The following is a 72,089-nucleotide window of genomic DNA, read 5'->3' on the forward strand; positions in this document are numbered from 1 at the left end:
TTCTTTCCACATTCTAAATCAGATTGTAAGTTAGTGGTTTAAATTATTGGGAATTTTAATTCTTTAGATTGCTCTATTTCGCACTGCCTACATTGTTCAAGTTTTGAAATATATGTTTCTGAGAATTAAAGTCATTCCTAAAGCCAATATACAAGAAGATCTGGTGCCAGTCATCCCATTTAATTGCAGAAGGATACTTTCTTTACAAGGCATGAGAAAAAAAATAGGAAATGTTCCTTTGCACTATAATTTTCTCAGCAATCTATGAGTACCACTCCAGAATAATTATGTGAACTGGCTCCAGACAGTTTGCAAAGGAGTCATTGCCTCAATCCCACTCTGACTCAATTTTTTCAGACAACCAAATCCATTGCTTTGAAGCTTACGTTATTGCCTTTTTTTCTTTTTATTATATTAATTTAAATGGTTTTGTGAAGTACTCGTCAATCCCATCTCTTTTACATCATTTGAATGAAAGTTAAACCCTTGTGAACATTTTATTTTTTAACTCAAGCAGCAACCTTATTGAGAATTCTGATTTTTACCTTTAATCCTAGTAAATTGCTGTTCTCTCTGGAAGACAAACAGATCTGATAATGACCCTACCAAGACTCGTTAGACCACTTCACTGTTTCCAGAAGATTTGATGTTCACTGTTGCTTTAACTAATGAGCATTCTTAAAGTACAAAAATGGATACTCCAAGGTTGAGTTATGAGGAAAACAATAAAGTAAAAAGAAATCTTTTGTTCATTCAAGAAACCTCTAGACAGCCTGGAGCCATGCTTTAAAAATATGTTGAATTATCCACAACTGAGGAGGACTAATAGAGCATCAGATCTTTGCAGGAAGAATAGAGAATGTTTCACAGCATTTTTGAAATAATTGTATCTTGGATATTTTTCAAAAATTAAATTACTCAGCCTTCCAGAGATTTTGTCAGCCTACAATATGACCATAGCCTCAAATACAGGCAATACTTCATATGATTTTTATTTTCATTACCCTACTTGTGTCTTTTAGGCTTATTAACAAAGTAGAAATCTAATCATTTCTATTCCTGGATCCAGGTTAAATGTTATCTGAACATTTGTACTGCATTTGCAAATACAATGGAAAAAAATTATTTACATAGGGAAAGTGCCAGTAAAGTAAAACCATAGCCATGCCAATACACTAAATACAGTTTCTAAGAATAATGTATTATTATTCTAGTAACAATACTAGTTCTTAACTTTGCTTATAAATTCTCTAAGTTAACTTACTTTTAATGGGCAGTATATTTTGCCAACAGTACGTTATCTAAAAGTTACCATCATGTTGTGGCCTGGCATTTAATCATTCTAACTCTATGCCTGCTACATGATTACAATTTTCTATTGATAACTTATATTATTCAGAGATGTATAAAACTATCTTTCTCTAAAGCTCAAAGTCTTTCTGAATTATGTAGTCTTGCCTTGAGGCATGCACATACCTCCTAACAATGGCATTTTATGCATTTGTTGACAAAGAATATAATTGGATGTCACTAAATATTTTCATGTTATAAAAAAAACCTAATTTATCAAAGTGCTTATTTTTAACTTTATTTACAAAGCATCTCTGGACTCATAGTAGTTCAACATTAAGATTCATTATTCTGCTGCAGAGGAAAAAAATACCTGCTATGTGCTAAACTATCAACAGAAATAATCAGTCAGCTTGATTACTGTCATCTCCATCACAATCATACTTCAGCCATATTCATGTGTTCATAAAACTGGGACAGATTGACAATTTGGGTAAATCAAAGCCTTTTTTCAGCAAAATACATTTCTCATGATAATATAATAGAAGAAGAATTGAATCCAAAATATAGTAGTATTTCATGTAGTTTCCAATCCTTCCCAAACTTCTTCTAAGAGTAAAACATGGCTTTCGTATTTAGGGACATTCGTCATACTGAAGTAAGGGCACATATATCTGCTGATTTTAATGTATTGAAATTATTGGAATTAGATCAGTTAAAAAAAGGAGAGAAAGAGAAAGTGTTCAATAAAAGCATCAGCATATCTTGGAAAAACATAAATGAGTCTTGGAGCAGAACATCCATTGTATAATGAACACACTAGTGTTGCATTTATGTGCCAATTAGCCCAGAAAGTTTATTTCATTAATGAATGCATGGATATGAGAAAATATTTGGAATCACAATCGTAATTCATTTTATATTTAAGTAAGAGATTCAGCAGGTGCTGTGTACTTGTTTTGCTTGATAGAAATACATGGTGATGGAACCAGATGATTCAGGGAGAAACAACATGGGAAAAAAAGAGGAATATATTTTATTGACCATGTCCTGTACCTGATCTGTGTATTCTGCTGTCGTTTCTTATTAAAGTTCATAGAGACTCTCTATTTTTGTGGTGAGGTGCATGCATTTTTTGGGGAAAAAGGGAGTATTATGTGTGTCTGAATGACAGCAATGGAAGTGGGATCACAAGTAACAGTGTCTCTCTCAGTGTCTGGAGGCCAACAACTGGAGAGATGGTGGTGTGTGTATGGTGTGAGAGCATATGTTGGTATGCGAGCACTAGCAGACACAAGATGAGTATCCAGTGATCAGAATAAGGGGTTTCAGAGGCAGGTGATTCAAATTCTGAGCTGGATATTGGAGAGATCAGAAGTTCTGTGAGTTGGCTACAGAAGAACCAGAAGGCATAAACCATTAAGCAGGGAGGCTGTGGGGCCTGAGGTTCAAATGGGGTACCTATCTGCATGAAGCAACAGGAAGCAAGATGATTTAAGGGCTGCTAACTCAGTAGGTGAGGTGTCCTATAGCAGTCATTATGGGATCCATATTTTCCCTGTGCATAGCACTGGATAAAGAGGATTATACCAGCAAATGGAGGAGAATCACAGAATCATAGAATGGCCAAGGTTGGAAGGGATCTCAAGGATCATGAGATCCTTGAGATCTCATGAGAAACCCCCTGCCACAGGCAGGACCAGCAACCTCCCCATTAATACTAGACCAGGCTGCCCAGGGCCCCATTCAATCTGGCCTTGAACACCTCTAGGTACAGGGCATCCACAACCTCTCTGGGCAGCCTGTTCCAACACCTCACCATTCTCACAGTAAAGAATTTCCCACTGACATCCAACCTAAATCTCCCCTCCCTCAACTTAAAACTATTTCCCCTTGTCCTGCTATTATCTACCCTTTGATTAAAAAAAAAAAAAAGTTGATTCCCCTCCTGTTTGTAGGTTCCCTTTAGGTACTGGAAGGCTGCAATGCAGTTACCCGGCAGCCTTCTTTTCTCCAGGCTGAACAAGCCCAGCTCCTTTGGCCTGTCCTCATAAGGGAGGTGCTCCAGCCCTCTGATCATCTTTGTGGCTCTCCTCTGGACCATCTCCAACAGCTCCCTGTATTTTTTGTACTGGGGGCTCCAGGCCTGGATGCAGTATTCCAGATGGGGCCTCACAAGAGCAGAGTAGAGGGGGACAATCACCTCCCTGTCCCTGCTGGCCACCCCTCTTTTGATGGAGCCCAGGATATCATTTGATTTCTGAGAACTGTAGTTCTTAGGCATTAATGATACACAACAGTCAGCAGCTGGGAATTCCTGGTAGCCAGGGACCAGTTACTGGCAGACTGAAAGGATCCACTGTCAATATATATGGATGTGTATTTCCAACTAGCATACTTTCACTCTGTTCAGCCAGAAAAGAGAACAGGATGAGGCAATTGATAGTGTTTGCATCTCTGACTGCTGTGTGTGCCATCTGCATTGATCTCTGTGCCCAGATGTGCCTAAGTACCTATGACTGTTGATCAGGAACACAACCTCAGCAGTGCTACAGGCTGGACCTGAAGACATAAAACTGCATCAGCTCTGTCAGCCTGCTGTATTCAGCTGCTCTTGACACATTTATAAATGATGTCACACTATTTCTTTAACAGCAGCTATAGCTCCAATCCTGAGGAAGTAACTTGTATTCATTTAGCTTTGCAAGAATGGCTGCAGCTTTTCCATATGAATATTGGGCAATTGTCTTTTACCATAGGTTATTTCTTCTTGAAAAACATCTATAAAATATATCAATAAAATTGCTTTTCATTATATTATGTTTCCTTTAAGTTGATCTCATAATTCTGAACCTTCTGTAGTTATTTACATAATCCTGAAAGTAATGTTAGGTCAGAATACCAGTTTACACTTACTCTGAATAGCAGACTCAGACACACACACACACACACACACAAAAAAAAAAAAAAAAAAAAAAGAAAAAAAAAGAAAAAAGGAAAATAGTATATACATGCTTGTATTTATTCAGTGATTATAAATCCAATTTACCATTTAGTATAGCAGACAGTTCAGTTAGCTATTATAGGCTAGTAGTTATTACAAAAGAGACTTCTTGTAGCATCTGTACATTTTTACACATTTAGCATGCACTTGGGTTTGAGGTAAAAAGGTGTATTTCAGGTCGGCCATAAATATTAGCTTCTGAGGTAATATGTTATTTCACTTGTATTTATAATATACTGCAATGAAAGCAGCCATTCTAAATCACAAGACCAAATAGATGTTGGGTGAATACTGTGCTCTTTGAATTGCTCTGCACTCTTCTCTGGGAAGAAAACAAAAACAAACAAACAAACAAAACAAAACAAAACAAACGGAAATCTAATGTCAGTGAATATCAGTGATATTTAAAGTGTCAATTTCTTTGCAGTATTACTGCAAACTTGTAGCTATAGCACAGTTAATGGAGTTCCAATAAGGTAATACTTAAAGATAAAAGTGTGTTATCATAATTACTTAAAATATGTTTTCCTTCCAACACAGCCTTTCTTTTTCATCTGTAAACTACCAGATTTTACACATAGCAGGTAGTAAAATATGAGAAATTATCTTAATTTCTCATGATTTTCCAGCAAATATGAAAGAGGACAGAGCCTGTCTTCAGCAGTGAAGGTATGCTAAGCCAGTAGGCTGCACTAAGAAACCTGGATGATGTAATCTTTTGTCATGGCCAAGTAGCATGTGGCTGGTGAGGGTTTGCCTGGAGTATTGCATCCAAATGTGGAGTCCTCATTACAGGAGAGATATGGGCGTGTAGAAAAACATTCAGTGGAAGGCCATGAAAATGATCCAAGGGATGGAACACCTCTCCTATATGGACAGGATGAGAGAGCTGGGGCAGTTCAGCCTGGATAAGAGAAGGCTCCAAGAAAATCTTACAGTTGCACTTCAGTATCTACAGAGGGGCTATAAGAAAGAGGGGGACATATTCTTTAGTGGGGTCTGTTGTAACAGTACAAAGGGAAATGATTTCAAACTAAAAGAGAGGAGATTTAGAGTGGATATAATACAAAATTATTTCACAATAAGGGTAGTGAAGAACTGGTACAGACTACCCAGAGAGATGGTATATATCCCATCCCTGGAGACATTCAGGGTCAGGCTATATCAGGCTCTGAGCAGCTGGATCTGTCTGTGGCTGTTCCTGTTCTTTGCAGAGAGTTGGACGAGATGACCTTAAAGTGTCCCTTCCAACTCAAATAATTCTGTGATTCTAGATACATACCTGTTGTCAGTTTGTTTAGGTAGCCTTCACAGATTATGATTCTGAGCAAATAGACCATAGTGTATACATGACCTTGTCAAAATATGTGTTTTAAGTTTCCAGAGCAAAATGATTTCCATTGTCTCTTTTCTGAAATCCCAAGCAGCAAGTATGAATGCCCAGGAAATGAGAAACACGCTCTTAGACTCTGATTCTGCTAACAGTTCTGCATTAACCTAAATGCTAAAAACATTCATAGTCCCATATATTGATGAATGAAGTTTGTTACGAACTTACACTTTGTTTTTGACTGCTTACATCAGCATTTGCACCTAGTGCTTTCTCTCCAATTCTTAATCTACTTTTAACTTATTTTTATCATGTACTGCTTTTCTGAACAAAGAATTAGCCTTGTTGCCTTTTTATATTACAGCCATTTACAGTATTAGGAATATTGCCAGCAGCTAAAGTGATTTTCAAAGATAAGAGTTGTGGAAAAGTAGCTCTTTAATGTTATTCTTTATTCTCAGTACTGAAACCCAACTGTCCTCCCACTTATCTATTCTTTACAATACCCCAGTGAGAGAATTACTATTAATTATGGGGTGCAGTAATAGAAGCAATGTAAAATGTAAATGTGTAATACAAATCATTATTATCCATAGATCAAACTGTTAGCTGGGATTTATGTTAATCAATAGATGTGCGTTATATAGTACTTCTAAAGTAAGAATGAGCATATTGCAATACATTACATTCTTTGTTAATTGCAAGATTTTACAATTTTCTTCTGAGGCATTCAGCTCCACAGAACAGTATAATCTCTGTAACCATCAGTGCTGCCATTCTGCCCTTATTATGATACTGTCATAAGCCAACATTTTTTGTTGGAGGGCTTATGACTCAGCTAAACAAATTCAGATCAAGATAAAACCTAGTACCAGAGACATCAGCCTGCTAGGGTAGCTAATTTCCTCTGTTGATTTTCACTCAAATTGGCTTAAGCCAAGGTTTATACTGCACTGAGAGATGATGTCTAGAATACAGGGTTACATCCTAAATGGAAAATAGTTAAGGAATATATATTTTTTCTTCATATTAGTTAGAGTAATACGTGGGTATGAGTTCTCTAAGCCATTAGAGATAATAACTACTTTAATTTTACTATACTTTAGTTCTAATGAGGAGTTCCAACTTCCTTAAAATAGTATAGGAATATTTACATATGTTTTTTAAGAATTTTAAAATGCTTATGGGTGCACATCTTTACTTGTTTAAAACTAAGTCACATTACTTAGTTTTCAACCAAGAAAACAAGTCAATAAATTGCTTCAGTGGAGCATATGGCTTCAAGTGTATACATACATATGTACATATCATCATACAAAAATGGATTTTGTGTTTTAATAGCTCAGCTAGTTCATCCCATTAGCATGAAGACATCACATATGTCTATATTATTCTTATTTTCATTTTTTTTTAGAGACATGATAGAGATCATACATCCTCTTAGCAAATGTATTTCAGTGCTGAACTATTCTTACCGTTACAAACAAATAAATGAATAAAATCAGAAATTATTCAAGTCTGTTACTTCTTAACTTATCCATAGGTGTCATGGAGAGTAGTTTATTATCCTTTTGGCAAGTATTTTCTATATATTTGGGTTCTATTATGATAATCTTTCTGTTTTCTTTCTGTCTAGATAAAATAACCCAATTTCCTCAATAACTTAGTCTATTACACCCTGTCTTCAATTTCTGCAGCAATTATTTCCACCTTGTGAATGTCCTTCCACAATTGAATCTTTTTTCCAGATTGTTTCTTTCTTTTCTCAAAAATATTCTGATTTCAACTTCAATGTGCCTACAAACTCCAGAAGTTTGATGTCATCTGTAAATTTAATCAGTGTATTTGCCATTTCATCAGCCAGATTGTTAATAAAACTGAACATTATTGCATCTATCACGCACTCCTTTGCAATTCGACTCAGTCCTCTCTTCAAGTTTCACAATATATTTTTTCATAACTGTTCTATTTGTACAGCTTTATAATCAACATTTTCTCAAGTGATAGGAATCCTATGAAGAAATTACTTTAGGTAGTATCAGAAAAATTGGAAAAGAAAAGCCATATGCTTTCTTATGTATGCTGTATGCATCTTCTTTCCTGCAATTCCTTCTCCATTTTTTGAATGCAAATGTCCAGATTGTGATTATATTTTTGAAAATAAAAGTTAGTGGCTGTCAATTTATTTGGTCTGCTTTGTACAAAGAATAAACGTTAAACAGAATGTTATATCAGCTGAATATCTGTAAGCATGTTGGTGTGCTCTAAAAGACATTGAGGAAATAAGGAAAGGCTAAGGCCTTTAAGGATTGGAATAGTGCCATATGAGCTATTATTTCTGTTTTCAGACTCTGGAAACACTTAACCTTAAATTTTCCAACAGAAAAGAGAAAAAAACTGGAATTAGGAAGCTGCAGTGGAAGGTATATTTCTCAAAAAAAGAAAGAGAACACATGGGATAGAAAGAGATATAGAAGACAAGTGGAGAAAAAAAAAAAGATAAAATCTCTTGGGAATATGGCATTTATTTACATATTAATTTCTTCTCTGTTACAGAATAATTATAACAAAGGAACTAGTGAAGATTTCAGATATAAAAGTCCTTAATTTTTTTTTTTAACATAATGCAAATAGTACAGTTGAATGATAGCATTACCCACAGGCAGAGCAGCCCAGGACCCAGGAATATTATTTAAAAATAAAAAATTTAAAAATATATATTTTCCTATCTAGTATCGGACTCTTTGTTTCTATATGAACTATAGTGATTCACTGTTACCTCTGCCCAATTTCGTGGTTTATTTTGTCTGCTAAAAGAAGACTGGTTCCAACTTCCTTATCCTAAACAACGATAAATCTGTCTTTCCAAAGATGACAAATGGCCACTAGACCTTGCTATGAATATAAACACTAAAGATACTAGCAGGTGTGCTGTTGTGGAGTAATTCAAATCTGCTACAGCCATTCTCTAACAAGGTGGCATGCAGTATCTAAATCTTATTTACTGTTACTGTCAATCCCAATTCTTTTAAGTGGTTGATGAGCAGACTTAATCTTAAAGCAAACCAATATTATTACGTAGTTTCACCTCTGTTCCTATTCCATTATTACTTCTTTTGCTACAAAGAACTTTGGTATAAGGATGATCTTCAATGTGTGTATTTTGCAACATTTTGTGGTCCAAGACAGGCTTGCCAAGGCATGATCTTCATAATCATAGTGCAGAACAGTGCAAGAAACTGTATGGCTGATGACATGTTTCAGTTTCAGATATATCAGAAAGAACTGAAGATCTTGGGCTACCTTGAGGAATTTGAGAAAATGGTGAAATTACTGTTGACTGGGAAATCCCATTTTCTTTCTCATTCTTGGAGAACACAGATGGCATAACAGAGATGAAGCAGGATTGGAAAGAAGAAATGAGAGCATTGCAAGCAGAGCACAGAGGAACAGTAATCTGAGTGCACATATATATGATATATGTGATATATGTGATACATGTGATATGTGTGATACAGATATAGGTGCGTACACTACAAAGTACTGCTTTGCGCTTTTCCCTTAGATTACCTTGGCCAGTAAAGAACTGCGAGGATCCTTCATTATCAAAGAATAACAGATAGAATAATGATGTTTACACTAAAGAAGATGTGTTCATTATAAGGAAGGTATCTATACCCAAAAACATAAAGTTTCTCTTTTATTAAACTCAAACTAATATTACATATTAGTTATATTAGTTACATATTACATCACCTATGCAGACTTTTACTTTCGTCATGGTCAAGGTTACAGAGCCACCTTGCACATTTATTTTATAAAATTAAAATGGTTCTAAATACAGTTATGTCTAAATAAGTAAAATACTGGGTAATCAGTATTAAAATGGTTCAGTGTAGTCTTCCCACTCAATACTACTTCTGATACATCCACCAATGTTTAGTACATGAATTCCAAATGAATGATGACTGACAGGTTTAGCTGTATTTGCCAGAAGATTACTCTATAGTCAGATTAAAACCACCATACTGACTTTTCTGGCTGTGTAAATTTTACTGAATTTCTGTAACACAAAATATACTTTGTGTCTATAAGGTAGTATAGCTAGGCTCAGTTTTAAATGTGAGCTATCTTTGAGTGTAAGCCATTAATGTCATTCAGGAAATATCACCATTTAGCGCTTCACTCAACGTTTGTAAAATGCTATCACCTAATGAATAGAAAGCCAATATTGATTCACAGCTCATTGAACTCATTGGTGTTTGTCTATGGGTCATTGACAGTAAAACAATTTACATCTAGTATGATGTGTGAGTTTGGATGGCTATTTATATCTAATAGTATATTGGTGAAATTAAACAGAAATTTTAAAAATATGATGCCTTTAAAGCAGGCTGTTAAGGAAATTTATTTTAAAGTGATATACTCATCAGAATCTTACAGCAGGAAGCTGTTATTATCCAGTACTGAGTTCCTTAATACAATATGAAATTCATATTTTAATCAATAATTTGTTTACTGGCTAAGTAAAGCTTAAAATGAAATGGACTACTTTGTAATCCCTGGATCATGGAGCATATCTTAAAGGACCATCCTGATACATATGTTAAAGTAACCCTACAGTAGTCTAAAGTCTGCTCATTCTTATTGGCTTCTAAAAGCCCTTCTATTAGACCGACTTAATGCACTAGAATAGTAGGATTTGTATATGTATCAGTACTCTATGAGTTGTGAAAGATTTCAGTGTAAGAAAGATTTTAAATATTCAGTCATAAGTTGGTAGGTTTTAATATGACCACTTGAATAAGAATTGAAAGTCTTACCCTAAACTTCAGTGACGTACAGAAACAGTCAAGGACTACATTCAGAGAATAATCTAGAGAAAGTATAATGGCTTTAGGAAGCGAAAATGACAGATATGTAGAAAGAACCAATTAGTTTTGACATCTAGGTAATGAAAGGCTACTGATGTCAGTTACCCAGACTTGAGCAAGGCCTTTGACGTGGTCCCCCAACACATCCTTATTTCCAAATTGGAGGAATGTGGATTTGATGGGTGGACCACTCGATGGATAAGAAACTGGTTGAAAGGCCTCACACAGATGGTGTTCATCAACGGCACTATGTCCAGTTGGAGGCTGGTAACAAACAATGTCTTGGGACCGGTGCTCTTTAACATCTTTATCAATGACATCAATGATGGAATTGAGTGCACCCTCAGCAAGTTTGCTGATGGCACCAAGCTGAGTGGTGTGGATGACATGGCAGAAGAGAGCCATGTCATTGATGCCATTCAGAGAGACCTCAACAGGTTTGAAAGGTGGGCCTGGGTGAACCGGATGAGGTTCAACACAGCAAAGTGCAAGGTTTTGCACTTGGGCCAGAGGAATCCCAGACATCCATACAGACTGGAATGAGCAGTCCTTGAGAGCAGCCTTGTGGAGAAGGACCTGGGGATCTTGATAGATGAAAAACTTAATTTGAGCCAGCAGTGTGCTCTTGCGGCTCGGAAGGCAAATGGTATCCTGGGCTCCATCAGAAGAGGGGTGGCCAGCACGGACAGGGAGGTGATTGTCCCCCTCTACTCTGCTCTTGTGAGGCCCCATCTGGAGTACTGCATCCAAGTGTGGAGCTCCCAGTACAAGAAAGACAGGGAGCTGTTGGAGATGGTCCAGAGGAGAGCCACAAAGATGATCAGAGGGCTGGAGCACCTCCCCTATGAGGACAGGCTGAGGGAGTTGGGCTTGTTCAGCCTGAAGAAAAGAAGGCTGCAGGGTAACTGCATTGCAGCCTTCCAGTACCTACAAACAGGAGGGGAATCAACTCTTTGAAAGGGTAGATAACAGCAGGACAAGGGGAAATGGTTTTAAGTTGAGGGAGGGGAGATTTAGGTTGGACATCAGGGGGAAATTCTTTACCCAGAGAGTGGTGAGGTACTGGAACAGGCTGCCCAGAGAGGCTGTGGATGCCCCATCCCTGGAGGTACTCAATGCCAGATTGATGGGGTCCTGGGCAGCCTGGTCTACTATTAATGAGGAGGTTGTTGGCCCTGCCTGTGGCAGGAGGGTTGGAGATTCATGATCTTTGAACGGGTAAGAAGGGTCCCTTCCAACCCTGGCCCTTCTGTGATTCTGTGATTCTGTAACTGATAACACACTTCTTTAATGATGGAGATAAGTTCAGTATATCAACTTATACTACTAATACTTAAGCATATCAAATCACAGCTTGAGAAATACTTTAATCTGAAAACTATATTTTCAAAGTTTACAGGGGCGACAAAAGGTAAATCTCTTGCACTGTCAAACCTCACTTTATTACAATAAAGTGAGTCAGTAGAAATAGATTTATTCAAATGACTGATGCAGTACGAATGAAACTGGAAAGACAAATTTGGCAACCTTACTAAGTTCCTCAAAAATGACTGTTATCTTCAAAACAGTTTCATAGTTCCTACCAGAGAATTAATACATAAAATTATACTGGTTTAATTAAAGTCAACTTAGTTTGTTCTTTCACTACACTAATAATATTCTAGAAAACAAACAAACAAATATCCTTATAATTATCAAATGTAAGATTTTAACTCAAATCCTCCAAATTTAGTTTCATCATTTGTATACTTCTGTGAAATCACAGGTAATATGAGGATTGAATCCTTTGTCACGTCTGGAAATTGAATGCAGACAAGGATTTCATTTTTCTGCCTATCCAACTTAAATGTGTAAAATAGCAGCAATTTAAATATAGATTAAATGGGTATGTACTACTATGCACATTTTTATTACTGGTTTGAACACATTTGAAGATATAAATTGCATGATACTATCCTGTTCCTGGATAAGGTGTCCAAATCCAGCACTAGATTACAGTGTCCTAACTAACAAAAGGCAGAGTTATGCAGGGAACACTATGTCTCGAGTAAGTGTAATTTGAAACATGAGATCAGGCTATTCTCCAAATTATTGCCATAGTCACCTTTATTATGCAATAGCTCCTCACTTCCTAAATTGTTTATTGTTTTAACTTGCCTATTACATGTCATTTCGCAATAAATTTTGCATGAAGAATAACTAACCAGCTCCATATTATTAGACTTAGAATGATTAAAGTTGTCTATAGTTTTCTTTTAATGTTTCCTTTTTCTTTTGTTCATGTTAAAAAACAGAAGGATTTTGTCATGCTATCTAAACATTCTAGTATACTTTAAGAACTAATAAAGGGTAAAATTGAATTTTATTTTTTTTTTTTAATTTCTTGGCCTCCTCAACAGTAGCTTTTCCATACGTACAGAAATTGTGATACAATGTGAAGTGACTCATGAAGAAAATCCATTCCAAAAATACTGATATTTTACATTCCCTCCTCCTAACTATGTATCACAAAGGGACATTTTAGCACTTGTGCTGAATGATGCCAAAATCACACAATCATAGATCACGGAATCACTGTGGTTGGAAGTAACCTCAAGAGATCATTGAGTTCAACCGCTCTGCTAAAGAAGGTAGCCTACAATTGTTCACACAGGTAGGCATCCAGACAGGTCTTGAATAGCTCCATAGAAGACTTCACAAGCTTTGGTCGGGAAGATTGTTTGAAGATTTTTTAAATACTTAAGATAAACATAGTTAAATAAGGATAACCGGCTAGAATTTAAATCAAAAGTCATACCACTGAAATAAACAGAAAAGATTTACAGTCATGATTTGCTGGTGAAACATCACAGGAAAGATCAATGACATTCTAAAACTGATAAGCTTCACTGCAGCCTCAATTTTGAAATGTACTAAAATATGGAATTGTGTGGAATGACTGAGATCAAGACTTCCAGAATTTTCATTTGGACACATTTTTGCACTGGTAGAAGTAGCAATGCCAAAGTAACCTAACAGCTGAAATTTTGCTTCCATGTATCATTTTTATTGTACACTCCCTATGGAAGGTTTTCATCTTGTATATATCAATCAGTATTGGCACAGGATAAGTACAGTTTTTTGACCTCAATTATCTTCTCTATCTTTCAAGTTACTAGTTTCTTTCTTATCTTTCTTATTTTCTTATCTTAGATGTGTGCTAGAAGTGTTTTGGTCAAGTTAGCTTTTAAAAACTCAAATACAGGACATGGACCACTAGCCCAGACAGGCTATTTTGCAGTCTGAAAAGGTACTTCATCTTCCAAAATATTTCCTTATGGTCAGTCTACTCTTTCTTTTGTTCAATATTATCCAGCTTAACATTAAAATCCATTTTCTTTCCTGATTTAGTGTTATGTCCCTCACTTTCATTCCAGCCTTTCTTCTTTGATTGCACTAAAATTTCAAAGCGTGTATTGTGATATAATAAAATTCCAACTATTTTAAAACCTTTTCTGTGAAAAATAAGTTACTCCTGGGAACAATAAATATATGACTTGATTATTTCACAAAAAAAAAAAATAAAATAATAAAAAAAAAAAAATAAAAATAAAAATTAGATGTTAGTCAATAAATGCTATCATCCTTATTTTATCAAGTGAGAAGTCAAGTCACAAAGGTCAGGTATTATTTTTTGTTGAGTTCATAAATTTGGATATTGTAATCAAGACTAGTTTCTGACCCCAAGATCTTCAGTTACTGGCTCAAAGCAGTGACATAGACAAGCTGGGAATATTTATTTTGCAAATAACTTTAAATCCATTTTATAATTCTTCCTTCAAAATGACTCACCAAGAAAGGAAGAAATTTTAAAACAGTAGGAAAAAAATAAAAATAAAATAAAACATAAAAAGAGGTATCAACAGCCAGTTTTGCTTCATCTAATCAAAACCTGACTCCGTATGAACATATATGATCCCATTCCAAAAGACTCTAATGTTGGATTGTCTGCTTTTTTTTTTTCTTTTTTTTTTTTTTTCCCCTCCCTGGGGCCTAGGGGGGGTTGGTTTCCATTATTTATGCATAGAAATATAGCAAATATAATTGATATCATCTTTCTTTAGTCTGAAATATTTTTGATCAATGAAGGTAGCTGGCAGAAGGTGGCTCACTGACGAGAGTAAAGCAAGTGCCAAACCTATTTCAAGAATTTAACTAGATGCCTCGAAATTCTGGGAAGGTGAATCCTGGAAACCATTAAAAGGAGTAGTCAGTGTGGATTCACCAGCAGGAAGTAATGCTTGACCAATCAGATAAACTTTTACAATGCAATGGTGAATCTTTTACATAATGGGAGAGCCGTGGATAGAGGCCACCTGAACTTCAGTAAGAACTTTAACATGGTCTCCTGGAAGATTCTCATAGATAAACTACTGAGCTGGATGAGCAGGGAGTGGTATGGACTGGAAACAGAATGAATGGATGAATCCTGAGAGTGGTGATAGGGGTGTTGTCTTGCTCCAATTTATAGGATAGAGGAGGTTCTTTTATTATCTATATACCCGGCGTGAGATTAAGAAGCAACGGTTCAAATGTTGGTCCGACCAGTTTATTACAAATCTTAATCAGGGAAATGGGGAAGGGCAGGACGGACACTATTATGAATTAGGGTAATGGGGAAGGGAAGGAGGGCGATAGAAAAGACAGAAGAGAAGAAGCAAGGAGTCTTTATAGGCAGCAAGAGGGACATAGTCACCACCATGGATCCAGCGAGGTTCATAGTTCTGTCTTTGATCCTCAGTAGTGGTGTGTCGTCAGGCAGAGTTGTTCTATTGACGACGATGACAATGATAACGGCCCCTTTTCAATAGTTTTGAAGTGGTTGAGTCAGCTGTCTTTGGAGTGACAGCTCAAATCCAAAGTGGTTGAGTCAGCTCTCCTTGGAGTGGCAGCTTCTGGCTCTGGGATCTCAGCAGGAAACTCCTTTGTTCTTATCTTCCTGGCCTTGCCAGCAGATAGGAGGGAGCAGGGAGGTGCCAACTTGTATCTTGCCTTCACAGGATTCAGTGGCATCATCCCCCAGCCTTCCATAGCAAACAAGAGTTATTTGGTCACAGGCTAGATCTTCTGCCAGTAAACAGTCCTGAGCTATCTTCCAAAGGCAAACAGCTCCTAAGATGTAAAATTGTCCACACAGTGATGTTGATTGCCACACAACACCCATCACTTGCCTCCTCAACAAATCGTTCAGTTTTATCACATGAAAAACCTCAGGAAGCAAGCTTTGAGCCAAAAAAAAAAAAAAAGCGAAGAAGGATTCTCACAGGTGTAAAGTTTAGTTGGAGGCCAGTAACTATCATTATACACAGGGGGCCAATACTAGCTCCAATCCTCTTTAATCTTTGTTAATGATCTGGATGTTAAGACAGAGTGTACCCTCAGCAAGTCTGCAAATGACCCAAACCTAGGGAGAGCGATTGTGCTGCCTTCCAGAGGAACTTTGACAGGTCAGAGTTTCCAGTTCTGGGCTCCTCAGTATCAGACCTACAAGATCATCTAGTCCAACCATCCACATATCAACAATAGTTCTCACTAAAACATGTCCCTCAACACAAAATCCAAATGTTCCTTGAACACCACCAGGGTCAGTGACTTCACCACCTCCCTGGGCAGCCCATTCCAGTGCCTGATCACCCTTTCAGAAAAGTATTATTTCCTAATGTCCAGCCTGAACCTCTCCTGGCGCAGCTTGAAGACATTTTCTCTAGTCCTGTCACTGGTTGTACGAGAGAAGAGGCCGACCCCCAGCTCACTATATCCTCCCTTCAGGTAGTTATAGAGAGCAATAAGGTCTCCCCTGAGCCTCCTCTTCTCCGGACTGAACATTCCCAGCTCCTTCAGCCACTCCTCATAAGGCCTGTGCTCCAGACCCCTCACCAGCTTCGTTGCCCTCCTTTGAACACGTTCCAGGGCCTCAGTGTCTTTCTTGCAGTGAAGGGCCCAAAACTAGACACAGTACTCAAGGTGCTGCCTCACTAGTGCTGGGTACAGGGGGACAATCACTTCCCTGCTCCTGCTGGCAACACTGTTCCTCATGCAAGCCAGGATGCCATTGGCCTTCTTGGCCACCTGGGCACACTGTCGGCTCATGTTCAGCTGAGCATCAATCAATACCCCTAGTTCATGAACATAGTACAGAGAATTCAATGAAAAGACACTAAGATAATTGAAGGGCCGGAGTATTTCTCCTATGAGGAAAGAGTGAAAGAGCTGGAACTGTTTAGCCTCAAAAAGAGAGTTCTCAGAATCAAGTACATGTAAATATTCGAAGGGAAAGAATAAAGAGGATAGAGCTATGATCTCATTGTTGCTCACCAACAGGACAAGAAGCAATGGGCACAAACAGAAACACATGAGACTGACATAAGCTGAACATCACAAGACTGACAAGACCAAGCAGGGCACTTGTTGCTGAGAGAAATTGTGGACTTTCCCTCTTCAGAGCTATCAGCCTGGACATAGTCCTGGGCAGATGATTCGACGTTTCTGTAGATGAGCAGGGAGTTTGGACCAATTGACATCCAGAGGTCCCCTTCCAATCTCAACCATTCTGTAATTCCATGATTCTTTGATTTTTGAGGTGAACCTTCTCCACTCAGGAATAGTCAGATATCTAGTTGTGGACATTCAATATATACAATAGGAGGAGGTGGCATAACTGGAATGGCCTGCCTAGGGAGGTGGTGGAGTTGCCATCCCTGGCAGTATTCAAGATGCATCTGGATGAGGAGCTGTGAGATATGGTTTAGAAGCTTGTAGTAGCAATGGTAATGAGAAGACGGTAGGACTAGATGATCTTATAGGTTGTTTCCAACCTTGTTATTCTATGATTATATGCCAAACATTATTTGCATCTATTCAGTAACTCATGACCCCAGAGGCCAGCCAGACAAAAAAGGTGACCCTTACTCTCTATGCAGCATCAGTGAGACACAGTCACAGTGGGACTTGGGTCTCGGCATCTCAGTTCAAAAGAGACATGTAATACTGGAGTTGATCCAGCAGAAGGTGATGAGGGAACTGGAGTATTGTAATTTGGGCACAGGCTGAGTAAATTTCAACTGCGAAATCTGGAGAATAGAAGACTGAGAAGGAAGCTTACCAGTGTGTACAAATGTATCTATGTGAGGAAGTGAAAAATTGGAGCCGAACTCTTCTCAGCGGTGTCCACTTTGTTTTGAGCCTGTCTCCTCTTGGCTTCACTGAATGTCTCTTCACTCTTATATTGAAAAAAGAAACAGAAAATGAATTCCTGCCCTCCTCCCCTCCAGCCACTCTTGATCCTGTAGGTCCCCATCACCTGTAAATCTCCTGCACTCATATTTTGTATGAAGAGTATACATTTTTTTAGTCCCAGCTTATTCATACCTCACTCAGAACAAATTTCATATATTTGGTTATATTTATATCCTTCTTCTGATGTTTTCTACTCTAACACATCCTTTTGAGGTATAGCAGACCAAAGCATGCATTCATACATTTACATAAATCTTTTCAAATTATTTTAGCATCAAAACTTTTTGTTTTCTATTGCTACTAAATACTGAGCTGATTTTAACATGGAATAATTCATCTTAAGCTCCAAATTTCATATTGATTCACAGTGGTCAGCTCAGAGCCCACCATTTGTATGCAAAGTGTTATGTTTGTGTTACTTATATTTATTATTTTAAATCTGTTTATAATAAGTTTCAGACATTAGTGAATTTATGGCTTCTACAGTATTTTAATGACATTTTGTGATTCTTCACAGTTGGCCTTGTATAAGAATAGGGTAGGGTAGGGTAGGGTTGGGTAGGGTAGGGTAGGGTAGGGTAGGGTAGGGTAGGGTAGGGCAGGGTAGGGTACGGTTGGATGGGATAGGATAGGATAGGATAGGATAGGATAGGATAGGATAGGATAGGATAGGATAGGATAGGATAGGATAGGATAGGATAGGATAGGATAGGATAGGATAGGATAGGATAGAACAGGATAGAACAGGATAGAACAGGATAGAACAGTTCAGCTGGAAGTTGTCTACAAAATCATTAAGTTCAACTGCCTGACTACCACTGGGTTAACAAGAAGTATATTGTTTAGAGCATTATCCAAATCACTCTTGAACAGTGACAGCCACGGAGCATCAACCAGTTCTCTAGAAAGTCTGTTCCAGTGTTTGACCATTTGTGACAAATAAGTGTTCCCAACATCTAGTTTGAAATAGTAACTGTCATCCCCTTCTCCATTTTCTTTCAGGAAGTTGCAGAGAGCAACAAGATTGCTTCTTAGTCTTCTTTTCTCCAAACTAGAGAAACAATGAATAACACAGTAATATCAAGAAGTTATTCATTTCATGACTGCTGAATGTTACAACAGCGTATCTTGTACAGGTCACTGTGAACTGTCCCTGTGAAATCTCTCCACTATGAAAATAGCTCATTTATTCATGTCTTCCATTTTCTATCTTGTAACCATGAGACCTTCATTCTCATCTAACACCTGCTAAATATTTTCTAAGATTCTTTCCTTGTCAAAAAGCTTTTGCTGGTTCATATTTTGTAAAAATATATTTTATAGGGTCCTACTGTGTTTCTCATCTGCTTGACAAGATAAGTGAGGAAAGCACTTTCCAGAAGTTCTGCTCATTTCTTTCAGTATTCCATATTTATCTACATTAAAAATTACTTTTGTTCTTTATCTACTAAAGATATCTACTACAGGCCTATAGGCCATTGTAAATCTCATCAAACTGTTTCACAGAAGAGCTGTATTTCATCACATAGTACATTACCTACATAAGAGGAAGAAATATACTAAATTCTATAACTGGAAAAATCTAGCTAAGAAGTAACTGCAATTAAACAGTGAAATGCGTAACATGAGGTTACCAGGTGAAGTGGAACCTGAGTGGGTGTTTCAGGAATATAATTTAAATGTCTGAGTAGATAGGATCAAAGTAACACAATATTTCATTACACTTTCTACCTGATAATTAAAATACATGTATATATTTCACAAATATTTTGTTTCAGATTTTGAGTGGCATTTAGTATGCAAGATACTATTAATCCAAAAGAAAACAAATGATCACTAGTTTCTTTGCAAATAATAATTACTAGTGTTTTTACAAACACATTTTTCTTTTTACATTTGTCAGATGTAAAGGATGAACACTTCATTGCTGTAGATCAGTTTTGCTCTAGTCTTGTAAATGCACAATGCCAAGTTAATCTGTAATCTATATAGAGTAAGGACAGAAAAGAAACCAGACTTGACAGACAGTGTAGCATATGCTAACAGCACTGATTCATTAGGCAAAACCATAGTATCTCCAGGACCATGTTAACCTCTACAACTAATTAAATCTGTTTTAAAAAATACAGTAACAACAAGAATTCAGCTGCCTGGTATCTTGTAGTATTTCTTTCTGCTTCAAACTTTCATTACAAACATACATATTGTGATGAAAGTTTGATAATTCAAAATCTAACCCCTGTTGACATTCAGGTTTGTATTTGGTTAATTACTCTTTCTATGATTGTGTGCCAAAGTCTTCTTCAAGAGGCAGATTCTCCTTCGTACTGTGTTGTCATAAAATAGGATGCATTTTATCTCAAAGAGATGGTAGTATAAAAAGGAAAGACTGCATAAGGATGGGACAAGAAATTGAAGCTTGAGTTAATAAAAAGAGGAATTAATTTCCTGTATCTTGATCTAGATGAAAGCTAGATGAATGCAGGATTCATCCTGAACTCATTTTCCAAGGCTGCTGTCAGCTGGAGCAGCTGGGAGCTCATTACCTTTTGTCTCTATGTGCTACTTGCCTGATCACTTAGTTGAGATGATAAACTGAATGTACCATAACTACCTTTCAGTCAGAGTTTTTTTCTGGCATAAAAACATAGGTTTTCCCATATAGAAGACAAAGGTAAAATTGTGTTGATGCATGAGCAAACCTATTCTTAATGTAGGATCAGGACAATGTTGCAGAACATTCTCAGATTTAGTTCAGTAATTTTTCACATTTCAGCATTTTAAATACAACTACTGCAAATTTCAGGTTCAAACTCCTATAATTTAGTGATTTGTCTTCCAAAATCAATCTTACTTCTTAAATATCTTATTTAAGAAACACAAGCACAAATTGTCTGATTATCTATTATTTGCTTGTACATATGTGTATGTATATGTGAGAGTAAGAAAAATTTCCTGTTAGTTTTCTCATTAATAGTTGCTGTGTCAAGTGACAAAGGGTGTAAAAGGAGACATACTCAGCTCTCAAAAAAATACACCAAAGTAGCACAAACAGTAAAAGATTATTTCAGTTTAATGTGAGCACTTTTAATCATTAGGTGTATTTAGTTTGAGAAGTATTTTAAATCTCTTTCATATATTTGCCCATTTTAAAAAGAAAAAGATTCAAATCTACATTTTCAATTACATACATTTTAAAATATCTATTCTTTTTGAATGAAACTCTATTTTGTCTTTAGAAGTATCAGATAACTTTTACAAAGTAATCCTATTCTTAGAAACTGTTTTGAACATTACAATAGAAGTACTGACTAGAATGATCATATTTGAAGAAAATAGAATATAATTATTTATGTGTAAGTGCACATGCACATCTGAGTTCACTGTCAAGCCAGAGTAACTCAGATGACAATATCTGGCATTTGGTTTGGTTTCTACAACCTCAATGACATTTTTTATTTTTAATTACAATTCTGATGAAAAATTTCATTCAGGAAAGTAATTATTTTGCTTGTTCTCTTGCCATCTTAATCTGTCATCTGACAATGGCTCAAATTATTCATTGCAAGGGGTCAGGCATGGGTAATGAAGCAGTTACAAGCTTGCTGGCTGCTACTGTGCCAGCTTTGTTACTGGAATGCAGTCCAATCCTCTGATAACAGTTGTCTGTATAAGGGCACTGAATTTGTTCAGAGCTTCTGTCTTACATGCATCGTCATTCTCAATAGCACTGCAAGTGTTTTTCCTCAAATCAGACTATGAAACCTTACTTTGTCTACATATTAAGAGGAAGCTTTTGTCTCAAAGAGCATACAGATAAAGGATAGGAAGAAAACTGATTGCTATACTGTTATGGTTTTATGAATTTTGGTTATTGGTATTCCGCATCATAACATCATGTAGTGCACTGGGAGTTAAAGAATTAATGCTCCAGTTCTGGGTACCTGTCTGGAAGAGAAGAACTACACACCCCAAAACACTTTGTGTTCAGAGAGGAGATATAACCCCAGACAAGGTCACAAGACCTGCCCTTTTTAACTTCGGCTCTCCTACCTGCTACTCGTCCTGATCGCACGTATTGCCTCAGCACTAGTGTAAAGGACTACAGCTTTCAGATACTCTCTCTCATTATATTTGATTTATTAACTTCAATTCTAATTTTATTATATTATAGTGTGTTATCTTGTATTCTGATACCACATTTAGTAAATCAGCTTGTTTCTCCTCAGAAAAAAAAAAAAAAAGAAAATGTGCGCAGTCGGGATAAGCAGCAGGGAGGAGAGCCAAAAGAAAAAAGGGGAGGTTTTGTGACATTGTCATATTTATATAATGCTCAGTTATATGGAGCATTAACTCTTTAACTCCCAGTGCACTACATGATGTTATGATGTGGAATACCAGTAACAAAAAAGCCATCTTTGTAAGGTATGGATTCAGCAATGATCTCCAAGCTGAGGACAGCACATTAAAGTAATTTTTTACTCCCTAATCCTACTATCCTTCTGTTTTTGCTGAAACAGTTTTGAAGGGCAATTTACTTTTAGAGACATCGTAGTCTAATGACCTTATACATACAGCTGTGTAACAGTGTTTACCAAAATTGAAATTTTCTTTTGAACTTCTAACCTTCAAGAATCAGGTCATTTCAGAATGAAGTTCTTAGATCCTTCTTTATTATTAACTGTTCTTTGAGCAGATAGACAAAGACAGATCTTCTTTAATGCTTTATCTGAGACTGCAGCCATGTTATCACTTTTACTTAATCTTTTGAAAATTATTCACTGTCATACACTACCATGACACAATTGTACATTATTATTGATTCTAACAATAATAGTTTTCTTTTTATTTAATTATTTGTTTTATCAGAAGATAAATGTATTTGTTTCATATTTATATGCAATGTAATGTGTCCTATTTTGGTTAAAAATGAAAGTTGTATCTATGCAGATGATCAAGATATACAGAACATAAGGCATATTTTTAGTAGTTCCATTTTCTCTTCCTGTTTGCAAAATGTAAACAAAATAAAACTCAGAGCAACTAAAGAAAGAATTTAATATAGTTCTGTTTTGAGTTCAGTGAAAAACATACATTTCAGTGGAGGCAGAAAAGATACAGAAAACTGTCATCTTAAAAATTTTATGTATCTTCTGCTTCAACATCTTATGTGTTCACTATCCTCCTAGAAAGCAGTGCTAGGATTTACAGTTAACAAGCATGGCAGTGTGGTATCTTCCTGTTCTTGATGAGTACTGGCCATTATTCTTTATTTTTCATGACATTTCAACTACACTGTTTGCTTCCTCAGTGGACTGAAATAACTAGTCTCCTACAATGAAGGATTTCTAAAGGAGACAGAATGTGAGTTTCTCTTGTTCTGGGAAGCTGATCATATAATGGTGAGCATGTCAGACATAATTAAGATGAATGACTGTGTACTCAACTAAATGAATTTTGTCTTTGTAAATTTGACATTTTTCCTATACTGTTCATGAGTCTAATAGGAACAAATCAGATGTACATCTTAGCGATGGAATAGAGTACACAGCATTGTAAAAAACTGCTGAAATCACAGAAGCCTGCACACTTGCATGAGACATAATCCTCTCCACTCAATCTTTTTAATATAAAGTTTCAAGGAAAAAATTTATGTGTTATTGCTTATATGTGATTTATATAAGATATTATATCAAATTTCTGCATTCAGCAAAGATACTAAAAAATGTGTGTATTCTCAGTCACAATAACAACTCATTAAAAAGTCCAACAGAGCATAATCTGATATTTTGCTCATTTTAGAGATCTGTGAAATTAGAAGGAAAAAAGAATCCTATTGTTCATTTTCTCTTCTTAGCACTTTATCCCAGAAACCTTGAAAGATATTTTTTTTTTTTGCTTTTGTTTAAATAGTTTTGTTAACAACAAGCAGCTGATCCATCCAATTACAACAGTTTTCTCAGCAAGTGAGATTTCAAATTAATTTTATTTTCAGATTTCCTATTCTTTAATGGGAAAATGAAAAGGGGAAGGGGAAAGGGGAAGGGGAAAGGAGAAAGGGAAGGGGAAGGGGAAAGGAAGGGGAAGGGGAAAGGAAGGGGAAGGAGAAGGGAAAGGGAAAGGGAAAGGGAAAGGGAAAGGGAAAGGGAAAGGGAAAGGGAAAGGGAAAGGGAAAGGGAAAGGGAAAGGGAAAGGGAAAGGGAAAGCTCATCAGTCAGCTATCTATCAATTACTTACTATCATTATGTGATTTAAGTAATATATCTGTGTATGCAATACTCAGAAAAGACCTCCAGCTACCAGTAGTCATTACCAAATTTACTGGAGAAATGTTGATTCATATTAGTTATGGCCCTCTCTAGTTGATTTTATGAAGATAGTAGTGACTATCAATCTACAACAAGCAACCGAACAAGACAACATAGTTCTATTTCAGTTTCAGCTGTTAAAGTGCTGATATGCTGATATGACAGTTGTTAGGGAATAAGGTTGACCCTCCTGTGAGTATGAAAGGGCATCACAGTTTGCCCATTCTGGAACCACTACTAACTTTAAAGTAAGATATGAAGGAAAAAATTAAAATGGCCTTATTATACTGGAAAGGTACTAATTTCTTTAGAAAATGTGAAATTCCAGGCCAAATTTTCTGCTTTTAAAAGTGATCACAATGTCATCAACAGATTTGAGAGGAGAAGTAAGTACATATAGGCAGTATATTTGAATTTTATATTTTAATTTTTAATGTAGAAAATTGAATTGTGCCTAATGAAGTCAACTATAATCTCTTCAAAAACAAAAAGTACAGCATGAGTATGTCTCAGTTGCCCTTGGTACCTGCACAGATATTCAGCCTCATCCTCTGGTCTCAGGGAGGTAATAGGATAAAGTTGTTGGGATTTTGTGGTTCTGATGATTTACAGTGTATATTATTTTATGATACCATCTCATGTACCCAGACCATACTGACCTTTTTCTTTTTTTTTTTTCTGATCTATTATTAAGTCCAAGTAGTTCCATCAATACCATTTTCTTTTGTTGAGAGACCAGAAAGAAAAGACACACAGAGATTTCTCAATTTAATAATGCTTTCAAGTGGATATATTCAAGAACTGGATTCAGACATTAACAGTTTTTTCTGGCAGATCCAGAGGCTCTATTTTCACTTCCTGCACATGCTCCAGCTGGGATCAGCATTGCATTCATAAGAGTAACTCAGTTAACATACTGCTCAACACTAAAAACTTCTGCAACTAAAATAATCCACTGGTAGATGACAGTATAAAATATTTATAATCAGATGTCATCTTGATTTCAGTAGGACAACTCACATCAAATAGACCTCATAAGTATTTAGCATCAGCCCCAGGCTCTGTCTCTAAACTTTTGTTAGGCATAATCAGTGTCTCACACTCAGAAACACTAAGAGATTTCTCAATTGCTGAAATGTGTGAAGTAGCATACATTATTTTTTAATCTTGTTTCTAAGAATAATAGATTAAAATTAAGGCAAGGTCATGGAGCTAAAATTTAAATAAGCGCTGAACAGATTGCTCAAGGAGGGTGTCAGACCTCCACAACTGAAGGCTATTAAGAATAGATAAGACAAACAAGGTGATTTTACTCTGAGATGAGCAGACACATAACATCTACATTGCTGAGGTCCTTTCAAGAGCTAATTTTTATGATTCTGACATGCCCATGTCAGAGAAGAAAAGAAATACAAAGCACTTTTTTTTTGACTGATAGGGCTGCACACCTACAGATTTCAGAGCATTGAAGAGAACAATGTCTCTGGGTCAGTGAGATATGAAGACCCAAGTGACTATCACAGCTATAATTCTGGTCTAAGATACTTCCCCACTAGAACAGGAAAGAAACAATTATTTTTGCAAATTTGAGTAAAAAATAATTTTTTAGACCCTGGCTTGAACTATAGACATCCTTACTGCTGTAGCAAAATTTTAAAGTTGCAAACTATCCCCTAGAAAGAGTATAAGATGACTGAGTGAAAATTACATCAAATAATAGTTATATACGGCCTTATAAAACATGAGAATACATATTTGACTATATCTGAAACCAGATTTATGGAGATGGATGATTAGGAATTAATTTACGTACAGAGTGTGTCAGGTATGATTATTATAAGGTGAAATGGCTGTTAAAATTGATAGAGTCATGACCAAACAATGTGCGTCCAAAAGGGTTATGAAAGTAAGGAGAGAAACTGAAGAAGCTCTGGCAGACATTTTTATATGCTTATCCTCTTCAAAATAGATCAAGTGAGATCTGAGAGGATTGGAGTGTGGCCAGCATAATGCCATTATTTTAAAATGACCCAAGAAGAGACAAGAAAGGTAAAGACACACTAACTGATTGGAATTCTCTGAGGATATGGCTGTCAACCCAGACAAAATATACATCTTACAGTTTCAGAAAATATTCAGCAAAATTCAACATTGTAGCTACTGCCTAGCTTGCAATGTTCAATAAATGAACTAAAAGCAGACATATTAAACCAAATAGAGTTAAATGGTTATAATAGGTGCATACTGAAAATAAGAAATAGAGATAATGAGAATGTTTTTGACCAATAAATCTGCTCAAAGGAAAAGTATAAATGAGAGGTGATAAAGACTGCTAAACATGTTTCTCCCTTTCAAGAAGTTTTCCAGAGGAGGTTACTTGTTTGAGATTGCCTTGTTAATGTAGATCCTTTCAAGTCTGACATATCCATAATGCTATTATTCTATTTGCTACTGTCAGAGCTCCCCCTTATATCACCTCACACTGTTAAAATAAGTGAATTTTCATGCTCATGAAAGCATAGAGTAAGATTCCCACCAGATTTTGAGACTGGGGGAAAAAAAAGGAAAAAAAAAAAGCCCAAACCAACAATTCTATATCCATATCCATTTAGTCCATTCAAACTTTATTGAAACTTCCAGCAGTGGAACAGTATTATAGATAAGAGCTGTGCCATTGGTTAAAGTCACTAATAAGCAGAATAAGTAAGCTTATATATTAAATAATATATTTAAATATTATCTGGCAGCAACCTCTGGTAAAGTGTCAAGCGTTAGTAAGAAAGCAAGAAAAGGGCAAAAAATTGATTAATTAATTGTAATTCCCTACAATTATTTCATTTTCTAGTATGATTTTAAAGGTGGAATAGATGAGTAAAAAACTCTGGAGGAGTTTACCAACAGTTTGAATACCTAGAGCAGGAATCCACAGCCTTGCTTAACAGATATTCTAGCAAGAAAGAAATTCATTATTTACTTAAATCTTCCAATACATTAAGAATGGATTTGGTTAAATATTGATAATTGGCTTTGAGATTAATATGGAAGTTGGGAATATTTTCTGATTACAATCAGAAAATGCTAATAAAAATGTTTTAAATAATTTATTCTTAAAATATTGTTTGACTTAGAAAGTAGATGACATTTTTAGTAGTATTCTCTTTCCCAGATGATATTTGATATTTTATTAGTTATTTACACTTAAATACTTTAGCTGGCTTTGTTTGTTTTAGTACTAGGATGACTTCATACTGGTGACATCCTTCTTGATAATGGATGGAAAGTGGTTAGAAAAATCATGTTTTATTTACCTAGCAAGCAGAAGGTTAAATTGTACCTTTGCGTTGCTGAGGCACCATTTTTGCAAATTTAATTGTTGATTTATATAAGAAATTATAAAAAAATCAAACTATAATATTGCATAGGTCAACTGCTATTCTAATGATAATTCCTATATGTCCTTCTATTCCATTTAAGAATGTAAAATGAATGTGAATGTAAAGGATAGTGAATATAAAGAATGTAAAGAATAATGAGAATGTAAAGAGTTAGTGTAAAGAATAGAAGTAAAATGAGTAAAAATCAAAGGTGTTTCAGATTTACTTGGTAGATGGAGTGCCTATAAACACATTGAATTAATTCACATGAGTCCCAAGTTTTGGACTGAGAATGTTTGATTTTGTTTCTGTCATTTTTTATTTTTTTAAAGGAATAAATAAATCATCAGACAATGCAGGTACACCCAGAGAACATGATTCATACAAGAGTGTGGGGAACTGACCAACAAACGAAAGGTAAAAGACTGCTCAACACCAAGCTGTTACATTCAAGAAAAATAAAATAAAATAAAAATAAGAGCAGCTTGTGTTATTTAAAATAGAGAGGTATCAAATACCAGAGTTAACGTATAACACAAAATTCAGCTAAAAATGCAAAATGCCAGATTGCTTTTATTTCAATCTCTCTTTCAGTTAACAACCCTTCTCAAGGGTATTTTAGGAGTTTCAGAGCTTCATTCATGTTGCTTATGTTTTGACCATCAATATTCCAACATTTGACTTTAAATAAGACAAATCATAAAAGTTATTACATTTTTGCTTAGCTGTCTGTTTTTCTTCACTGGTTTAAAATAAATGTTTTAAGGATAGATCTTCAGTGTTTTTCTGACACTTCCTTCAAATTAACAGAGATGGCCTTTTGTTTTTCTATCCAGTTTTTAAGATACATCATTTCCTGAATACCAGTTCCCCAACCATGAATCTTATTCATAAGAAAACCTAATTTACTGGTGTTATAACGCCTAAAGGAAACCTGTGCAAGTGAAGACTACTTTTAGTAGATACTCACATTTCCAACAGTGTACCTCACCAGTGTTACCTGTGATTTCCAAGATGTTTATTTTTAAAATGGTTGTATTTTTTGTCTGTTTATCCCCTAAGACGACAGAAAAACAGAAAAATCACCATCTTTGTTTTTTGCTATGTTCTAATAACAAAAACTGTTAATTGCTCATTCATAAGGAACTGTGTGCACAAAATACAAAATAATAGTGACAACGAAAACCTCCGTACCTTTATCATAGAATCATATAATGGCTTGAGTTGGAAGGGACCTCAAGGATCATCAAGCTCCACCCCCCCTGCTGCATGTAGAGCCGCCAATCCCCATATCTAATACTAGACCAGGCTTCCCAGGGCCCAATGCTGTATACTGTTAATTCCTAGGGCTGTGTACTTAAAAATGTATATGCAGTTCAACCGTACACTCTAAAGAATTATTGCTGCAATTTATTCCTAATAACATATTGAATATGATAATTAAAATAATGGCATAAAGATATCGTCTTGATTGAAATGGAAGCTCTGGACTGTAAAAAAAGAAATTAGGAGAAAGTAATTATGATGGGGATTTATGTCAGGTATTCTTTTTGTTCTATTTTCAGTAGCAAAAGCAAAACACATAAATATTTGTATTATTAAATTGCTTAGAATAAACAAGAAAAGGGACTATGACTTAATTTAACATATATAAAATAAAAATTAAAAATATTTAATAATCTATAAATTACATTTAGTCATATAATAAATGGAAGCACATTAAAATGAAGTATATTTTAATAGCATTTTTCATTGTGAGGCTTTTCTCTCTCTCTCTCTCTGTCTTTTTTTTTTTAAATTGTGACAATCCCTAATATAGTATAGTAGTCTTATAATCAAAAGAAGCAGTAGATACCTAGATACCAGGTCCTTATGATTATTTTCCTTATCTATCTAGTTAAAGTTGAACTTGAAAACTAGTCCTCAATATCATTTCTGCTTTAGCCTTTTCATGTTCCTAAATATTAAAATAGGTAGATTTTTATCATTCCCATTTATTTTCTTTGAAAAGCATTGATGATTACTGGCACAGAATTGTCAAATGATCACAAAGAATCTCAAATAAATGCAATCTTATACTAGTGACAGTTATCCAGACCTTCCTCAGTCCCAAAGAACAGACTTTATATCTCCTGACTATGCTCATTAATGGTTTGAGATAAAGCTCTGACTTCTCAGTTATTTGAAATGATAGGTATAGGGCATTCTCCAACAAACTGGAAGCCTGTCTGAGTTATATAAAAATCTCCTTTCAGTTTTAGAAGACACTAGACAACAAATCATAGTGCAATTAGGATATCGAGGTGAGTTAGCATCCATCTGAACATTGTGTAATTTTGGAAATTTCTCGTTCTCTCTTTTTTTTTTTTCTTTTTTTTTTAGCAGAAATAATAGTAAAACAACACTGACTTAATACTGCCTTCAGGAAGCAACTAAAGCTCTATGAAACTCACTCTGAAGAAAAATCTCAAGTAAATTCATACAGATAGCAGAATGGAAGAGCAGTCCTGCTCTTGTTAAACTCTACGTAATTTCACTACTTTATACACTGTATACTTAAATTTAAAAAAAAAAAAAAAAAAAAAAAAGACTGAAAGAACATAAATCTCCCCCACACTCCCTAGAAAAGAAAAAACACTCACTCTAAACGAAGCTACACTAAACTTTTTAATTAACTAATTAATTAATTAATTAATTAAGTTAATCTATTTAATGGCGTGAAGTTCAACAAGTGCTGGGTCTTGCACATTGACCAAAACAATTCCATGCAGCACTACAGGCTTAGGGCAGAGCTAATAAAAGACTGTGTAAAAGAAACAGACCTGGGGGTATTGGTTGATGCTCAGCTGAACATGAGACAGTAATGTGCACAGGTAGACAAGAAGGTTAATGGCATCTGGGCTAGTATCAGAACCAGTGTTGCCAAAAGGAGCAGGGAAGTGATTCTCCCTCTGTACTCAGCACTCTTGAGGCCTCACTTTGAGTACTGCATTCAGTTTTGGGCTTCTCACTACAAAAAAAGACATCAAGGCCCTGGAGAAAGTCCAGAGAAAGGCAATGAAGCTGTGCAGGGTCTAGAGCACAAGTCTTATGAGGAGTGGCTGAAGGAACTGGATCTGTTTAGTCTGGAGAAAAGGAGGCTCAGGGGTCACCTTGTCAGTCTCCACAAATACCTGAAAGGGGGTTGTGGTCAGGTTGGCCTCTTCTCCTTGGTAATTAGTGATAGGCCCAGAGGGAATGGCCTCAACTTGCACAGAGGAGATTGAGGTTGGACACTAGGAAATAATTCTGCAAAAGAGTGGTTAAGTGTTGGAATTGGCTGCCCAGGGATGTGGTAGAGTCCTTGCCTTTGGAGGCTTTCCAGATATGTTTAGATGTGGTGCTAAGAGACATGGTTTATTGGGAAATATCGGTGATAGGTGGATGGTTGGACTGGATGATCTTAGGGGTCTTTTTCAACGTTGGTGATTCTATAATTCCATGATTCTGTACTGTAATTAAATTAATAAATTAGCATGTCTCTGTGAATTTCTGCTGAATATTTTGTTAAATCATTTTTCCATAATATCTTATGAGATGAGTAATGTCCTGTATAAAGATTACAGTGATACTCTTACAAAGTAAGTTCTTCATACATAAAGTAACATAAACAAAACAAGTCAGGTTCTAGTATTTCTAATATATATACAGATAGATGCAAGTTTATCCCACAGCTTACTAACTCTCAAAGAGCTGAGTTTTAGACAACTGAAGCTGTACAGTCATTTAAGGTATGATTTTTTCCAAAAGTGATACAATTTTCTTACTGTTCCTATTGGTGTTGCATTTGTCTGAACTTACCGTAAGATTTGTAAAAAAGTGAGTCATTTATAGATCACTGTAAATGGCCAAATCAGTATTTTCTTCTATGGCAGGTTGCTCTACAGTGTCAAGTCACCCTATTCTGTGATTTTCACGAATCTATTCCTCAGAAGACTTTCAAAATCATCTTGGACATCAGCACACATGTACAAAACCAGGTCTGAAAGTGAAGCTGAACATTCCCTCTCAAAATCTTACAAATCTTACAAATGAATGACAGAGAAAATGGAAGTTTTTGTTGCCTGTTTCAAGCCTTATAATTCCTGTTATAACAGTATGGTTTTTGAAGTTTGGCTCTTCATCTGCTGCTTAGATCCTCTGAAGAAAGTCCACCTCATTATAGTTTTCATATGCTTTGGCAGATGATTGATCTTTTATTTAAGCAAACAACAATTAGAAGTACTCACATGCTGCTAATCAATTGGAAACAAAATGAGTTCAGTCATCCAGAGGATTGAATCCAAAGTTTTATCAGTCATGGCTTTTGTTATGCATAATTAAAGTCATACGTATCCTGCGAGATAATTTGCCATCATCTTTTTCATCTGTCCTCAAATACCTTGCTGCAGTTACATGTGAGGAAAATTTCATACCCTTTTCAGTATTTGTTACATTTTAAATTCCAGTTCCAAGCAGCTTTCTGGTTAGATAATTGAGACATAAGGAGTAAGTCATATTTTATGTTAATGTCTTACTAGCATGTATATCTTCTGCTGCAAAAAACTACTACAAGACATGTTTTATTTTTTCTGTAAATTTGTAAACAAATGTTAAAAACAGTTTTTCCGTCTTTCAAGTTTCTATTGCACAAGTGTCATATTAGTATATCATATCAGGGCCTAGACTAAAAACATTTCACATGACTACTTCAGTATGAACACTATTCATATTCATGGGATTGCTCTTTTTTTTTCGTGGGCACAGCTAGCCTAGACTGTAGACAAATGAGCTTTACCAGGTAAGAAAATAAATGATCACTTAAGATCTATAATGCATGGGACTATTGATCCACAGAATTAGATATGAAAAAATAGATTCAAAGAAAATAATCTTGAATGTCTTTCAGCTTTACAAATTAAAAAAAAAAAAAAAAAAATACGCAGGAAGGGTTTTTTACTAAAATCCCTAATCTACCTTTGGTGCAGAGTCCTACCCACATGAATAGTTGAGGGCTGCTCAGAAAGTAATGCCTTCTATTTTATTATGTTAGCTCATGACATCAGAGCAGTCAGAGGTTGGTAGAATGGAAACAGTTTGGATTTTCCTGCCAATATTCTATTCTATTTTGTTGCTTTATGACAGAAAGAAGAAGAGGGGCAGTCTGACAGAATGGTGTCTGACATGGAAGTGTGTACAAAGCAAAGATTGTCACTGAATTCCTCCATGCAGAAATAATTGCATTCATTGACTTTCATTGATGCTTGCTGAATGTTTATGGAGATGAAACAGCAACAGTGAGCACAGTGAGGTGGTGGGTGGTGCATTTCAGCAGTGGCAACAGTGACACAAAAGACAAACCTCTTTTCAAATGACCATTAACAGTTATCACACCGTGAAACAGGCATCTCAATCAGCATCCATATGAATCAGATAATGGTGGTGACTATGATGAAAAATAGTATTTTGTGGCTGAGAATTTGCCCCGTCAATTAGTGTTACTGTGCTCTTTTTATACGTCATAGTTTCCATGGAAATATATAGAAAATGCATTACTTTCAGAGAAACCAGATTCTAGCACTAGAGACTACATGAAAATAACAGTTTTGGGGTAAGAAGGAATCTTTTTTTGAGGGGACTAAATCTGTGGTAAGCAATTTAATTGACTCTAGTTTATCGCTAGTTTAGTCCCAAAAACACAGCCTTAAAGTTAAGCATTTGATGCATCATTTGAATTACAAGAGTCTAATCAATGGACAGGACTATACACATTATTTTAGGAATCAAGGGAGGCATGACTTTTGACAGGTAATTAACAGTACAACAAATAGATGTAATTCACTAGAAAAGAAAGAATGAATTGGAAGAAAAATTTGTGTTGATAGTGATAGAAAAAAACTAAATAATGAGAAGTGACAGATACAGAAGCTGCAGGATGACCATGAAGAGAATTCCTGATATAAATGGTTATTAGTGAAGGGTAATGTTTAAAGAAGAAATAGGAAATAAAATTCAATGTAATGCTGATGTTCAGGTAAGATAAACGATATGCTGGAAGAACGAAAAGATAAGGCTGCTTGCAGAACTGGGTAGCTAAAGAAGTCCAGTGAAGAAAAGGGCATAGAAAGCAAACTTCTGAACTGAGTGAATGCACATGTCTACAACAGCAAGAAAACAGAATGCATATAGTTAGAGAGTAGAAAAGAAAGAATCTGCAGAGTAGTGTGTTTGCACTGAGGAAGACAAACGGACAAACACCACATATGGTATTAAGAGACTATAATCCATCTTGGAGAACTCTGATAGAAAATGGAGAGGTTTCCTAGTTAAGTTTAATGAGTTATTTTTTAATTTAATCTACTTTTAAATTAACTTCAAATTGAGACATACTTTCAGTATTGCCAAGACATTCTCAGAGAACAGAACATGTCTTCAGCAAGTAATCACTGAAATAAGAACAACAGTCTTTATGTTACATACAATACACAGTGGAAGACTTAACAACTGAAAACATACTTTTATTAAGAACTGTGTAGTAAGCTAAAGTAAAGCCCAAAACAAGGCATTTAAACTTTTTCTAAACAAGGAAAAATGTTTGATAAGCCAAAATGGTAATTAAAATCAATGAGAATATGTAATAGCATAATTTGATTTTTCATGGGTTCTTGGGGCTTCCTGGGACAAAAATGATAAGATTACCAAGGATTTATATTGCAGTGGGATTAATGTTGTCTTATTTCTCCATTATGAGTTTTTGCATTCCATTTTTTAAAATGGGAGTGGATGAATAAAGTGGACTTCTCTGGAGGTGGAAAAGGTTGACCCCACTGAAAAAGAAATAAATGTACTGGGGAAGAAAATAACTTTAATTAGTGGATGAGGAAAAGAATCTTAGCAATGGCAAAAGGAAGTCACTTGTAAATGCACAGATTGTTGAGAGTAGCAGAGGCTTTTAGGTCTTAAAGGAGATAGAAAGCAGAAATTTGATGCTTGGTAGCAGCTGTTTTTTGTAATTTCGTGATGTTAGAAATATAAGAAAAAGAAACTGAAAACTCTGTAATTTCACTTGTAAAAGGAAAAGTATGACCTGAGCTACTAGAGATCTGTAAGTACCAATATGTCACAAATCGTGGACTGTAGAAAATGTGGATTTATATAGAATATGTAGAATATGTAGATAATGTGGATTTTGAAGATAATACAGGGAAATATAGACACTGGAATAAGGTGCAATAAAAGTGTGAAAACATTAATATTGACAGATTAATGTAAAGGCTTTTGTCTCTAAAATAGATTTCTGCAAAGGAAAAAAATAAAGAAAGGAAGGAAGGTAATAGATACAATCATTCTGAACTTTAATGTTTATTGTGGAAGCACATGAAAACTTTACTTTTAGATGACAAAAATACCAATGATGAGAGGAATTTTGGGTTGAATAAAGACAAGATGTAAATAGGTAATGCTAAAAAGGGAAAGTATCAGTTTGGTTTCTAGCAGTTCGAAGATCTGCCTGGGGATCAATTTTATTTAATAATTTAATTTATGATCTTGTCAGAGATACTGGCAGCATAATAAAAAAGCATGCATGTTGGAACCATCATGAAGCATCAGATAGGGATATTGTGAAAAGAACTAGTTGACCTTGAGAATCATAGTAATAGAAGATGAATTAAATTTGTGTAGCACAAATGCAAAGTCATGCACTTTGAGCATAATAAGCAAATGTTTATGTCAGCAAAAATTGAGAAGCTAAAAATTGAGAAGAACAAGAATTTGGTCATGGGATATCTATGAAATGTCAGCATTTTCTATCTGTGAAAATTAAATGGAAATATAAGATGTATCAGTAAATACATTTTTCAGTATATTTAAGATAATATTACTTCCATCAAACATAATCATCAAGATACAGTCCCAGTAAATCAGGTTCAAGAAAAATGAAATCAAAGGGAATTATAAAGAAGAAACAGATAATGAGGTAATCAAGACAATGTGAAGACTGATTTAGAAGGTAAGAGAAAATTGTCTTGTTTAATCTTAGCAAAAGAAATCAATAAGTTGTGGGTGTGCCACACAGTGGTCAAATAATCACTGAAGCTAAAATACAACAGTGACACACATATACACAGACATGAATTTGAATGTCTGAACACTTCGAAGATGGAAATTGGAAGATTTCTACGTATTGTATCCATGTTCTAAACTAGCCTATGCCAGTTTATGGAAAGTATGAAAGGTTAGGATGCCAGATCAAGGAGCTAAACTCAGCGAATTTAGCTATTCCTACGAGGTTTGAGTTTGCAGAAATTCACTACTAAATAAAGTTGATCTAGATCTGTGCATTTAACCATAGATTTACAACAAGAATGATAATCAGCTTTATATACTGAATATGTGGAAATCCTAAGAGTATCTCAAAGCATGTTTCAATGTTTAAGTGATAATAGTATCTATCTAGAGAACTGAAGTAGGAAAATATAAGTGCAGACTTTTTACAACAATCTACAATGAATACAAGTCAAACTAAGTATTTAAATAAGCTTTATTTGAAAGATCTTTTATAATCTGCTTTCTATGAAGACCTTCAAATTTCTTACTGAAGGTTGAAACTTTTTAATTCAGTTCATTTTACTTTATATTTACTATGGAGAGAGAGCTAGAGAGGAAAGTCAACAGGATACATAATGATTTTATGAGAGCAGCCATAAAGAAGTTCTGTAGGGGAAATGGTAGTCTTCAGGAGGTTTATAGTGTTAGAATTATTCCTTTGCTGAAATTATTCAAAATACCAGCAATACATTATTAACTGTATTCTTCTGGGTGCTACATAAAAGCTTTCTTCTGGTAGAAATAATGTTACTCACAACACACCAGTCTATAAATTGCAACCAGCTTTGTGAATGGTTATATGATTTGGGAAACATGAATCTGTGCTGCAGTGAGTGAGTTATTTTTTTCTTTTTATGGGTTTGCTGAAAAATGACTGCATGAAAAATACAGATGGAAATAAATTGAGTCATGAAGGCTTAATCTTATGGGATTGTCAAAACACCTAAAAAAGCCATGGGTGGGGAAGATGAAATTGGAATACAGCATTCAGCGAAATCTGTCAAATGTTAAAGAAAGTCAGGGAATCCCAGTGCAGGGCTTGTCTCAATATCAAATGTAGTCAAGTTACTTATATGGTATTCTCCTGCTTTAATGTACAGAGCCTATAATACTCATTTAGGAGCAGGTACAGCTCTTTTGATGCTTGGAGCAAAGGCAAGACTGTTGCTAAAGTATCTATGGGGAATGCCTATTTTCTGTTTGGCTTCATCCCATCAAAAAGTGTAACACCACCTTCCAGAATCAGGGTTGCTGATCCTGTGGTCAAAACAGAACATATATGTCCATAGAATCATAGGATGGCCTGGGTTGAAAAGGACCACAGTGGTCATTGATTTTCAACCTGAGCTATCTGCAGGATCTCCAACCACCAGACCAGGCTGCCCAGAATGAGCACTGGACAAAGTATTCAAGTTAAACCTGAATCTATATTAAAGGTGACATGCTTAGGAGCTTGCCTTATAGAACCTCTCAAGCAAATAGGAGTTTTTTTGAATGTACATGTATAATTACATATATATGTATGCTCCAAAAGTAATGCCTCATATTCTATTATGTTGTCCCACAGTATCAGGCATGGATGTTGGTGGTATGGCAGTAGAGTTTGAAATTTTCCATTAGTATTCTGTTACATTTTGTTGCCATGTGACAAATCTCAGCAGAGGGACAAAATGTCATCTGACATAAAAGTACATACAAAGCAAAGGTGTGGAACTGAATTCCTCTTTGTGGAAAAAAAATGCCACCCAGTGATATTCATCAACACTTGCTGAACATTGATGGAGATCAAACAGTGGGTGTGAGTACAGTGAGGCAGTGGGTGGTGCACTTCAGCAGTCATGACTGTGACACTGGATCACCTCTGCTGGTGAGGATTTTTATGAGCACAGAGTGCAGTTTCTTTTTCTTTGCTGGTGGAAATGCATACCTAATGGTGGTAAATACTTCGAAAAATAGCATTTACAGATAAGAATTTGTTCTATCAAATACTGTTATTTTGCAATTTGTTTCTGCAGTAGTTTCCATGGAAATAAATTAGAGGCATTACTTTCACAGTGACCTACGTGTGTATATATGTGTGTGTATAAAGAAGTCCAGGAAAAGAATGGGCATGCACAGGGTTCTGTTTATGTAAATCTTTGCTTTTCTTGTTCTCTTTTTTTTTTTTAGGAGGGGGAGGTGGGGGGGAGCATGGAGGGGGAAAATAACAGAGAAACCTTTGGTTTGGATGGAGATACCAATTCACATTGTTTGAACTAAGAGAATAATTTTTAACAACATTAGCTGAAGAATATGATATATTATATCTGGGTTAGAAAAAAAATTATACTTCTTGAAGTTTGAACACAAATGTCCACAGAAGTGAGATGATCCAAATAAATATAAATATTTATATTGAGGTCCATCACTTTATCACTGTATACTGTAGAGTATATGTTTATGTTTTATGTTTATGTTTTATGATTTAAAATCTTCATAGAAACTTGAAAAAAATACATTCCAATACACACCTTTTGAATCTTTCCAGTTTGTTATATACTGAGTTTTCTCACATTAGCACTTAGTACAACTCACAGCATCGCATTTATTCTTTCGCTTGTTCATCTGGGACACTGCCACTATTGCCTCAAACTCTTTACAAGAAATAGTAAAGGGACAGAAGAGCAAAGACAATAACAGAATTCCACAGCTTCAGGGTTCTACCCAATTCTCTTCAAGCAGGCAGAGCTGCCATTGAAATCAGTGATAGTTTTGCTTGAATTAGAAGGGTCAAATAGAGATTTCAGTATTTCTAGTGTGTAACTTAAAAATTTTGTTCTAGATGGCAAAAAAAGGACTGCCACTAGGAACAAAGGATGAACAAACAGTTTCTCTGTGTTAAAAATACTCTTCACAGTTTTTTTCTCTGGAACTTAACTGAAATTATTTTTTTTCTCTTTTATTGTTCTTTATATATGCAAGAATCTCCCATGGTTCATCATGTATTACAACACAGCCAAAAGCCCTTTCTCTTATCTCCTTACCCGTGCCGTGCCCACTCTCACACAGGATCTCTAAGCAACAGTTTCACCTATGCAACAATACTAACATGGCCAAAAATGGGCAGCAGATGAAAACCAGTTCCTTTAAACATTACCTAACAAAAAATTCTAATGTAACCAAAATACACCCATAATGTATCCTATAAAAATTATGCAAGAGAGTTTTTAAATTGTTCTTAAAAAAATCAATAAATAAATAAATAGATGTAGACATAACAATATCTAAAAATATATTTTGACATCAAAAGATGTTCCCTAGTAGTCTAGTTTGAGTTATTGAGTCATGATATTTGAGCCATTTCTTCAGAAAATTCCAAAAAAATGCTGCGAGAATAAAATGCCACAGCTACAGCTAGAGTGAAAATAGGTACTGATCTATATATAAAAAATTCTAGTATCCTGATATATATTCCGGTTCATCAGATTTTGGTGAAAAATACAGTAGCCATGCAATTAAATACAATTTCACAAAAAGTTGTCTTTAAATAAATAAATAAATAAATAAATAAATAAATAAAAAGCCTCAAGTGTGAATTTCCACACTGCAAAATATATTGCCTTTATTTCCTGATATGAAGAATCACTTGACCCTCTTTGGTGCAATAGAATTGTAAATTGTGCAGTTCTCAGTCAGCTGCATAATGCATAGGCCTTCCTCACCTAGTTGTACCAATTCAATTTAGGTTATTAAAAGTTCCAAAAAGCAGCTTTCTACCTCTGGCTGAAGGAATGATGTCTAAAAAGCCATGCTTTTCTAGCAATACAAACCAGCAGTCACCTGCTGAGATAGCTGGTTTGGCTTTTAAAGGCTTGTTCAGCACAAGAAGAAAAGGAGAGCTGACACTAAATGTAATTGTCAGAAATTTGAGCACTGTGCTCCTAAACATCTAAGAAAGCCAACTGGAAATGGGAAGAAAAGAAAATATAGCAGGAAAAAAAAAAAAAAAAGATCTGTTCAGATTTTTAAAAGACTTCCAAAGCTCAAAGTAATGAGGTAATACTTCCAAAGTAAAACGTATGTCCTGAGGTTAACACAGCATGGAATTGATCTCAGTGTATTAAAATTATGGGAATTTTCTCTGCTGACCTCAGTCTTCATCAGACGTAGTCTCCAGCAAGCACAGAACTAGAGCAAAAGTAATGAGTAAACGTAAATGTTCATAATTTATATATAATTATATGAGATTTCTGAGTTTTTCTTCCCATTCACTTGTAGTTTCACAAGTAATATGCATGCTTGTGGAACCAGTGTATGCTGGCAAAATTTGATTTAACAGTATGCAGAGACAAAACTTATCTTACTAGGGAACCTAAACACAATATGCTAGCATTATCATTGAAAGTACAAGTACATGAGAATATGTAATGGTTTTGTGATTTTTGGTTTTCGGTATTCCACATCCTAACATTATATGGGGCACTGGGAGTTTAACTGTTAATGCTCAAGTTCTGGGTACCTGCCCTGAAGAGAAGAATTCCCCAGGGGACTTTGCTGTCACGGAGAGGAGATAGAACTGCTGGCAAGGTCACCGGATGCACTCTTTTTTTGTCTGCTTTTTTTTGCCGGCTCTCCTCCAGTCTCCCTGCTGCTCAACTGGACTGCACATCTCACCTCGGCATTGTGGTGAGGCCTATCCATCTTTTGGACATTCTCTCTCTCATTACATTTGATTTATTAGCTTCAATTCTAATTATATTGTATTATAGTGTTATCTTGCATTCTGATACTATATTTAGTAAATTAGTTTGTTTCTCCTCAGATCCTTGCTGTTGCCCAATTATTTTGGGGTCCCCTGTTCCCTTTTTCTGGAGGCACGGATTTTGCAAAATCTCTCTGCCACGCCAGTCAGGGAACTGGGCTGAATCAGCCCGTAAACCATTGACAGAATGCCCATTAGGTCTGGATATTAATTCAAGCTAGAAATAATTTTCCTAGACAAGTTAAAATATTAGTTAATGTTAACTGCTTATTTGGCGATGTTGTATATTGTTGTATATTGTTGTATATCTGGGAGGAAAAGGATAAAGAAAGATAAGGCAATCATTGAGACAGGATTAAAAAAAAAAAAAAAAAAAAAGATATCCAATATAGTACATAGTATACAGTATACAGTATACAGTATATAATATATACTATACAGTAGTATATACAGTATATAATATATACTGTATATAAAGAGTAGCCATTCTATTTACAAACAGTCTGTGGCAAGCTTAAGTCTGAACTTACAGCTGAAGAAGGCAATTTATCAAAGACAAAGAAGTGAGAATATAATTTCTATGGGCAAGAGGAAGTTGAAGATACTCATAATTTTCCAGCCCTCCACACCTCTACAGTCTATATGTTTCAAAATATGCCCTGAGAAAATGGTACTTAACATTTGCTGCAGTCAAAATTATTGTTTTGCAAAATGGGCTGAAGTTTATTTACTGAATAACAGTAACATAGACAGCAGAAGTTTAGTGGATAAATTCTTCACCTGTTATGGGTTGTGTATTAACCAAGGAGATATTTGGAGTCAAAGTAGTTAAGGATTTTCTTGGGTACTGAAGTACAAGAAAACTGCACTACCCAGAACACCTACAGTTCAAAAAGGAGGTAAAAATACTTAGCTAGACTACAGCTTCAAAGACAGTACCTTGGAGGACAGTATCTAAACCACTGGATCCAGTACATATCACCTCTCCTATTGATTTACAGAACACAAATAAACAATGTTGTTCACCCACTTTGGAGTACGAGCTATTTTATTAGATCTAGGCAAAGAATTGTGTAGGCAAAGAGGCTGAAGGAGCTGGGAATGTTCAGCCTGGAGAAGAGGAGGCTCAGGGGAGACCTCATTGCTCTCTATAACTTCCTGAAGGGAGGTTGTAATGAGCTGGGGGTCGGCCTCTTCTCTGTGTCATTAGTGATAGGACCAGAGGGAATGGCTTCAAGCTACGGCAGGGGAGATTCAGGCTGGACATGAGGAAGTATTACTTTTCAGAAAGGGTGGTCAGGCACTGGAATGGACTGCCCAGGGAGGTGGTGGAGTCACTGACCCTGGGGGTGTTCAAGGAAAGGCTGGATGTTGTGTTGAGGGACATGGTTTAGTAGGAGCTATTGGGAATAGGTGAGCGGTTAGACTGGATGATCTTTTAGGTCTTTTCCAACCTTGGTGATTCTATGATTCTATGAATTAAATGTCTTTCAGATCGTATAAGAATGCTTAAAAAAAAAAATTAAAAATAATACAAAAACAAAAAACTCAATATATCCTTAAAAAAAAAAAAAAAAAAAAAAAAAAAAGCAATTTTGTAAAAAACAAAAATAAAAAAACTACAGAACAGGAGAGCAACCTTTTAAGAAGAAAAACAAAATCCTTTCTGAAGCAAACTGCTAAAATTATTTGGCACCCTACTGAGTGGAATAATTTGTGACTATGTTACAGCTGGATTAATTACCAATAGCAAGAGTTAATTATGGAAGCAGTCTAATAAAGTATGAGGTGGACGAAGCACCAACTTCTGAATTTGAGTTTCGATGATCTGAAAGGTAATATATTTCCTGTTCTGACTACAACAAATGAGATCTGTCACATATAGACCTCTCAGGAAATGATATTTTCTAGAAGCTTATTAAAAGCTTCTCATCTTATTGTTTTAAAATAAATTTGTATTAGGAAAACATTGATACTGTTTTTCAGTACACTAATGTTGATAGAAAAACTGGCAGAAAAGATTCTATAATGACTAAGTCAAATATTTCTCTTTCTCCCTCCTAAGTTATTGGTAACTATATCATTTCAAACACAATAATGGACAAACCTGTTATAATGTGTAACTGTCTACTGACATATTATTGGAACTTTTGGCATTAACTAGTTAGTTCTAACTGTAGGCAATTGAAAGTATTGCAACTTTTTGTTCGTCTTGCTAGAAATAAGTAAGTGTGATAACTTGTGGAATATGTAAGCTATGTGGAAACTATAGAAAATACTCTGTCAATTTTAAGGATACCACTTTACATTGCATAAGGTTAAATCATACTGGAGCAAGATAGATTTTTCCACAAACTTGTTGTAAACATGTCATACATCATGGCTGAATGTAACGGTGGTATTAAAAAGTACAAAAACAAACAAACAACAACAACAAAAAACAAAAACAGAAACCGAAGAGAATAAATCGTGAGTGTGGCTCTGAAAAACAGAAAGAGTGATAGAGTTCCTTGATATATCTGCTGGAAAAGTAAGAAGAAAATCATTATGTAGGAAACTGTTTGCTCTTTGTTCATGCTGTGTTCAAGGAAAAAAAGTTTTTGGTGCTATCTTGTTCTTTCACAACGGCAGTGATAGAAAGAAATCCACAATTCAAACAGTTTCTCCAGCTAACAATAAACTTGCAGTGATATGAAGCTGGCTGATCACTGGAGTCATGTTGAACAATTATTTTGTTTTAATTATCTTGGAGAACAAAACTTTTGAACTTTAACTTCCTAGAGCCTGAAGCAGGCACACATATTTACACATGTAATTTATAAACATAAAACTTAGTGATGGCTGAATGAATTGAAGCTCAGCAGGAATTGTAAGTCAACAGCATCATTTTCATAAAACAGAAAGCCAGATTAATTTGCAGACTAGATATGAAAATATAAATCATAACAACTATTTAATTTGACACTTGTCAATTTTCTAGCCATAGAATATTTTAAAATCACAACTTAGTAAGATGTATTAATTATTCCAAAATATTTATGAAATTGTATATTACATAAAATAAAGAATTAGAAGTCAGATTTCTGGTTCATGGCTGCTCTATTCATCTGAAATCTCATCAAGAGAGCTATCTTAGCTTGCTTATTCAAAGAGAAGTTAATGGAGAAACCAGCATCTGTGAGCCAGCAGAATCCCTTTTACACCTTTCTAGAATGATCAACTGTTCTGAATAATGTAATTATTTGTGGACTAAGATTGTTTGCCTGCTGATACCAATAACTAAGCAGGAACAGAAAAAATATACAATAAACAGCCAAGGGTTTGGAAACTGTTATGATTTCTGAGTGCATACAGGTAATCCAGTGAAACAGATTTAATGTTTTATATTTAAATTATCCTACAGAAAATAATGTAATTGAAAATAATATTAGGACTATGACAGCTGTGGAGATAACAGAGTCAGAAGCCTGATCTGTGTAATTTACTTGCATTTATAAAGCTCTCAGTCTGCTCTTTGCTTATAATTGGTCACTCAGATTTGCTATCTAGGACACTTTCCTTGTGCTTCCTGTCAAAATATCTACTGATAAGTCAAGCTCTTAGCAGCTAAATACTGCAACAACCAGGCTTACATTTTGTGTTTTACGCTAATGCATTGCAGGCTCCTCTGCTCACAGAAATTTTTAACCATTGAGGAAATCCAAACTCAAAATTAGGGGAAGTAATTTGTAATCATGGATAAAAACGTGCATAAATTTAACTTTGTGCAAATTAACTGGAAATATGAAGCAATAGAACACTCCGCCATCATAATATACAGTTTGAATCAGGATTCTCCATGAAGGTACTCCACTGGAAAGTTCGGTGAAAAACGATGATATTTCAAGGTATTCTCAGCAGTGAAGTTTAGGACCATGCATAACAACACAAGTATATGCAACAGAGTTCCACTATTTCCACGTAAAACATCTAAAGAAAGCAAAAGATGGTGCTACAGACTCCCCTCTCTCTAATCAGTCCTTCCTTCTCCCTATATAACTACAGTATGATAACAGAAACAAGTTCAGCTTTCATGAGCAATCATGAAATCTTTCACAAAGATCAGATAGATTTCTAACTGTAAAGATTTTACCAATTTCAGTGTGTGAACAAAAATGTTTCCCCAGTATCTGTTTCTACATAATCTAGTGTGAATGCCTTTTCTTAGCAGTAATCTGAATTTAAGTATTGTGTTCTCTCAACACCTGGATAAAGGTAAATTACCCTACAGAAGAAAGAGAGAACAAATACTACACGGATGACTAGAAACAAAAGATCTCTCTTTGTTACCTTGCTTTGGTAATTCTTTTAGGTTGTACTTAATGCTCTTAGTTTAAGAATAATTTTAGAGAATAACCTCCTGGGTTTTGTTTCTAAAGAAAAGCTGAGTTACTTTGTCACGCTTTCTTCTCAGATGCAGATTTCATGTCCTTCAAAGTGATACAGCACAAAAGACATAAAAGACTACTGAACAATGACATACATCTTTTAGTTTCATAATTCTAATTTCTGTACAAGATCACTGTTCTTCCCAGACATTGGTGCAAATATAAATCAGCTCTCAGGCTACATTAAAGTTTTAAGTGTTTACGTATTTAATTGGTAAGAGAGAAAGCAGTTTATAGAGAGACTGCATGCACAGATTAAGGTAGTTGTAGATAATACAGCAAACGTTTCCTTTTTTGATAAAAAGGTCATTTTCATTAAACTTTGCTTAATTTACAATTTTCAAAGAATTTTAGAAAGGAATAGGCTAACATTTCAGTTTACAGATATTGTAGGTTACTAAGCACAAATGACCAAAAAAAAAATATGAACAGATGTTCTTGTTGGCTCTTGACTTTATTTTTATTAATGCACATAGGCACATTTGAGTCATTCTAGATATATTTTGTGATAGAACATAGACTGGATTTTGTCAGAATAGCGAATTTGAAAACACCTTTAATAGAAAACTTTTTTACATACTATAACCATGCCTTACGGCCCCATTTTGTTCACCAGCTGTACAACTTTGAGCCTGATGCTCCTTACCAGTTCCTTAAAGAAACTTCTGAGCTTAAGTCATATAACTTTAAGTGGTTACTATGTTGTCACACCTGTTCAATGAGAAAACAAACACACGTACATTCAGTTAATTGCATTTCATTCTGAAAATAATTTTCCCCAACTCCTACTCTGCCCTTTGCCTAAGTTAGATCCTCCTGTCTTTTGTGACTTTTACATTTTCAAACTAAAATGCATATCCATTTTTAAATCACAGTGTTAACTCTTAGAGGTTTACCAACATTAAATTAGAAGTGCACAGCATAATAATGCATCAAATTGAAACACGCAAAGAAAAGGGGATGGTTCTGAATTAAAATATATTTTTCAGAATTAGAATCTCCAACAGCCTTTAAGAAGAAACACTTCTCATCAGTGCATATTTTTTCTTAAAAAAAAAAAAAAAACAAACCACCAAATCAAAGGTTTGTTACTCAGTGCTAGTCTCATGCATATTTTTGAATTAATCTGCCTTTGGATTCAAACAAATAAAAAGCACATACAAAACAGGCACAGTAAGAGAGCCGTGCAAGCAGTTTTTTCTTCAGTCATGATTAAAAATATATGTAATATTAGGAACCCTCAGATATTACCAGCTTTACAGCCCGGAATCAAATGAGCTTCTACTAATCTTTAATGAAGTATCCTTTTTCACAATGCCAAGTCCTCCATGATTTAAGGAGCTTCTGAAACACATGCTGCTAGTCCAAAAGGCATCACAGGCACAAAGCTGAAAACAAGGACCTTAAGTCCCCCCTTGAGAGTCTCAGCATTATTGACTGTATTAAATAGATCAAGAAGCTTCTCTTGTATCCATGAATTTCCCTGGTGGTTTTATGCTGTCTTAAGCTAGAGCTTTCTAACTGATTCATTTCCACTTAACAATTACAAAAATTTGATAAAAAAAAGCAAAAACTATCTTTGAAAAACTGTTCAGAGGAAAAAAAAAGCATTCTATTCCTTATAGCATGTTGGAATGGATATGGACTATGTTAAATGGCAGTTAAATATCGGGATCAGTTTCTATTAAAAACATCAACACAACAACTAAAAGCATTAAACATGTACCCATCAAGGTTTCAGTATTTATAATCCTTAGCCCTATTTTAAAAGTACCAGGAGATTCTTATCCCCAGGTATGAGTGTTTCTGGAATAATTCAGGACTGCTAGCTTGGAAGGAATACATAATTTTAGTTAGTTTATTATGCAGAGTTTACTAAAAAATATTTTGCTTTGGTTTTCAGAATAAGCAGCAATTTCTTCGATCACATTATATATATATTTTATGTGGACTAGACAATAACAGAAGATCTCTTCTGCCTTTAAAATCTGCCTTAAGAAATATGCAATGTAAGTTCCCATGGAATGTCATGAAGGCTACCTGAGCAGTAAACATTTATTACCCTTAGCATATTCTTTATTTTGTTTTATTAACCATGTCTATTAACAGTACTGTAGCCTAAGATTTTCGTGGAAGTCAAAAGAAGGTAATTGTAGGAGTTAAGGTTTTTCTAACAAGTACAGGCATGTTAAGGAGCATTTAAAACAAAATTAAAATGTCATTAAGCAGTCATCCATTCAAATGCAGTATCATAGGTAAATAAGTCTGTTCTCTAACAAAGTGAAGCTAGAAGGATATTTCAGTTTGTTTTTACAACCAAAACTGTATTGCTTCTAACTTTCTGTTGTGTTGTAGTATTTCAATTTTTTTTTTTTTTTTTAATTTAAAGACTTGTTATTTTTCATGATGGCATATTACTACAACTGCTGAAAAATAGCTCCATCCAGTACAAAGAACAGAGATACTTCATTGCGTGTAGTAGGGTCCTCACTCTGAAATCTAGATCAGATATCTGACCACAGTTGGCCATGCCTATCATGTTTCTTCTGCCCGAGATTCTTTGAATCCTTCCCCAATAGATGGTCTGGACATAGGTAGTGTAGTACTGGGGTGCAGTTAGATCCCACTTACTGTGTTTAATAGATCAGATTACACATTACTGTCCCGAGAGAAAAAAAGTATATATCTAAGAAAAGCATATTTCAGAATTCCTAGTTGAAAGTAGAAGCTTACGATGTATCTGGAAATCAGCTTACAGACGGCTGTGTCAAGCAGGAACATTCTGAGGATGTAGTTATATTGCAGCTATCTAACCCTCAGATGACTAAGGTAAAAATAAGAGTGGCAAAATTCTTATCTAGAAGAAAAATGATGACTTGGAATTCTTCAAGAACAGCAAACAGCAGTTTTGGCAATGGCCATTTCCCAGATCTGTGGATCTAACAAGAACCCCAAGCCTTGACCAAAAGTGATAGAAATAAACTATGGAATAGAAATATTGATATCGTTTTGTGCAGCATTTTATCTTATCCTAGAAGACTTAGGATGTAGTATCCTTTAATAGTTGTTTGAAACTAAGCATTCCCAGCAGCCCAATATTTTTCATACAAGAATTATACTGTATCCTACAAGAATCATTTTTTTTTTGTATGCATAATATTTCTGAAATTTGGGAAAAAAAGTCAATGTGATAAAATATGACTTAGTTTTCTTTCAGATTAAAGTTTGAAGGTAGTCTAACTTACTTGATTGTACATATTCCCTTAGGATTCTATAGAAATAATATTAAATAATAAATAACTAAACTAAACAATATATTGCTCTTGTGCCCAGGAATCAGGATCAATTTAATCATCAGAAATAATTCATAGTTTTTTTCAATTCCAAACTTGTCATTGTAATGTTCCAATATTTTTTCTTTCCAGTTTATTTGGGGGTGAGGAGGGAGGAATTTCTATTACAGAGGACTCCATTGTCTTGCTTGATCCAAGGTATTCCTAAATTATAAAATGACATATTGTGTCAGGCTTTTTCAACAAAACACAGGCATTGTTAAAAGGGAAGAGAAAAATAAAGAACAAAAATAAGTGGACCTAGCACAAACAGGTACAGCCTGGCACAACTTAATTGACTTCTTTCTCTATCTGTCTGAAGTATTGAATACTTCACAAACGTCAGCATGCTGTTTTTATCTTTATTGGTAAAAGAATGCAGGCAGTCTGTATCAAAGCAGTGATCCATATATGTGATCCATACCAGTGATCTATATATTATACATGCATTTGTTTTATGTAGCAGTAGTTCATACATGTGACTGCATAAAGGTCTGCACAGTTACATGGCAGTGGGGTGACAAAAATCAGTGGATTGAGTGTTCAGCAGAAGTATGAAGAAGAGAACCCTGTGGTTACAAGTTCATCAAATCATTTTTCTCATCATGCCTGACCCTGTCTCATACTCACCTGCACAGTTAAGATGCAATTTCTTCTATTCATAGCACTCAGAGATGAACATTGCTATTTTGTCAGAAGTAACTATTTCTATAGACTAAAAATATATGAAGCTCAAATCAAACAAAACAAAAAAAGCAAGAAAACAAAAAAATAAAAAACCCTCTGCACACACAGTTGTCCCTATGGAAACAATAGAAATTATACGTATACATCAAAGGAATGACTAAGCTAAGGAAACAAAAGCTTCCATTTTCCTCTCAATAATTTCCACTTACATTAATGGAAATCTACATGAGGCCTTAAGAGATAAAATGCATTGTTTAAAAGAGAAAATATGTTAATTATAACTGTGATATTTGAAAAATAATTGTGCCATGTGATTTTCTTCTTTGAACATGTTCCCCCATGCATTCTGCAAGCAACAAGTGCTTTATTAAAAGAAAAAGAAAAGTTAAAAACAAGTCACACAGTTAAAGCAATAAAAAGCTATTTAAGCACTTAATTCTCGCTGTTTTGACAAGTTTTAAGTGCTTAAACACTTGCGTGCATCTGAGTTTCAGTAGTTGCTGAGCATTCCTCATGCTCAAAAAGTACCTCAGAATTTTGCCTAATTAATCCTCAAAATACATGTATAAGTATAACTTAATAGACTGGATAACTGTAACATAAATAAATGACTTGCATTATACAGTCACATAGCAAGTACAGAATTGGGACTAAATACCAGTTTGCACTTCACCATGCACATATTTTTATACACCATTGTATAAAATTACAACTCTGTTGTAATTTTGAGATAAAGTAAAACAGTACTGATAAAGGACATGATGACATCTTCCCTGCTTCGAGCAACATGTAAGTACAGCAGATTGAAATGTTAGGGAATTTCATAATGTGTCTAATGACACAAGTAAAAAGACATAGTGTTTCATTCACAACTGTTTTTCCTTGAATTTGGGTTTGATTTTGGTTTTGAGGAGCACAGCTTTAAAAGTCTCCCTCTGAGTTTTTGTTTTGTGTTTGTGCACATTACACTAATTACAGTCCATTCTTGTTTTTTGCGACTTTATATTTCACGTTCTTTAGTGCAATTCTATTAGCAGTTCTTAGCAGCAAGAGGTGAGTTTTCTCAGTGAGTAAGTTAATAAGCTGATAGAGATGATTACTCCTGAAGAGAAGAAGGAAAGAGAGAAGTGATTCTTGGAGTGCAGTTCTGTTTCTAAACAAGAGAATTGGTGATCAGTAGAGCTCATCAAAAGAAACATCGTTATGAAGCAAATAGTTTTGATCATGTTTCTGAAGAGTTTGCTCTAAAATTTATAGCAGCAACAAAGAGAATGTCATAAAACAGAACAACAAGTTAATTGGAGCAAAAAGAGAATAAAAATATTTCTTAAACAACAACTGATAGAAAACTGAAGTGGTTTGTAGCACTGCAGTAATCTGCAGAAATAGCTCAGCTAGTAGATTGCCTAGCACACACAGATTATAAGGGTGACTACAACCCTAAGAACACAGGTCAGCATAGATTGCAAAACCTGACTAAAAAGTAAATAAACCAATTCATACTCACTTCCTCAGTGCCATGAGCAGACTGATAAAGGTCCCCAAGATATGTAGGTTCAGCTCAGCACAGTTATGTCAGTGCTATACTGATCTTATTACTACAACTGTAGTAAGGGCATGCATGCTTCCTTGATTTCTGGTAGTTAAATTACCACCATTAAGGCTACATAGAAAAGCATTAGATAACTGAGCCAAAAATGTGCAAAGAAAATAACTAAAAATCTTCTTTATATTTTCAGCTCCATCAAAATATTGGAAATTTAGAGTCATAGACTTTTGTTTAATTAACACAACCATAACAGCAGTGCTGATCAGAAATCGATATGGGCTGATCATTGAGTGACACAGGTAAGCTGTCAGAGACCTTTGTCAAAGATAAAACAGTTATACCAAACTGCACTTCAGAAAGAGATCTTGTTTTAAGTGGTATAATTAAGCACAGAATTACTGATAGAATTTTTTCTATACTAAAATAAGGTACCTTTGCTTATATCACATGCTAGTTTGTTATGAAATATTGTTGGTGTAGGGCTGTCCAACAACAGCAGAGATTCTGGTGGATGAAATGACTGTCAGGGAAAAGCATAAGAACAGGGCAAAAAGTGCTTTCAGTTTTATATTCCACTATGTCACATCTCAGGCAAACTGTGTTATCTTTGAGTAGTAGCAGTGAGCACATTTAATAGGTTAGTAGCTTCTATACACGATCTTTAATGCTGTGGATGTCCTTTAAAGCACTTCATTGACATAAGGCATTCCTTTCTGAAACAGGTTAAAGTCCAGACACAAAGAGTTTTAGTACATACTTTAAAGGGGATTAATGGTAATTTAAGTAAAAACACTTCATACAATCTTAAGAAGGTTATGCCTAACTCAGAATATTCTCAACTGTGATCAGAACAAGATGTATTGGCAAAGAAAGATGGCACAAAGCATGTAATAAAGACATTTTCCCAGAGAATATACTCAATTCATAGCCCTCAGTCCAAACTATGATGTGGATGTGGAAATCATTGAAGTCCATAGCTACAAGTGCCATTATCTACTTAAATTTTGAACTTCAAAGTTATCTAAGCTCCTTAATTTAGTTTACATATGAAATGACTCTAATTTGGTGAAATGGTCAAAGAACACTTTCCTCAATCTCATTTTAGTTCACATACAAGGTTGAGTAGCAACCAAACTGCCCCAATCTCAGCTGCGGGCATTTTGATAGATATTCTTATGTCACATAAAATATATTCCAGTAGATCAAATGAATACCTCAAAGAGGAAGATATCTCTTGATTTTGAAAGTACCTTGCCTCAAACCTTTTTTCAAACCTTACCTCCTTCTGGAATGCAGAAGATATTTTGAATTATTTACTTTTTTTTTTTTATTTTTATTTTGACATTTTAAGGGATCCAAGAAATGCATGTTTACATTTATTTATTTATTTTTAATTGATAACTAAGTTAATCAAGCAAGTAAAATGCTGTGCTAATGACATGTCATTACCAGGGATGCTTAAAGAACCAGGGATTTTAAGATCTGTGATCATCAAGTGCCTGTGAGTTCTTAAAGTCCATCCCCTATAGTTTTACTGATTGACACCTTCTAATGGTGAAAGTACACAACAGTGAGTGCCACCATAAAGTAACATGTTTGCCCATCCATTGTGTAATCTATTCAGGCTGCTCCTTTAATGTTATGCTTACTAGAAGAGAGAAGGACCTTGCAAGAGTCGTCAAATGTGAAATCAAAGTGGAACATTTTTAATAAGTAGTACTTCTAAAGTTTTATGATATATACAGAGCTGTCAAGCGAGCTGAAAAGCTTGATCTTCTGTCATAAGCTTCTGTAAAAAATTTACTAATTTAGAGACCACTTATTCTTTTGACAAGATTTAAGGCTATACTTACATCAAAATTCAAGATTTTGATGCAATTTTTCATCTTTTATTCTAAAAAAGGGCAATATACTGTGCTTTGTACAAGCTGCATATTGTAAATCACCATCTATCTTATCACATGAAGAAGAATAATTAGCTCAAAGGAACAAAAAATGATTGTAGAAGGTGATTTCTCAGACAGTTGTATTTCAGCCCTTTTACTGCAAAAGCTAGGATTTCTTCAATTGGAAATAAATAGAGGAAATACGTGGTCATATCACCTCTTTTCACATATACTGCAGTTCAGAAGTATCCTAGTTTTCCCTGTGGCAAATTAATTGTCAGGAATATGTGCTGCTGTTGTTGGTACAAAGGGCAAGGTAATGTAGTAATATTTTACAACTGTCAGATAGTGTTGTGGAGTAAGGGGCTAAAGCAATTTAATTCAGTGCCATTTATTTATAATGTAAACCTGAAACTCCATCCACTGAGCTATAAACTTGTATTTTTCTGGATATACAGTCTAATTCCCTAGATCACTGAAGCTATTAAAATCTGAAGACTAGGTTATTGATATGGAAACCTGTTTCTGAGTCCTTTTGATCTATCTATTTCTCATGCATGAATAGTTTGCAGGTCTTCAATGTTTGTTTCTTTTTTAGGCATCATAGTTTACTTAAGCCACATAGTCAATACTGATCTTATTGATGATGCAATAGAAAATAAAGCTTTAATAGCCAAATGGGTGAGAAATTCTCATATGGTGTAAACTGATCTATCTTCAAAATCAGGATATTCTCAGTGACCATGCATGTTTTAAGAGAAAGGTCAGATATATTTTTGCAAGAAAAAGTTTCACCTAGAATCATAATCTATAGCAGAAGCTGGCATGTAAATCTTGTCACTGAATTAAACGTTTGTACTAGGTAGTACCTAGAAACTATGAATAAGGCCAATAGAAATTTGTTCCTGCAATTTGTCAATAACTTAAGCTATACAATACATATATTGTATGTATACATTATCTCTCCCTTCAAAACAGAGGATTAGAGAGCATTATTCAGGCACCACAGAGAAGTGGAGATGGTTTCAGATCTCTGTTTTTTGATGAGCCTAATATAACTGCCCACTGGGTGGTAAACTGTATTTAAAATAAATCACATCTTGCTATGGTTAACTAGAAGAGTGCTTCTACTCACCAGAACCTTAGCAATTACTACTTTTATAATTTTATTTCTCATGGTAAAGAAAACTTCTCTATCAAGTGAAAAAAATTTGACCAAGGCTGGGTATACTTATTCAAAATTACCTTTCTGAAATAGAAGCTGAACCACTGTATCTAATAGGTGAAGACTTTACTGAAGTGAATTTAGTTCACAGGGATACCATACATATCAACAACATGACATTTCAAAGTGTGGAAGTGTAAGATATGCATTTATGCAGTGAGAACAAAATACTTTTACTAATCCTAGTATAAAGACTTCCCACAATCTTAAGCATATTACATATAACTAAGCTGTTTAGGCTGTCCTCAAAGGTGATTCTTCTAGATATTATTCATTCAAAAATTGTTCAAAAGAATCCTAAATTAAAAAAAAGTTGGAAATTTGGTTTTGACAAAGCTGGAGAATATGCTGAAAATTGAGCCAAAACTATCAACTATATCTACCTCAGATGATTTAGGTGATGGATAGTCCTCAAATTCAGCTGACTCTATATTAGTTCTCTGCAAAGAGCAAGTATAGCTAAGAACAGCAGGAAGATAGATAAAGCATATATTTTTTCTCTTCCTTTTTCTCTCATTATAAACTGTTTCCTGGTTAAGCCATTGAACTTCTTGGACTAAATGAATTGTTGGTCTTGGGTCATTAAAATAAATGCAACTGTAGAAAAAAAAAAGATAGAAATAATTAATAATTTTAAATAATTTTTTGAAACTCTGGAAGCCTTTAGTGTTATGCCTAAGGCTGAATCAGAGTCAGTTATTACAGGAGGAAACAGAGCTCCTATGTTTATCATCAGGAATCCTTGGCTTTTAAATAGCATTAATTAGAACTGCCTACTCCTCAAAAAAAATTGCTAATGGATTTTTATCTTCATCAGAACTTTCCACATATGTTTATGATTACAGTTTAGGGACATTGCCCAAAAGAAGGTAACATATACTGCTGGGTTATTTAAACCACTGAAAATTATGGACAACAGCATTAAAGAGGACATACAGTCCCTGTGGAACTGCATCTGTTTACATCAGATAAGACCTAGCCTAAGTGCATTGATTATGTCTGAGGTGATTACCAAATATCAATTATGAGTGCATATACAATTTATACAGCACATTTTTCATGCAAGAAGAATTTGAGATTAATATACTTTAAATATATTTTTATTTGTTAATGGTAACTACATTAATAGAGGAATTAACAAAAAGAAAAGGAAATGATTGTGCTAAGACAGCAAAGTGCAAATTTAACAGGAAAATAAAAGGACTAAAGATAACTTTTCTCAAATACTTCTAATAGCAATTTGTTCGATAATCCAGCTGTCTGATACGTATTGGGTGGGTATACCTGCCAAGTTTTGCAGCTTTGCTCTACTTCCCTCAATAAAAATCAGAAGTTACAGCCATGCCATCTATCTAATATATGGAAATCATGTCAGTAAGATACAGGCTGTGAGCCAGGCATGGAAATCAAGTCCTGCACTTCTCCATACAGAACAAGCAAAGTTTAAAGTTTTTCCATTGTTAGTCTTACAGTCCACTTGGTGTCTAAAGTTAAACATCACTCTCCAAAAGTGATAGTGGTGAAACTCTATTTTTTTACTAGATTAGCACTTGTGTAAGTAAAAGAAAGTCTGACAACTTCCAGTCAATGCACCTGAGACACTAAATCCTGTACCTCGATAGAATTAATAAATCACCAGTACAGCAGGTATGTTAAAAAAGAGTAGTCATATCTACTTATTAAGTTACACCAGTCGGCTAATAATATATACAGGTAGCACTGGATGAAATAGGGAACAGACAAAAAAAGATCAGGGATTCATACCTGTGACCTTCAGCTGAAGGATAGATTCCAATGTCGCCACTGTGAGAAAAGTGAACAGACTAACATGTTTGGAGGATTTGTTTCTTTTGTAAGTGTGCAGAGCCAAAAATCCAGGATTCCCATCCTTGGGGGCTTCAGAATTTTTAGAAAGATTTAATTTAATATTTTCTGCAAATACAGTAATACCTGGGGCAGACCTGCTCGGCAATCACATTTCTAAAACTTGAGAGGATTTTGCCTCTGTAATAAAGATCATAAGGTGTAATTTAAATTATAGAAGTATGAAATATTCAACATTAACTGTTCATTGAGACAAAAATAAATAAATAAATAAATAAGTCATCCTGAGACACTTTTTTTTAGTCATTTCTACAGATGAGGGCAGTTGGGTAACATATTCTCCAAGAGTCAGAAAGTTAAAACCATTTTTGTTTCAACAGAAAATGTAACAGTACATGCATTCTTAATTTTATTTGTGAATGTAATAGCTCTGTAATCTTAAAATAAACAACAAAAATTTCAACTATTTAATAAAAACAACTCAATTGGAATTATAATTTTAAAGACTAAACACATCTGCATTCCATCACATTTCATTTTGTATAGAAAGAAAGACATTAATAAAGAAAAAACTAAACATGTAAAATCAGTGTCTAAATTTGAGGAACTACTGAGATCTCTCAGTACTGTGATACTTTATAAGTCAAGTTACTCATAATGCTTAAAGAGAAATTTCAAGGGCACAGTAAAGGAGAATTAAATTATCAAGTAATGCTCCTGCTTGCTCTTATATTTACATTTACCTGGATGAACGTAATGTATTTGGAGAGGAGGGAGAAGAAGGAGAGGGGGAAGAGAGCCATACATCATACTAATGTAAAGACCATGAAAGATTTGTCCTTCATGCTGTGACTGGACACTATCAAGGATTTTAAAAATTTTAACTGCATCTAAGCAAAGATGCAGTATTTAGTAAATTCAATTGTCTCTAGTTATAATATTTTTCCAATTTACATTTATGAGGAAAAGGAGGAAAGCAATTTATCTGTTAAAGGGAATAACCTCTAAACCTAACCTCCAGAATCTGATGTATTGGTTCTCTTATGTTTCCCCAGATGGCAAAGCAGTGAAACAGAAACAAGAACACCCAGAGGCAGTTACGGTGGCTTCTCTATGGAGAATTTCAAGAGTAAGCTTACACTGTCATTGTCCATAATATTACTTGGGTTCCTTTTACATTACATTCTTAAAAATTCTCCTGTGAAATCCATGAGAAATTAGATTTAAAATAGACTGTAGTCATGACTGAAGAGCTGTCAGTGAAGCCCTTAGTCTTAGTTCAGTACAAGTAGAATGGGAACTCAGTTTCAGATTGAAATCTCAGTGATGTAGAACAGAACAGCACTCTGCAGAAACTGCTAGACAGTGAGGTTATGACAAACCCATGATGTTTTTCTGTTGCAGAAAGGAGTTAAATTAAATTTAATTTCAAGAAAATTTCCTGTGTGCGAACTTAATCTTATTTTCACTGTGTTAAACCTATCATGGTATAGACCTAGACTAGAGTTTTTATTCCTGAGAATATACCTTGTGTTCTTAAACATGTGAATAATATGCATTGTTTGTTCTCTTGAAATTCAATTTTCTTCAATGTTTATGCACTCCGATTTTCCAAATAGCAAAAGGAACCAAAGTGAAAATAAGCTAGTTATAAATAAAAACCTTTGCAAAGACAGTAGCGTATACAGCTAGAGTTAATTTTGCCTCTACTCACTTTATTTCCCACTGTTTTTTCTAGTATTATTTCCTTCTCTGTCATTTCATGTCAACAGCTCTGTTCATTACAAAGGCAGGGGTTCTGTTTTATGCCTGCTGTGCCATAGAAATCTCAGCCACACAGATTGTCCCACAGAGACCCCTATGGGCTCCTAAAAAAGCTTTGCAATCCACATATGGTCCTTTAACTAGAACCTTTCTAGACCTTTCTAGATCTATAAACCTCACAGGTAATAGGAGAAAAAAACTTAATAACCATAGCATTGTTACAGATAATCAAAGAACATGGAGATTTTCTCTCATATGCATCCTGTTTACCTCAGGTCAACATGATCAGTGTGTCTGCTAACAAACCTGAAACTCCCTGGTTTTGTTTTGGCTTGTTATTTGTTTGTTTGTTTGTTTGTTTGTTTGTTTGTTTTTCCATCTAACAAGGCAAAGAGGATAATAGCAAAATTGAAAACATTTGGACATTACGCACTTGATCATTCCCATTTCTGGCAAGAACTGTTATACAGCTTTAAGCAAACCTTTTAAAATGTGGGAAAATGACCAAAACTATACCATATATCTTGTGAAAACATTCTAGGGAATTTATTATTTTTTAAAAGTTTTTTTCATTAAGATAGGATCACTTTTAACTGAGGCATCAATGTTCAGTATATTTTCATACCTAAATTTTAATGTGGAACATCACCTTTGAAAATGGAGCCAAGTAGCAAAATATGCAGTAGAGGAAACTACTGAAGGATTTGATAATTAACTATAGAACTTCGTAGAACCTGGGATTTGTATGGCATTAGCTATACCAGCATATGAGTGAGGCAGAATTACTATAATCTTTACCTTTATTAATTTCTTTCTGATTCTTCTTAAGCTCACACTTAGGCTCTCACTTTCTAATGTATGCAACACCCTTAAGTCCTGTTTAATAACCTTTATTAACAGAATGTAGAGGTTCTGAGGTTCTGTTTGTACCGTGTTCTATGTGGTGTTCAGCATTTAAAAAAAAAGAAAAAGGAAAAAAAAAAAAAAAAAAAAAAAACAGAAGAAAACCTGAAATTTTACCTCTGTATTTCATTGTGTAAAGGCAAGTATTTCAGCACAGCCTTGAAAATAATTAAACATCGATGTTTTAAGTTTTGAAATAATATTTATCTATCCTGAAAATCTGTCTATGAAGCCCAAAATGAAGCTTTGGAGCCTTGTATAAGGGATATGAGACCAATTTTATGTGAAGCATCAATAATTTTTAATTTCCCCTCTGGATAGACATCAGATACACATGCAGATGTACACTGCAGGCTTCAAAGCAGTACAGAGCGGCCTCAGGGTCTTCCTCTTACTGCAGCAGAGGTAAAAGCATAGGAGTATAGATAGACTCAGCAAAAGAAGCCATTCTCTCATCGTTTCTTGACCAAGTGTCTTACTCTAAGAATCACATAAGCATTGGCCTTAAGAAATCCTGTTCCTGAAAAAGTAAATTCACTAGAATTGAAAGTCTGTATGAATGCAGACCAACTAGAAATTCAGAATTTCCAGCTCAAGTTTTGCATTTACTTTCATTGGAAAGGTACCTCTGAAATCTTTGCTTGACACTTTTGCTATCCAACACCTTTCATCAAAGCCTTTATTTTCTATTATATGCTCGTTATGTTAAATTGTACTTACCACCATCAAGATAATGTCTCCCTTTAGAAACTAATACTGCTTATGAATATTTAAATAATTTTGTTATCCATTTACTTGATAGCTCATATGATACTGAATTTTAATATTGTAAATGTGTACTGTGTAAAAGGTAAACAGTGAGTTCTATTCTTCGCTATCATAAATTTTGCTGCCATGTTGATATTTAATTTTTTTCTTTTATTTGATTTTAAACTCATGCTCTTTCATGATGCTACATAGAAAAGTGTTCAGAAATCTGAATGTAAATCTGGCTATCCCAGATCAGGACACAGACATAAAACAAACGAGGATTTTAAGTCTCCCATTTTTAAAACCAAATTATTCTTTCTCTGTAATTCAGAAACTTAGGTCTCAACTAAAGTCTGCTTGAATTAATAAGTCAAAATTTTTTCTCTGAATCTTACTTTGTAGTTCAAATTCTCCACTATAACCCTTTAGAAATGTGTATACTCAAATTAAACACCATTTTTTTACTGATTGTTTTGGCCTTAACAATGTAAGAATGATCTTAGACATGAAGATATAAATGCTGGTTAGGTTGTAATATAATTGCACTAAGTCCTTGAATATCCTGCATTATTTCCAAAGTGTCACAGTGAGATCGTAAGGGGATACAATAGGAGACACCAAATGCATCAGCAAATGAAGTAAAAAGAGGAACTTTTTCTTCTAATCTATGTATGGTTGAATCCCATCCAGTATATCTAAACAATTCGAGAACTGGAACATGAAGTGTATTCTTTCCCAGCTGTATTAGATCCTTTCTTAAGTAAAGCTTTTTATGGTGCAACTAAGTGCATCTGAACTTTCATTTGAACCATTGAAAGAGCCGTCTAAAGTAATTTTTACACCTTAGTTATATATGCCATCTCAATTTATTTCTGTAGCAGTTCAAGTATTGAAAATCTTAAATTTCTCTAAAAATAATAACAAAAAATGTTTGTGAGATTTCTGTTTCACAATTTCTTTGATACATTCATTTTTAGCACACAAATAGAACTATTATTTTTCTACACAGCGTACATAGAACCTGAATGTATGAGTCACTCCAAAAGTAATGCCTCCTATTTTTTATGAAAATTAAATAGAAACAAATAACACAACAGCATTATTTGACAGAGCATTCTCAGCTACAAAACATGATTTTTCAATATAGTTGACACCATGTACTACGCATTTTTGCCAACAATGAACAAGAGCCTGCATTTGATAAATGTTGATAAAAAACTGCAAAAACAGACGTGGCACACTCTCACTGTCACCACTGCTAAAATGTGCCACCGACCACTTCACTGCCCTCACATTCACTGTTTCATCTCCATAAAGTGTTCACCAAGCATCAATGAATATCAATGAATGCATTTTTTTTTCTGTGTGGAGGAATTCAGTGATACTTCTTAGCTTCATATGTACATCCATATCAGACACAATTTTGCCAGACTGCCCCTCTACTGCCATCTGTCACATAGCAACAAAATGTAATGGAATATTGGTGGAAATGTTCAACCTCTACTACCATACCACCAACATCCACCGCTGGGTGGACGTTGTGGGTCAACACAATACAATAGGAGGCCTTACTTTCGAAGCAGCCTTTCTATGTAGTCTCTGCTGTGAAAAGATGCAATTACTAATACTTTCAATTACTCTGGCCATTCCTAAGAGCCTTATGCCCCCAAATGCCTTGTCAAATATTTGTTTTTTATACTTCACTTTGGTATCCATATTCCAAATTTCATTCAGAATGTGATATGTTTTGCAAAGCATTTATTATATGCATATATTTTTTTATTTTAAAAGATGTAATATACAGGTAGCAGACTGGAGTGATTTATTTAATTCTCCTATTGGAAAGCACACAGAATCTCCTTTAACAAATTGCTATGTTTTTTGTTTTGTTTTATCTTAATTTTACGAACAGTGAAACACCACTACATAAAGACTGAGAACTAATGGTTAATTTCTTAATTTTGTTCCAAGTCTAAATATAGTATTTATCTTACATATATTTAATCATTGAGCCCATCATGAAGAACTATATAAAAACGTCTTACTGGATATTTAAGGGCCGAATCTTCCTTCTGCATTACCTTACTGTTTATAATAAAGAAATTTCATTTATTTGCAATGGTGTAGTCTATTTAATTTATGCTAATTATTATATATCTTTATTCTTATACAATTATTAGGAAGCATTTTCTGTTTCCACAGAATAAATTGAGTTTAACTCCACTTGTTTTAATAGATTTGTACTGTACATACAATGGTGGCACAGAAATCAGCTCAGTGACACTCTGCAGATGCTTTCAAATATCTTCCTGTGTGGCATCACAACACAAGCAGAACATGCAGTCTATATTTGAGACTGAAAAGCTTTTGTGATTTCTGCAGAGAGAAAGTCAAATTGTTCCAGCTAAACTCATTACTGGCTTTCAGAGTGGTACAGACTTGAGAGGTATGGAGTCCTAAAACACTGAAAACATCCAAAATAAAAATGAAATAATATATGTACATTTGCTAGCTATTGGAGAGTTCTCTTAAGAATCAGACATGATTTTTCATAGAATCACCAAGGTTGAAAAAGAATTCTAAGATTATCCTGTCCAACCATCCTCCTATCACCTATATTATTGCCCCACTAAACTGAGTTCCTATGTACAACATCTAAAAGTTTCTTGAACATCTTCAGGGCTAGTGAATCCACAACCTCCCTGGGCAACCTGTTACAGAACCTGATCATTCTCTCAAAGAAGTATTTCCTAATGTCCAATCTGAATCTCCCCTGGAGCAACTTGAAATCATTCCCTCTAGTCCTATCTCCAGTTACCAAGTAGAAGAGGCTGACCCAACCTTGCTGCGACCTCTGTTCAGGTAGTTGTAGAGAGCAGTAAGGTCTCCCCTGAACCTCCTCCATTCTAAACAGTCCCAGTTCCCTCAGTCACTCCTTATAAGGCCTGTGCTCCAGACCCCTCATCAACTTCACTGCCGTATTCTGAACATGCTCCAAGGCCTCAATGTCTTTCTTGTAGGGAGGAGCCCAAAACTGAACATAGTACTCAAGGTGCAGATTCACCAGGGCTGAGTAGAGTCACTTCCCTGCTCCTGTTGGCAACACTGGTTATGATACGAGGCATTGACCTTCTTGGCCATCTGGGCACACTACTACTGACTCATATTCAGCTGAGCATCGACCAATATCCCCAGGACCATGTCCTCTACACAGTCTTTCAGCCATTCTGCTCCAAGTCTGTAGCATTGCCTGGGATTGTTGTGTCAAAATGTAGGACCCAGCACTTACTTTTGTTGAACTTTATCTCACTGGCCTTAGCCAAGTGATCCAGCCTTTTCAGATTCCTCTGAAAGGCCTTTCTACCCCCAGGTAAATCAATACTTCCTACCAACTTAGTGTCATCTGCAAACTTATTAAGGGTGCACCCAGTCCCCTCATCCAGGACATTAGTAAAGATACTGAACAGGACAGGTTTCCATACTTTCCCTTGGGGAACAACACTCCAGTCACCAGCTGGATTTAACTCCATTCACTACCTTTTGGACCTGTCACAGAATCACAGAATCACAGAATGGCCAGAGTTGGAACGCACCTCAAGGATCATGAATCTCCAACCCCCCTGCCACATGCAAGGCTACCAATCTTCCCATTTAATACTAGAGCAGGCTGCCCAGGGCCCCATCCAATCTGGCCTTGAGCACTTCCAGGGACAGGGCAATCCCTAGTCCATCCAGCTAGGTTTTTATCCAGCTAAAAATGTACCTGTCCAAGCCATAGACTGCCAGCTTCTCCAGGAGAATACTGTTTGAGATAGCGTCAAAGGCTTTGCCGAGATGTAGCAGCCTATGTCAGCAGCCTTTCCCTCATCCACCAGACAGGTGACTTGATCATAGGACAATAAGCTGGTCGAGCAAATCCTGCCTTTCATGAACCTTTACTGACTAGTCCTGATCCCCAGATTGTCCTGTACATGCTGTATGATCTCCCTCAAGATGATCTGTTCCACAAATTTTCCTGGGACCAAGATCAGGATGACAGGCTTGTAGGTCCCCAGATCCTCCTTATGACCCTTCTTGTAGATGGGAGTCATACTAGCAAGCCTCCAATCCTCCTGTTGACCAGGAACACTGATGATAAAAGTGGCTTAGCTGTTACCTCCACTAGCTCCCTCAGCACCTTAGGTGGATCCCATATGGCCCCACGGACCTGTGGAAGTTCAGGTGGAGTAGCACGTCTCTCACGTCTCTAACTGTATCCACCTGAGTCATGGGTGGGTTTATTCTGCTCCCCATCCCAGATTTCCAGGTCAGGGGGTAGAGGAAGATAACTGATCTGACTTTTAAAGACAGATGTAAAGAAGGCATGTTGTCTGGGAGGCAGCCAATAGGTGAGCCATCTCCTGAGTGGGCAGAGACACTCTGCCCTCTTCACCCTCTCTGCTCATGTGCTTGTACAAATTACCACCCCACTATCTGTTTGCCTGACTGCCCACACTATTTGCTGTGCCACACCATGCCAAATTGCTTTTCCTGTTCAATCCACTCCTGAGTGGTGTGCTCCCTAATGGAAGATTTTGTACAAACAGGGAGTGATCCTGTCAATGTTCTGGCTTTGCCCCTGTGATGTCAGAATGCTGCTGCCGAGTGGAGGACTATGGCTGCTAACTGACAAATCGACCAGCTGAGGTAATTCCCTGCTTCAGCACAGAATGCATCCAGATCCAAGTACCTCACCAAAAAGCACAGTAGAAGCTCAACTTCTTCTATCATAGTAACTTTTCAGTTTACCAGTTATGATTATATAAAACAAAACTCAAATCTGAGCGGGAATATCAAGGCTTCCTCTAGGCAGGAAAATAATTAGGGAGTTACCAGAAGAGAGTAAAAGGCCCATAAACAATTACAGAACTATCAGTTGCTCTGTAGGAAGTACACATGTTGAGATTTTACAGTGGTTGTGAGGAATGCAGTTCAGGCCAGAAAAAAAAACGAGAGTACAAATTTTAATTAAAATATTCATTTTCTAGTAGAATGCAAATGAATACATTTTAGATTTATTTTTTTTTTTTTAAGCAAAATAAAAACAATCTTAACTACTGAAAACTTCCATATTACTTTTAGGATTGTTCTGGTTTTGTTGCATATTCAAAGCAAAAGATGCTTCTGTGTTTTATCTACAAATTTAATCAGATAAAGTGTAGTAGAATGACATTTCTCACAGATACCAGCATTATTTTCAATTCTTGAAATGCAGAAAATTGTTGCAATTCGTTGCAAGTTGAATTGTGTCTATATTTACCTTGGAAATTTATATTTTACATTGTTTTTTACAGGTGGCTTGACCTTGTCTGCCTGCCAGACCCCCAGACTTCTCTCACTCCTTCTCCTCAATAGGACATAGGGAAGAAAATGAGATGGAAAAGCTCATGATTTGAGATAAAGACAGGGAAATCGTTTGTCAATTACTATCATAGGCAGAGTAGACTAACTTATTGTCAATTAAATGTAGAATCAAGTGAGTAGGATGGTGAGAACCTTCTTTCCCAGACTGAGATCTGTTACTCCATTCCCAGCATCTCTACCTCCTCTCATTTCCCAGATACTGCAGGTGAGTGGAGAATGAGGACTGTGGTAAGTCTGTAAAAACTCCTCTCTACTACTCTTACTTCCTGACTTGATCTTCTGCTCAAATCTGGGCTCCCCATGGGACCATCTTTCTGGGCACTTCCACCTTCTGCAGCATGGGATCCTCCATGGACTGCAGCGTGGATATCTCTTCCACCAGTGTGTTCTCCACTGTCTGCAATGCCTGAAACACCTCCTCCCCTTACTCTCTGACCTCCATGCTCAAAGGGTTGTTTATTATACATTTTTCTTCATTCCACCTGTGTGATATTTTATCTTAAATCTGTTTTCCTAAAGGCACCACCATCTAAGCTGCAGGACCAAGTCATGCCCTGCAAAGGGGCCATTGGAGCCAGCTGGAACAGAGCAGCTCCAGCCTCACCTCACAGAGGCAGCCCCTGCTACCAAAACTAGCACAGTTCTCAAAAGCATGTTTAATGTTTTTCACATGTCCTATGATGTAAGGAAAAATGTTTTTTTTTCAATGGACTCACGCTAGATAAGAATGTGCTTTAGATCTACCTATAATCTTTAGATTTACCCTACCATCAACAGATCCTCGCTGAAAACAGGGAAAAGATAAGCAACAAAACCTACATATAAAGCTGCTTAATTAAATCTTGTTACATTTTGACTGTTTTAAATAAAGATTATTCCACTACAGTTTTCAAAAAAGTCATACAGATTTATGCATATTTCCTGTCATTTCTTGAAGAATACTTAATTTATCAATGCCCTTTGTTCCATCAGCTGAGTCATAACTACAACTGAGAAGATGACATCAAGGAACATTATGAATCCCATAGATATTTGGATAATTGGAAAAATTTTATATTTGGTCATTAATTTATGGACATACAGAAATGCATCATTACATTCAGTACTTTTTATTACAATCATAAAGTTGACCTATCATGAGATATGGGGAAATATTTTAAGTACAATTGGACAATTCTATTCTCCCTAGAAGTATCTTCATAAGGCTTATCTTCATTATGTTTTATGGCATTAATTAGAGAGACAATATAGAAAAATATTCCAACTGTCTCAGATACTAGATAAAAATAATACACTTTTCCCACTAATCTAAATTAACCTCTATATTGAAAGTGCCACTGGAACATATACTTCCAGGATCACCTACACTCCTAAATATTTATACAGTTTGTTATTAGACATCTCAGTTTTACTGGATGGATGTCTTGTATTGTAAAGCAAAAACAAAAAATGTTTTGTATTGTAGGTTACAGAAAAACACAAAAAACTTCAGTCTAACAATAGAAACTTCAAAACAGTTATGAAAAATAATTTGATTAAACGTTCTTTGAGCCCATGTTTACTTAAGGGATTGCTTCCATCTTGAGGAGACAGGTTTTTAGTCAGAACAAGATAATTTATAATTATTTATATCAAATCTTGAGATACAGTACTATTTTAAAAAACCCTTTAAAAAATTATCGGTCTAATTGCGTATCACGTTGTTAATTTTATGGAAACAAAATAAAAATATCCACACAGCCAAACAACTCTCTGCAATTAACACTTTAGTCTTCTGTAGCTCTTCCCCAGGCAATGCCTGCAGAATAAAACAACTGCTGCAGTCCAAGTGACCTTGATGCTGCATAGAGTCAGCCAGCCATAATTGCTCTTTTGCAGCTGGAAAGCTTGGCTCATTTTTTGCTAGAAAACATTTAGTTATTTGTGCGGCAGATTTTATGTGGAAATTGGCAATTGGATGATCTGGAATGCATTGCACAGACACACAAACAGAACATTTGTTAAGAAAAAAATATTTTTATGTGATCATGGTTTTGGATAACTTTTGCATGGTGCGTGAAAAACAGAGAAATCAATTCCTCTCCAGATGGGAACAGGAACCTCTGCTGCATGCATCCTTCCAAGGGTATCTTCAGCTGCGTCATATCAGTCTTTCCAAATTCCTGTTTTGCTCTGTTCATAAAATCCAGTTGGTCCATTGTCCCATGTCTGTTCCAGCTACTGGCTACACAGAATCTCTCCTGTCTTTCCTATGTGTGAAAGATTGGTCTACAATTTCTATTGACCATTTGCAAGTCCCTTATCTGTATACATTTTGTTAGTTCTAAAGGAAGTAAAACCCAAGCGAAATGCTGGAGTGAACGGATTCTGCAGCTGGAATTTAAATCAACATATGTAGGTGCCATTAGTACAGACAGAGCAGAGGAAATCTTCAAGACAGTCCAAAACTCCCACTTCAAATACTTCTGCACCAATTACTAAAATACTTTGTTTTGAAGGTCACTAGAAGCTCATTCAATCATCTTGTCTCACATCCAATGTATTGCCAGTGCAGAAATCTTGCTGAGGGAGTTTCTTACTATCCCTAAAGAATTAATGATCTAAGTGTACAGGGCAAGTAACAGACACCACTCTTGATACCCAGCTACACAGCAAATATAACACACAAACTTCATAAACTTGAGTTTTGTACCTTTAACTTAACTTCTACACCTTATATGCTACAGTAGCAATGCTACATAAAATAGATTCGAAATACTACCAGTATTTTAAGTCTTAGAAAAATAGATTGTAACTGTTTTTCTAACTGGAAAAAAAAATGTTTAGAGCTAATTCTCCATTCTGTGCCTTAGAAATAATTAGCTTCCAGTTGTAGTAGATTCTTAAAGTCACCTAAATGAGTCCTTATATAAGTCCACAGAGACTATATATAGACTGTATTAAAGTAGATATGTAGGAAAATTTGCAAGAGATAATGCTCATGAAAGCACAGTTAGCTAAAAACTTAGCTATAGCAAAATTTCTGTATCCTCAAATTACTATAGGAATATGATCATATCAGTACACATTTTTATTTCAGGTGGGAATTAATAAAAAACAATACAAGAGACCACTTAATAATTGTATTAAATTAACACATTAACATAACAATTATGAAGAAAGAAAAAGAAGATGGGAGTCATTAAAAGACAGGTAAATAATAGCAATTTATAACTTTTCTAGACTAGCATTCATTAATAAATGTCTTTCAGATAACAGTTAGTTCTTTTTATCAGTCATTGTCAGCACCAATATAAATTTCAAGTGGTCAGTCCTTAGCAATTATTCCCAATATTAGCTTCTAGAATAAAGTACTAGTACTACTTAGAATCATAGAATCATATAATAGAATGGTTTGGGTTGGAAGGGACCTTCAAGATCATCTAGTTCCAACCCCTGGCTACAAGCAGGGACACTTCCACTAGACCAGTTTGCTCAAAGCCTCATCCAGTCTGGTCTTGAACTTCTTCAGGGAGTGGACACCCCCAAACTCTCTGGGCAACATGTTTCAGTGTCTCGCCATCATCATAGTAAATTATTTCTTTCTAATATCCTGTCTAAATCTACCCTTTTCCAGCTTAAAGTAATTTCCCCTTGTTTTGTCTCTACATGCCCTTCTAAAAAATCCCTCCGCAGTTTTCCTGTAGGCCCCCTTCAGGTACTGGAAGGCCAATATACGGTCCCCCCAGAGCCTTCTATTCTCCAGGCTGAACAGCCTCAACTCTCTCAAGTTGTCCTCATAAGGGAGATGCTCCAGTCCTCTGATTATCTTCATGGCCCTCCTCTGGATCCACTTCAAGAGCCCTGTGTCTTTCTTGTACTGGAGGCCCCAGAACTGGATGCAATACTCCAGGTGGAGTCTCACGAGAGCAGGATAAAGGGGCAAGATCAGCTCCCTCAACATGTTGGTCACACTTCTCTTGATGAAACCCAGGATGTGGTTGGCCTTCTGAGCTGCAAGCTCACATTTCCAGTTCATGTTGAATCTTTCATCAACTGACTCCCCCAGATCCTTCTCCTCAGGGCTGCTCTCAAACCATTCTCCACCCAACCTGCATCTGTACTTGGGATTGCCCTGACCCAGGTGCAACACCTTGCACTTGGCCCTGTTGAACTTAAAGAGGTTGGCATGGGTCCACCTCTTAAGACTGTCCAGGTCCCTCGGGATGGCATCCATTCCTTCTAGCATGCCAAATGCACCACTCAGCTTGTGTGTCATCTGTAAACTTGCTGAGGGTGCATTTGATCCCACTGCCCATGACACCAATCCCAGCACCAGTCTCTGAGTAATGCCACTCATCACTGATCTCCACTTGAAGATTGAGCCATTGACTGCAACTCTCTGAGTGCACCCAACCATCCAATTCCTTATCCTTATTTTTCTTCAAATTGGCGACAGGATGTTGTACTGTGTCAGATGCTACAAGTCCAGGTAGACGATGTCAGTTGCTTTTCCTTTATCCACTGGCACTGTAACTTCATCATAAAATACCACCAAGTTTGTTAGATATGACTTGCTTTTCTGAAGCCATATTGGTTACCACCATTCACCTCACCTTTATTTTAAGTACCTGTTGTCATAATTAATACTGAAAGGTAAAATTCTGGATGACCTTACTCCCTATAGTGAAAATAAGATGAATGTGAAGTCAGTATCTTCTGCCCAAATACTGAATTTGGAATCTTTAAGACTGAGTCAATTCCCAGCCCTCTGTCTCTATCCCAGGAAAAACATTGCCTGTTTGTAGTCAATATTATTTCTCCAGCCTATGCAGATGCCTCATCCTGACGTTCAACACTTTTTTTGTTTGCTCAGCTGTTTTTTTTTTTGGTTTTTTTTTTTTTTTTCAAAAACAAAACAAAATGAGGCTTTCCCCTTCTTTGTGGATTGCATTTTTATCAATGACCAATAACTTCCTGTTGCTGTATTGTAAAAAGCTCTTGGGATGTTATTCCTAGCCATTGTTCATATTTTCATGATCTTTGCTGTTAACCCATGCTTCATCTATGCATAATAACAAGAGACATCTGACAGCAAGCTCAGTTCATCATTCATCTCACAAGTTCTCCTAACAAGCTGATAACAAGCCTAGCATGCCAGGGTTGAGATTTCACACAGTTTGCATGAAGCTTAATAAGCATAAGGACCATTTCTAGATTTCTAGTTATAGCATGCCACGTTTAACTGTGCCAGGGGGTAAAAAAAAAAAAAAAAGCTTTTACTTTTATGTATGTTAGTGTGTTCCTCTTTGAGTAAACAAGTTACTTTTAAAGTTTACTTGATGTGCTTCTACATTTATGAGTGCAGTATAGCTCTGCCTTACAGAATCACAGAATCACAGAATTGTAGGGGTTGGAAGGGACCTCCAGAGATCATCGAGTCCAACCCCCTGCCAAAGCAGGTTCCCTACAGCAGGTCACACAGGTAGGAATCCAGGCAGGTCTTGAACATCTCCAGAGAAGGAGACTCCACCACCTCCCTGGGCAGCCTGTTCCAGTGCTCCGTCACCTCACTGTAAAGAAGTTCTTGCACACATTTGTGCGGAACTTCCTATGCTGCAGTTTCTGGCCGTTTCCCCTTGTCCTGTCTCCACTCACCACTGAAAAGAGTCCGTCCTCGCCATTCTGCCCCCTACACCTTAGATATTTATAGACCTGGATCAGGTCCCCTCTCAGTCTCCTTTTCTCAAGGCTGAACAGACCCAGATCACTCAGCCTTTCCTCATAGGAGAGATGCTCCAGGCCCTTCACCATCTTCGTGGCCCTCCGCTGGACTCTTTCCAAGAGATCCCTGTCTTTTTTGTACTGGGGAGCCCAGAACTGGACACAGCACTCCAGATGAGGCCTTACCAGGGCAGAGTAGAGGGGGAGGATCACCTCTCTCGACCTGCTGGCCACGCTCTTTTTAATGCACCCCAGGATGCCATTGGCCTCTTGGCCACAGGGTCACACTGCTGGGCACACTGCTGGGCACACTGCTTTAGTTATAGCTGTTTTAATAACTAATATAACTATAGAACCAGGACTAAACTCTACAGAAAGCCAGGCAGTTTTGTTAAATTTATAATTAGATAAGCACCCTTAGGAAAAGAAGCAGCTTCACAGACTGCATTTACCAGCCAGAGATCTACTGCACATGTTGATGGCATGTTCTCACTATTGACAAGTTTAACCTCAGAAACAAAGCCCAACTAACTTCATACATCTCCAGAAAAACATGCAAAAATTTCTTCGGTTCAAAAATAAATACTGTTTTCTTAGTCCTGCTACATCATTTTTAAGAAGCTACCTCTGTCTTCCTCTCCTGCTACATCCCATCGTGCACAGAAGCTGCCACAGCTGTTCAAATACCCATTAGTTTGCAATCTGCCAGTTCTGTGTGTGATAATCAAAGATGGTTCCATACATGCACATTTTTTTTGGCAATCGTTACTGAAGAAGAGAGTAATGAGCTGCTATTTTTGTTTTTTGAATTATGTATGCCGCATGATAGTTATGTTTCTTAAATATCAAGTATTCACTGGTTGTATCCAAGAATTTTCTCAGCCTCATATATTTAAAACTCTGTGAAATGGCTTAACAGTGCAGCTGCTTAGGAAAAAATCCAAAACATCTATTTAGGATTCTAAGTATAGACATTTAAACTTACACAATTACAAAGTACTAGAAATCCCACATTACTGAATCTATGTAACACCAGAGATAATAGAAATTCCCTATGCAGATCAACTTAAATGCCTTCACAGGATCATCCAGCCACAAAGTACATAGAGGATCCCACATCAGTGAACTGTTTCCATGTGCTAAATTGCAGACTCTCTCTCTCTCGTTCTCTCATTTGATTTCAAACTTTATGAGGAAAAAAAAGACTTTTGTACCCAAATATGAGATCATTTTTACACACAGATGACTCTCCTACATCCTGTGCCTTGTCGCTGAGTTAGCACACATACTTTTTAATTTTTATTTACATATTTTATTTTACAAAAAGAACAAGAGATTCATCTAGTTAAATATTTGCCCACATGAGACTTCTCTTATGCTTTCTTACCGATAGACAGAATTGTCTCCTGACAGTTTTAAATCTTGGATTCAAGCTCTGGAATTCTGTTGCTCTGAATGTCAGTCAAACTCTGATGTTCATGGACTTGGCTTTCCTGGGGAGCTTACATGATGAGAAGGATAATTAATCTCTTATGGATATCTAGTTGCCTCCATCTACCATGTAGAGGGCGTAGCCACCTTATTTAATCATTTTGTCTGGCCCATGTTTGTCATGGGGTGACATTACAGTGCTAAAAATAGAAGTAGGGAGTCTTCAGTTTGCAAATTATATCACTTATCCCAAATAAGTCAAGGGGAACATGCTAGAATCAGTTTGGCCATTAAACAGAAAAAGATGTAATACTAGTTTTTCTTTGCTGATCTAATTTTAGTCAATCATTATTGCCTCCTAATAAATGCTAATTAGAGATTTTTATTTCATTGTTTCATCTGTACTCTCCATTAAGTAACACACCTTGGAAAACTATTGATTTTTTCAAAAAAATATCATATACATAAAAATTATCTTGATTTACAGTGGAAGTCCAAGACAACTCATAGAAGACCAGGAGAAAGAATGATGAAACCTATGTGATCCTTCCACTCGTATATTTCATTAGCATTAAACCTCTTCCCTTTGTATTCAGGATGCTATCACAGTCCTTCTTGCTTTGTTATGGCTCATCTTAATCATGCAGTCTTTTTAGCATTCACAGAGAACTAATGTCAGTGTTTAGTTCAAGCCAGATGAAAGTAAATGGATTTCAGTTAGCTTTTCAGATGCCAATCTAATTAAACAAATACTGTAGAAAAAGAAAGTGACATATGTAACAGAGCATGGAGGTGTTTATGTAGTTTACACAGCAGTTTTCAGGTGTAGAACAATGATTAACACACTACGTTGTTTATTTACTCATTAGAAAGTAACGGGGC

The sequence above is a fragment of the Tympanuchus pallidicinctus genome, unplaced genomic scaffold, assembly GCF_026119805.1.
Source record: "Tympanuchus pallidicinctus isolate F22 unplaced genomic scaffold, pur_lepc_1.0 scaffold1, whole genome shotgun sequence".
In the NCBI taxonomy this organism is placed as follows: Eukaryota; Metazoa; Chordata; class Aves; order Galliformes; family Phasianidae; genus Tympanuchus; species Tympanuchus pallidicinctus.